At 46.3% G+C, this 71,603-nt stretch overlaps 4 protein-coding genes across 6 annotated transcripts in view; 1 reads left to right on the top strand and 3 right to left on the bottom strand.

The window, feature by feature from the left end:
* Positions 1-15,050, bottom strand: part of LOC310950964 (lamin-A-like) — a 37,850-nt gene extending 22,800 nt beyond the window's left edge. Inside the window, exons 1-2 of one of the 3 annotated variants that reach the window (XM_083919008.1) lie at positions 14,915-15,050; positions 12,185-12,564 (exon numbers count right to left, since the gene is read on the bottom strand). In XM_083919008.1, the coding sequence (XP_083775134.1) occupies positions 12,185-12,519 (335 nt within the window). In that variant the 5' untranslated portion in view covers positions 12,520-12,564; positions 14,915-15,050. The other 2 variants (XM_083919007.1, XM_083919009.1) reach the window with 2 other exon arrangements.
* A 19,955-nt stretch (positions 15,051-35,005) lies between these two features.
* mex3a (mex-3 RNA binding family member A) lies at positions 35,006-42,022 on the top strand. The gene is made up of 2 exons (XM_083918983.1): positions 35,006-35,462; positions 38,781-42,022. Exons 1-2 carry the CDS (start codon positions 35,042-35,044, stop codon positions 39,929-39,931), a joined length of 1,572 nt encoding a protein of 523 aa, XP_083775109.1. The 5' UTR covers positions 35,006-35,041; the 3' UTR covers positions 39,932-42,022.
* A 6,777-nt stretch (positions 42,023-48,799) lies between these two features.
* On the bottom strand, positions 48,800-64,835 carry rab11al (RAB11a, member RAS oncogene family, like). Its single transcript, XM_083919225.1, has 5 exons — positions 64,481-64,835; positions 58,704-58,899; positions 56,741-56,934; positions 52,652-52,732; positions 48,800-50,676 (listed from the first exon to the last, which is right to left on the bottom strand). The coding sequence occupies exons 1-5, from the start codon at positions 64,518-64,520 to the stop codon at positions 50,537-50,539; spliced, it is 651 nt and encodes a 216-aa protein (XP_083775351.1). The 5' UTR covers positions 64,521-64,835; the 3' UTR covers positions 48,800-50,536.
* A 4,822-nt stretch (positions 64,836-69,657) lies between these two features.
* The window catches only part of rab25b (RAB25, member RAS oncogene family b), a 12,707-nt gene continuing 10,761 nt past the window's right edge, over positions 69,658-71,603 (bottom strand). The window contains exons 3-5 of the mRNA XM_083919014.1: positions 71,541-71,603; positions 71,190-71,270; positions 69,658-70,231 (exon numbers count right to left, since the gene is read on the bottom strand). The exon at positions 71,541-71,603 is cut by the window's right edge and continues 131 nt beyond it. Of these exons, the coding sequence (XP_083775140.1) occupies positions 70,113-70,231; positions 71,190-71,270; positions 71,541-71,603 (263 nt within the window). The 3' untranslated portion in view covers positions 69,658-70,112. The remainder of the gene's footprint in view (positions 70,232-71,189; positions 71,271-71,540) is intronic.

Here is a 71,603-nt window from a genome sequence, read left to right as displayed (position 1 = left end):
TGTCTTCGGTCTTAAAGCAGAGCAAATGTCGAGCGTGTCTGATTTCAGGGAGTTGACTTGTGACGAGGCAACCACAGAGGGAGGGGACACGGAGAGGAGAGGAGAGGCGATGCTCTCTCACGTCGAGCTCAGGGTTTTGTTAAAGCTGTCTCCAAAGCAAACTCTGGTCGTACAGTGTGTTCTCCCTTTGTGCCATTCATGCCAGCGTCGATTTGCATTTGTTAATACAGTTCCTCAAACACGGCGTCAGTCAACAACGGATGAAAGAGAGAGCTGCCCCGCCTTTTAGAAAAAGAGTGTGTGTGTGTGTGTGTGTGTGTGTGTGTGTGTGTGTGTGTGTGTGTGTGTGTGTGTGTGTGTGTGTGTGTGTGTGTGTGTGTGTGTGTGTGTGTGTGTGTGTGTGTGTGTGTGTGTGTGTGTGTGTGTGTGTGTGTGCAGACACCAAGCGACACATGAAACAGCCCTTGTTCCTCCCTGCGTGATTAGTGGATGATTCATCTGAGAGTGAGTCAGCCGTCGGTTGCCCAGTCTTTGTGTTAGTTTACAAGATACTTTTTTACCTTATCTGTGATGATAAAGAGCTGTGCAAGAACTCAGACGTCTCGCCCTTTCACTTTACATTTCACAGTTTTACAGTGTCATGAAATAAACCAGAGTACACATTAATGTGGGATGGAAGATAAGGAACGCTGAGGATGATTCAAGATAAGACTTGTTGGTAGATACTGTGTCCAATACGCAGTGCATCATAGTGCCGGGCGGTATGACCACAAATAAGTATTTTTAAGGGCGCACTCCCACTGTGCCTCCGTCCCGTGCCCCGTGCTTTAGGGTCCTTGTCCCCCCTCCAGGCCCGTTTGTACTCACACTACCTGGGCCTCGGAGAATGCTTCTTGCTGCCTATACGTCATCACGCCGTAACACGTCACACGCATTGATGACGTCATGGCGATATTTTCATCGACCAAATCTGCAGTAAACACTCCACCTCCGCATCACACCAACGTGAACCTTTCGCCGCCATTGTTTTAAATGTCCGCGCATGGTCCCTCCTTCTTTTTTCTATGTCCCAACAGGCGCACAGAAATTATGTCAGAACCGCCGTAGGCCTCGTGCTCGTACACGTGCGCACGCTCGTGCTCGTACACGTGCAAACGTGCTTTACTAAAGCCCACCTCTCTCAGACGGGCCATGGACGGCCAGCTGTCCGCAGTTATGCGTGGAGCGGTTGCACTCACACTGGTCAAACGCACTAGGCTTGACCCGAAAAACCGGTTTTGACCCGGTGCGGAAGGACAGTGTGAGTGCGCCCTTAGGTTCGGCAGATTTCACGGCATATTACAGTATTTTTTTTTTGCATGACTCGGCCTTTTAATGGATTTATAGTGTCGTATTCTACGGTCAGGAGTACAAAGAATAAAAAACAAAACATGATGTTTGGTGGTGTAATTTTGTAAATGCACAATTATTAGTGTTATAAATGGTTGAGGGGTCGTACACAGTCGTGTGCCGCGGTTTCTAAAGAGAGCTGGATGTTGCCTCACCGGCATCGTGACACGAAACTGAGGTTTCTCAGGTGAAAACTCAAACAAGACTCGACCGCGGCGCTCTTCCCAGACAACAATATTATATATTTTGCTGACTATTGAAGAATTACAGCACTCGGTTCAGCTGTGCATCGGTGTGGCGGCACAAATAAACCTGGTATACAGGATCATCCAGCACACTCACCCCGGCGCTAGGTGATCAAACCTGAAACACATCTTTGTGTGCGATTACAAATAGATGATAATTAATCATAAACCATCTATAATTATCTTTTGAATGCACCTTTGCTGAGCCTGAAGGCACTTAAAAGACGTTGGATCCTTCAGACATCAGGTTCAGCTGCATTATAACAGTTTCCAGTGCACAGGAACGTCAAGAAGAGACTTCACGAGCACAGACCGACTGCACACCAGCCTGTGTGGTGCAGCACATTCATTGGAGTGTCTGCATTTGCATCCTAGAGTATAATTCTCATTTGCATTTACAAGAATCCTCTCTAGTGTGTCACAGATTGTGTTGTAGCCTCCCCTCCGATGAGGCACGGCGCTCTTTCCAGCTGCCCTGAGTCACAATGGAGGCTCCACGGGTAGAAAGAGTGCTGCTAACGTTAGCTTCAAGCTAAACAAAACCCATGTGGCGTTTATGAGACCATGATGAGCTGTGGTCAGCATTCTTTAGCGTTTGCTCGCGTACGAGTGGAAAGAAAAGGATACGATGCCTGGAGTAAGACCAAGATGTGGTTGTGGGACGGGCCAGGCGATCGAGCGCTCTCACGCGACCTGGCATTGAACACAGACGTACAGAAACGCAGACGAACTCACTGGTGAGTGCTCCACGGGCCGAACAGAGAGAGAAATGTGTTGTAGCAGCACACGCCCGAGGCTAAAGGTGGAGTTGGCATCAGGAAAATTCATGTAGTGTCAGATGAGCTGTAAAAGACTGAAACTTATGCTGCGCTGACTTTCCTGTGATTGTCTTAACTCTGGCACCCTGCGTCCTGTTTTCTGTGGCAAACCCCGCCCCGATGGCAACATGCTAAAAAAACTAAAACAGGCATTAACTATCTGCCAAGGACCTGCTGAACCTGAGGAGTGTGTGAGTGTGTGTGTGTGTGTGAGGGAAGATAAACAGTAAAATAGCTGAGTGGTGCACTACACGGCACAAAACGCAGGTGACAAAGAGTTTTAATGGCACTAATCAGCATCTCCAGTTATTTTAGCAAAGTACAACAAACTGTAGCTGATGAGGAACCGCGTCCAGATGCTCCCAATCACATTTCCTCTGTCCTGACACACACGAGCAGTTAATGTAGAACATCTGAGGCGTCTCACATTGATCCGGAGTTGAAAGAGCTCCTTCACAGAGTCAGCGCCGTGTTTAGATTATATAGTAGACGTGCTCCAAACATCCCATCAGCTCCGTAAATGAGCTTTTTTTTTCAGAGCTGGAAACGGAACAATTGTTACATAACTAACCAGACGGGAAGGGGCCGGTTGAGGTTACAGCGCGCCCAGCCTTGCCCACTCCCCAACGGGGCGGTTCCTTCGGGCAGAAGGAGAGAGAAGGAAAGAGAATCTGGAGTCCCACCATCTTAAAGTGATTTACCCCGTCCATGTGCGAGTGAGTCATCGAGGGCTTGGCCGGCTCTAAAGGCGCTATGGAAACTCTAATTCTATAAACGCCACACACACACACACACACACACTTCAGTCTGCCAAATGCTCTGCTTGGTACCAAGTTCTGGTCCGCTGAAGTCCAAGACCGACTCTCTCATTACTTGCGCGCCAATAAACTCAACAGGGCCGGCTCCATACAGCAGCCATTCAGCATGTTTACAGGCCTGCAACATCTGTTTCCCATCCCAAAGTATTCTGTTTAATGCCAAGAGAACAAATACTCTCACCGGGCCTTATGGCACCAACTGACATTATCTATAGGAGCGCTCTTCAAGGACATGAAATGGAGTCACGACAGGTTCCAGAGTGTAAAAAGTGAGATTTCAAGGTCTTTTATTTAAATTATATAGCAGGTTAAGGTTTTCTAAAAATACTGTGAGAGTGTCAAACTTTAAACCACAGAGAGATGCCCACAGCCCGTCAGAAGCTGTGTCTTTAAGGGCCCAGTCACACTGTCCATCCGTACCGCGCCCCAGCACGTTTCACGGCTAAAGTCTGGTTCCTTTGACCAGTGTGAGTGCAACCGTACCGCGTCTAGGAGCGGCACGCTTGCCGTCCACGGCCCGTTTGGGAGAGGTGGGCTTCTGTAAAGCACGTTTGCACATGTACGAGCACGAGCGTGTGCACGTGTACGAGCACGAGGCCTACGGTGTTTCTGAGGTCATTTCCTGTGCGCCTGTTGGGACGTAGAAAAAAGAAGGAGGGACCATGCGCGGACATTTAAAACAATGGCGGTGAAAGGTTCACGTTGGTGTGATGCGGAGGTGGAGTGTTTACTGCAGATTTGGTCGATGAAAAGATTCAAAAACAGTCGACAAGACGCACAAAAACTCCGAGGTCTACGGAAAGATCTGGAAACAAAGCCACGCATCGCCATGACGTCATCAATGCGTGTGACGTGTTACGGCGTGATGACGTATAGGCAGCAAGAAGCATTCTCCGAGGCCCAGGTAGTGTGAGTACAAACGGGCCTGGAGGGGGGGACAAGGACCCTAAAGCACGGGGCACGGGATGGACGCACATCGTAAGCGTGTCTCTTAACAGGAGCCATTTTGGGCTCTTTACACAAACACACACATGGAAATGAAACGGCACGCTTCACACAGTCGTATATCTCAACATGCACCGCGCGTTACTTCTTCTACGGGGGAAAATAGAGTCGGCGGCTGCTCACCGTAGTTGAGACCTGTTGTGGCTCAATATTGGTCCATATATAAGGAGCACCGGGTTATAAGGAGCACTGTCGGCTTTTGAGACATTTGAAGGTTTGTAGGTGCAACTTACAGTGCGGAGAATACGATAATTACCCCAAAACATGATATACCGTGATATACAGTAAATACCGCATGATGAAATGCAGATTTTGATCATATCACCCAACTGTAAATTGTAGCCGTAATGTACTGAAATAAAAATGTATTGTGTCGTGCATTAGTTCCTGCCTATCCTTAGTTTTCATACATCAATTTTTAGCTTTCAGTGATTCTGGTTCACAGCTGCTGCTGCTGCTGTTTAATGTCACACAACACTGTAGAGAGACTTAAGCAGGAGAAACCGTCCCAAACGACTGCATCTCTCAGATAATCCAGGTTTAAATTATTTAAAGCTCTCTTATGCAAAGCACCCAAGAAGACCTTTTTGTGTTTTTTTTAGTTATTCCACATGAAAGAGTGTCTTCAGTGTTGTGACACTTTAGAACGAGCGATCTCATTCACATCACCGCTGGATGACACCCAAATTCACAGGCTGTGCTCCGCGCTCTCATCTGCTCAGGGCATGACTCCGTGTGACAGACGATTGTCTGCCGTCACACAATACAAGCTGAGATCATCGCAGGGGACGCTGGGGTTTCCCCCCCCCCCACCGCCGCATCCACTCCTCCCTGAGGCAGCCAGAAGAACAGAGGGGACGTGTGATCAAACGGCATGAGGGACAGACGTACAGCAGCACAGTGAAACCAGCCGCTGGAGGTTTGCAGCCTCGGGGAGCAGGACTCATGACACGGAGCCTGAAATAACAAATGTTCTGGAGTTTGTTCCACGTTCAAACCTGAGAGGGTACCACTGATGCATTTTGGGAAAGAAATAAGACTTTGTTTTCACAGCAGACGCTTTGGTCGATGTCATTCTGGTGCGATTAAAAACATTAATCAAGGTTTCTCCAGGCTCCTGGCGTTGTGCGTGCTGCCTCATAGCGTGATGTACCGGGACACTCACTGGGATTAATCCATTGTTAATTGAATTAGTTCCACCTGTGGCAAGTCAACATGTCTCCTGTGAAAAGGGTGTACTGGTGCGATAGTGACTGGAGCTGAAGGATAAAGGATGTTTTATAAAGGCTGCTGGCGTTTTACTGTGTCGATGCAGTCAGTTATGAATGAAGAGCACACACTGAGCTTCCGGGGGGGAACTGACACTTAAACAATGACGGAGCATTCATTCATTCATTCTCAGCCTCTTGTCCCTGTCGGGGTCGTGGGGGGCTGGAGCCGATACCAGCTGACATCGGGCTTGAGGCGGGGTACACCCTGGACAGGACGCCAGTCTATCACAGGACACATAGAGACAAACAGAGACAGACGACCATTCACACCTACGGGCGATTTAGAGTCATCAATGAACCGAACACCTGCACGTCTTTGGACTGTGGGAGGAAACCGGAGAACCCGGAGAAAACCCACGCAGACACGGGGACAACATAACAGAACGGCCCCAGCCGGGATTTGAACCAGGGACCTTCTCGCTGTGAGGCGACAGTGCTAACCACTACAAAATGACCTCAGAACCGCTGTAGGCCTCGTGCTCATACGCGTGCGCACGATTGTGCTCGTGCTCGTACATGTGCAAACGTACTTTACAAAAGCCCACTTCTCCCAAACGGGCCGTGGACGGCAAGCGTGCCGCTCCTAGACGTGGTACGGTTGCACTCACACTGGTCAAAGGAACCAGACTTTAGCCGTGAAACGTCCTGGGGCACGGTACGGACGGACAGTGTGAGTGCATCCTGAGATAACTTAACAGCTTCCCGTGGAGTCAGAGCTGCTTTACCAACGACAGTAATGCGGAAACTGTCGCCAAAAGACACTTGAAAGAAATCGTCACTTAAAAAAAAGAAAAGGCTCAACAGCACGATGGGAAGCAGAGTGCAGGCTCGCTCTTGTCCATTTTAGGCAGAAGCTTTGAAGACAAACATTTTATCTCAACAAACGTGACGGGAGCAGCTTGAACGAGTCCTCCTTATCCACACCACGGCCTGAGAATAGCACAGATGTGTAATGCATCACCTAAGAAACGCATTTGAAGTTTCCCTGGAGTTAAATATAGTAACACTACTCACTGAGACTCCAGCTGTGACTAATATCACACACATTCTTCCTCTTCTCCATCTCGCTCTGCCCGTGTTACTTCCCCTTTTTCCTCTCTGGATGAAGGTTGGCTGAGTATTACAAAGCTTGTGTTTATGGCATTGTGTGCGTTGCTTAGTGTGAAAGGTCTGTTTCCTTTGCACCGTAAATATCAGTGTGTTACTTGTTACTGCGGAGCTCAGAGATCAAGACAATAACATATATGTGAAGGGTTGCACGGGGCAGATGGAGTCTCCAGATAGTAACAACTGAAAAGGTCAGAATACAGCTTTACATCTAACATGTGCTATTATAAGAGAGGGAATACGGTCTCAACTGAAGCAGAGAGAACAACAACAACTGCAAAAGCACACGTTTAATACGCAGCAATTATTCCAAAGAAAGGAAATGGGGATGCTCTACCAGATAAGAGCACTTCCTGCTGTGCTCTCCGCAGGCTATCAGTCCTCGACGACAGCACAAGAACACGCACACTTGCTGTATCTGCTGCGTCTGGACACGTTCTACCACATTGTGTCTGCCACAGCATTTATTTAATACATTTTTTTGTGAAAACATTGCTTCAAAAGGACTTCGCTTCGTCTACCTGCTGCCACACCCTGAACCACACTGTGCAGACAGGTGGGGCTGAGCCCAGGTTATTTTCCTCTTATGTATTCAAAGTAGATCTGATCCAGGGAAGGGAAGGGAGGGATTGGCAGTTTACTTTCCAAGCCTTACAGTTGAGTCTCCCCCTTATCAGAAAGACTTTGACCAAAGGAGGTGATCAAGGAGAGACATTCACTTTGGATACAAGACAACAGTAATAAAGAAACTAGAGCTTCAGGATATTTTCATTATGTCACAATGGTCCAAGCGTGTGAAATGTGTTTCCTCAGGAGGGGGTCTGGAGTCTCCCTTAGAGAGAGGGGGAGAAGTTCAGCATCCGTGAGGAACTCGGAGTAGAGCCGCTGCTCCTTTGCGTTGAAAGGAGCCAGTTGAGGTGGTTCAGGATCATCTGGTAAGGATGAACCCTGGGCGCCTCCCTAGGGAGGTGTTCCAGGCACGTCCAGCTGGGAGGAGGCCTCGGGGAAGACCCAGGACCAGGTGGAGAGATTAGATCTCCACACTGGCCTGGGAACGCCTCAGGATCCCCCAGTTAGAGCTGGTTAATGTGGCCCGGGAAAGGGAAGTTTGGGGTCCCCTGCTGGAGCTGCTGCCCCCGAGACCCGACCCCGGATAAGAGGCTGAAGATGAGATGAGACAATGCTCATCACAAGGCCACGTTGACGTATTCAAATGGCTCGACTCTGTGTCATGGCACAGATGAACGGTGTTGGGTCCTTCCCTATAAGTCAAAAATGGTTTAAAGTATTTCCTCAAGTTTAATATAACATCATGGAGCGCTACAAAAACCAGCAAATATTTACATTTGAGGAATTGGAAAGTGAATTTTTTGGCATTTTAATTCAAGAAAAAATGGTTCAATTGATTATTGAAATGGTGGCATAATAATTTTCTGCGTCAGCTCTATAGTGCACGTCGGCGCGCACGTCTTTTGTCAAAAAATACCAGAGATGTGACTTGTAAACACTCCCTACTCTACTCTGCTCTGCTCTGCTTTGCCTGGGTGCAGCATTAGGATTAAGAGAACGAGTCCAGCCAGTGACACTGATGAGCCAGTTCCCCCACACACACTCATGTTCACAGCCAGCGGCGCAGCTGGAGGGCAGTGGGCATGAGACGCCCGCCAGACGCACTATTTCAGCATTAAAGGGCAAGATGACTGAACAAGGTCTTGACAAACCTGTGAGCACAGTTCGGGAGCTCCCGCTGTAGCTCTGGGGCTCATATTCACCGGTTTTTGTTTTCCTCGCATACCTGGCTCCGAGGTTTACACTTCATTCCTCGCATACCTGCTTTTGCCAAGTGCAGTGCATCTTTTTCTCCCGACAGTTTTGAATTATTCACGAGTCGAATAGTGCTGCATGGAGGATGGTCGGCGTTCTGGCCCGACAGCATGAGGTTTTCCCTCAGAAGGGGAGGTAGAGGAGTTGGGGGGGGGGGGGGTAAACCATGTGTTGCCGGTAGCAGTCATGAATACAAAGATGTGTGTGAAGAGACGCAGTGTCGTGCCTTTAGGCTAAACAGGTGTGTCCAGTCAACTGAACTGCAGCGTCGGCCCCACCTGTTGTGTGTTCTGTCAAACACGAGGGGAAAAACCAAGGACACCAACAAAAAGTCGCCATATTGGGAGACGTAGTTGTCGGGTGTTTGTTGCGAAACCGTCTGCTGCTGCCGCCGCCGCCACCGCCACCACCTCAGCTCGGCTCAGCTCAGCTCAGCTCAGCTCAGCTCAGCTCAGCGGGCCGGTCAAAGCAGCCCATCACAGTGTGTATTAATAAACCTGACTTCCTGTTAGAGTGACTCCGCAGTCAGCTCATTCCACAGGCCATGAAAAACCTCTGAGTCACCGCCCCCGCCACGAGGCTGAGCCAAGACTCAGAGCGCCATGGCAACCAAACACCAAACACCCTGGCTAGAGTGTGACAGATAAAGCCGGCCGGGGCTGGATCGAGTGATTCCTTTCAACCGCACATGCGTCAAAAGAACGGCTTCCTTAAGAAAACAGTGTCGCTGCGGGAGCCGTTGGGGCTTCTCTCGCCAAGGAGCTGGAGAATTACGAGCGAGAACAATGGGGGATATTCTTGAAGGGAACGGAAAATGCATAATACTGTTCTGTCATAACTTTCAGGACACACACACACACACACACACATATATCGTCCACCTACTGTATGTGTAAATGCACAAAGCATAGATTGCGGAGCTTGGAACGATGAAGGCAGACACGCAAAAAAACAAAATGGGCCACATTCAAAAAACAGCACATTTCCTGCAGGATTCGTACAGTTTTGTTCATCGGCGCCGAACCGCACCCACATGCTTCACATTTCCCATTAGGTCGTAACGTCAACGTAGTGAAAATGACACAATGGCGCTGATTGGAGAAACTGAACACACACATACTGTTGTTCCAGCACTGAAAATATGCCTTTGTGTGTTGAATGTCTCTACCTTTATATTCTGGGACACTCTGTGCTACTAAACGCAGACTGTGAAGCAGCACGTGTAGTCTGACGTGAGCAAATGTACTGAGTGGGTACAAATACTTTCTATTCTGTGGGTCCATTTTCTCAGACCCCCTCGGCTTTGCCAAGACACTGACACATTCCTCGACAGCCACGGCCGGCTGAGGCCTTCGGCTGCAGTCTGATGTGCAGACGTTCGGCTGAGGAGCTGCGATCACAGCTGAACTGTGCCAACATGCGTGCTAAATCTACAGCATCTCTCCTCTCACCTCAAAAGACACAGTAGGAAGAATATAATCGCACCCCCTAAGACTACAACTGCTGACGTTAATCAGTAATTACTCTACACACACACGCACACACACACACGTACACACACACACACGCACACACACACGCACACAGACACACAAATACACCCAGTGCCAAGTTAGGTAAGGTTAAAATATCAACCTTTAATGATGCAATTACAGGATGTGGGAGACTGTGGCTTTTATGACAGAGTGGGTCGTCCTCCATTCGAGAGATTGGAGGTTCGATCCCCAGCTCCCCCGGTCCACATGTCGAAGTGTCCTTGAGCAAGACACTGAACCCTGAATTGCTCCCTGTGCTGCGCATGGGTGTGTAAATGTGGTGTGAATGGTTACATTAGATGGTCTGTAGATGTCCACCGCCATCAGTGTGAATGTCTGTGTGAACGGGTGAATGTGACAAACACTGTGAAAGCACCTTGAGTAGTCAGAAGACTAGAAAGGCGCTTTATAAGTACAAGTCCATTTACCATATATATATATATATATTAAAGTTAAAAAAATAGTTTGAGCAGCTCGGCACCTGGTCCTCATCCAGCGTCGGAGAAACACTGATATCTGTTCAGTGTTTTTACCAGTTTTTAAAATCACAGTTTGTTTGTTTTGAAGAAGAGGAGATGAACACTGAAGAACTCCTAACACATTCGTCATCACTGACTACAACAGTGACGAAGGATATAACTGATTATCCCTTACTACTGCACGACATCACTCACTTATTTCTTTGATTGACAGATGCACGGCAGTAAAACATGACATCTGCGTTTAAGACTTCTGCGGCACTACGAAGCTGTAAGTCATGCGTTAATGATCGAACTGCATTAAAAGTGCTACAGGTGGGAACTCTACCTTTCTGTCCCTAGTGCCACATTACGCTGTGTTAAAGATTAAAGCAGAAGTTCTACCTTCACAGAGCCGGCTGTGTATTAAAGGTGTGGCCCGTTTGGTTGGAGGTGCGTCATCTCAGATATCCCCGGGGGCTTAAGGTGTCCCAACTGACGAGACACACAATCACACATGCACGCACGCACGCACGCACGCACGCACGCACACACACACACACACTAAACCATCAGGAATGTAATGTACGGGGCTAATGTTGGGTAAGGCCGCATTCTTCACACTGCGTTTCTGGTAGAAAATGAGGGTGTTGCACCACCTCAGCTGAACTGAACAACAGGTGTGAACAGGAGGAACCAACCACACAAGAGGTGAAAATGCTCAGTTGCTTTGACTGCACTGGCGTCTTAACCACTACTTTCAAATGTTTTGGAAACATAAAAATAACACAGAGCCTTAAACTCTGAGCTCTGGAGCTCATTTAAAAAAAATAAGGAACATAAATGCAGGAACAAACCAGCCCCGGCTGATGTGCCACAGAGAAGCACAGGGTCATAATGCAATGTTGGAATAATAATACCATGAAGTGTGTCACATATAATTTAGCAGACCCTCTACCAGGAGCTGAACCTGGCCTTACTGGGAACAGAGGAGCTGCCTAGACAGACTGGTACGCCACACTCACACTTTACACACGCTGAGTTTCACATCACACGTGAATGAAGTTGGACTTGAGCTCGACTGGAACACGGTGAACATTACAGGAGGAAGTAGGAGTGGAAGCTCGGTCTGTTTGTCCGTCACTGAACGGACAGAAGGGGGACCACACATGGTCCTGAGGCAGCCCCCAACCCTTTACTCTTCACTGATGCAGATTAATGTGAGAGAGACAAGAAACAGGAGTTCTGGTTCAAACAGCTGATACACAAGCTTCTGTTAGAAACGTACCAAACAAAAAACATAATTCTGTTCTGTGCTACTGGCCCATCGTGTAAAAAGCGCATCATTCTCGTGCGTCAGAGCCACAGGAACGTTCCCGTGGTACTGTGGGATCAGTCGCTACAAAGGCAGGGAATCCCCCCACAAAGGAACCAGACAACAGTGAACAAATGTTGTCATCAACACAAGCTGAAAGATTCATGGAGGGCTCCAGGTGCTTCTGCTGACTTTGAAGTACGACTGCGTAAAAGTCTGTTTTTATTCAAATGAATGAACCGGTGCATTGAGACAAATGAGAGATGCTCAGAACACTAACTGTGTGTGCGGTTTGCCTACAATAATAAATACACGATAGATGTGAGATCTACTTCGTGACCACACTGGAGTAACAAAGCCCCTCCCTCTCAAGCCCCTCCCTCCGCATGCTCCTCCTACCTGGCTTTGAGCTCCTTGTGCTCCTCCCTGATCTTGCTCAGCTCCAGCTGCAAGCGTGCTCGCTCCTTGGCAACTTGGTCCAAGGTCTTGCGGGCGTCGGCCAGCTCTGCCTCGTAGGCCGCCTTCATGCCCGACACGTCGCGCGTCACGGAGGACTCCGACTCGGAGATGCGCAGACGCAGTCCGGCGTTCTCGGACTCCAGCGAGCGCACCTTGTCGATGTAGACGGCCAGCCGGTCGTTGAGGTTGCACAGGTCCTCCTTCTCCTGCAGCCTGGTGATGCGGTTCGGCGAGGCAGCGCCGCGGCTGGTGCGTTTCTGGCTTGGCGTTTCCATGGTAATAATGGCTCAGCAAGAGGTGCAGAGGGGGTGAGTCACTGGCTGTGGGGGAGGAGGTCGAGAGAAGAAGAGTTAATGAAAACTATAGTATCTGGGCTGCCTTCCCTGACACATCATGGGGTGGATCACACTTAAACTTTAATGGAGGATACAGTGGAGAAATGTTTCAGCCTTGCGTAACCTCGAGCCTTTTCTGGGCAGCACGCCTTCGGTGCTGCGTCTGCACACAGATCTGCGTGATAATGTCTTCCAGGATGCTTTTTCCATCCAGTAAGCACATCTATAAAACCTCATTTAATACCTACTGTATTTCAACCGTGTGGGATTAGAAGTACTTTGCAGAGGCAGAGCTCCTGCACAGAATTGTGATTTATGGGACTTAAAGATTTTCTGGATACAAAAAACCCCTGTTACTTTATTTAAAAGGTGCCACTGTTTTCCTGCCCTTGTCCTGCTTTTCAGGCTCTTGACTGCGTCCCGTTTTAACGCCGCTTCTTTCCTCCGGCTCCACTAAATTGTTGTAGGTGCAGTTGAGCCACTTTATGCAGTTTACTCCTGAGTAAACATATTTCCCACGAACATCAACCCGTACCTTCGGCTCACTCGCAAACACCAAATTAAACACTTGTATAATTACTGTTAAATATGCAGCCGTAGCCAGGGACACCAAAGTAAATAAAAAACATCCCCCTCCTCTGCTCCCCACATGACATTCTGGGTAAAACGGAGGCAGAACACAAATCTAATTGTTCCCACAGAACGTTCTGCAGTGATAATCACTCACACACACACACACACACACAATCACTTGCACTAGCATCTACCGACATACCACAGTGTTGACTCATAATATCAACAAATGCTGCAGGATGCCCCGATAAGGACATACGTCTGCTTTGGTCTCGTCTTGACAGAAGGATGAATAAAAAGAGCGCAGAGGTAGATGTGGAAACTTTGAAATCTTTAATGGACTCTGAACACAACATGGCAAATGTGAGCAAACCTATAAATATAAAACACAATAGGACGATGACTGTGTCTATGTCAGAGAGCTCTATTCTGCTGCTGCGGCTCAACAGGAGTGACTTCTAACTGAATCTTATTTCAGCAGCTAACCCCCACAGCCCATGGAGAGCCCTTTCCCACTGAACGGCGGGAAAGCCTCCTCCAGCTCTGCTCGGCAGTGGGTGGACCGTCCGCCCCTCCACCGCCCATCACCAAAAAGTGCACACAAGGACATGCACGCCCCATGTGGGTGGGATGGCGCGCACGCACATGCATGTTGCACACACACGCCCACAGGAGCAAACCCACACACCCACACAAGTACTCTCTGGCCTAACTTTGAATAAATGAAGCATCCACTTAGGCTCCCCGAAATGTGGCGAGCGTGAACAGGTGCTGTGTGATGTCCCACTCTTCTACAACAGCCGGCGGTAAAATGAGCCACAACTTTTTAAAGTTACAAAGTTATTCCACAAACACTCTCGGACTAAATGAATCCAACTCTGACGGCACAACAAGCTAAACAAGCACGGTATTATGAGCCCATTATTTGCACAACAGCAACTAAACGCCGTCTGCCAGGGGAAGCAAACGCAACACGTCTCACAGGGAGAGACAGAAATCTGAGCAGACTCTCTGAACCTTACCTCGGCTGTGTGGGAACCTCTCGACTTCAGCCTGCTGAAACGGCTAAAAGTGAGAGTACAGGACCTTTCCAGAAGTGTATCTGCTGCTGAGTGTGTGTGTGTGTGTGTGTCATACCCTAGAGGAGCGTAGAGAAGAGGATCCGTTGAATAATGCAGTCTAGCTCTCTGCTAGTGGGTGTGTGCGCCTTTGGCTGGTGCCCTGAACTGCTCTCCTAGCTGTCGCTCACTGCACATGTACCTACTGCTGAAGAGGGAGAGAGGGGGCGGGAGCACAAGACCGAGGGGAGGGTGGGGCGGCGAGGAGGAGTCAGGCTGGACTGTGTGCACACACACACACACACACACACACTGCTGCAGCTGCTGAGCTTTATCTCTCACTGCACTGGCTCTATCTTTTCCTTTCTCATTTCACACAGACTGAGCCCTCGCACACAGACTGACCTCAGCCACTAGTGCAAGTGCTCTGTCAATACAACGCCGTGCCACTGATGATACTGAGGAGCTCCCGGGTGGGTGAGAGTGTGTGAATGTGCCGATCTCACCCTGCTCCTCCCTGCTGCTGTGAACAATACATTCTTATCCCACTTTTCGGGTTGAAAAAGAGCCAGAGGAGGAATTTTAGATTCACTTTTTACGCAGCAATGACAAAATCCGATGATGATAAGATAGAGGAGATAGCCTTGTCAACATCTCAGAAGGTAATCAGGCGAGTCCAAAGGTACATGGAAATCATTTATCACCTCATAGCCGAGTTGTGTCTTTATCCATGGCAGAAAAATAACCCGTCGGCGAGCTCGTCCACTGAATCCAGAGACGAGAAAGTCCAGAAAGCTTTTGCATCATATCCCCAGTGAGGGATGGACGAATTCCCACGAGTCATCTCTGAAGTCTGAAGGTCTGACACTCACAACCAAGTCGATTCTGGTCTTATATTTATCTCCTCTGGGTGGAGTTAATGGAGTCACAGGTCCAATCAAGTTCTGATGCAAGGGAAAAAGACGTATTTCTGTGCGTGTATATAGCTCCTCACCATGGAAATAGAGGTTAGTCTACTCGTGCGTGTGCATGTGTGTGTGTGTGTGTGTGTGTGTGTGTGTGTGTGTGTATGTGTGCGTGTGTGCGGTTAAACAAGGGGCAAGACAGTGTCTCTGCTTTTGGGCATGGGGCAGGTCCAGTGGCTCAGGGAGTATCCTGGCTGCAGCTTGGCCTTCCAGTGGAAAGACGTCGTCAGCCTCTGAAGCTGCCTCTCTGAGTCACGCATCTCTATGCAAACAGCTCACTTGTTCGCCACCTCCTCTCTGGTCTACCGCCCTCTCTCTCTCTCTCTCTCTCTCTCTCTCTCTCTCTCCCCTTCTCTCTTTCTTTGTCTCGCTGTTTTAAGTTTGGGTTTCCATGGGAGTCAGGCCGAGACAGGAATGCCTGGCTGGCAGCCCAAGCGTCTCTCTTCGAAGAGCTTTTTACGACTCTCCAAACCAGTTCGGGCCTCCTCGTGTGCTGCCGTCTGCGTGTGACAGTAATAATAAAATCACATCCCAAACGCGGTCCGGTGGAAACACGGATGTTCAGGTATGACGCAAGCTAGCTCCCTGAAGCGGAAAGATAAGTGACACGGCTCCCAGATTACAGAACAACTCTGCAGATGATTGATCAATAACAAACTCTGCTTATTATGATTAAAAGACACCAATTATGCCCCTATTACGCCTCAAATCTGGTTAGTTTGCAGTTTTAGCAGCCTCTTCTACAAGGACGTAACACAGAGCAACACATTTCAAGGCTAAAAAGAAACTTTGTTCACAAACATAAAGGCATGGGTGCAGATCCTGGGGGGACCCCTCAGTATTAAGAGCCTGTGCATTTGTCCTTCCTCAATAAACACATGAAAATAGCAGAGGACTTTTATTTTGAAAGAACTGCAAGAACCCGACTCGTAGTTAAAGGCCGAGGTCTCGACTATGACAGAGTATTGGGGCCAATGTTGTGACATTTGGAGAATAAAGTCAGAATAGAATAGGTTGCTTTTCTATCGGGGGGGCGTATTATTATCTTTATATGGTTGATTATCACCTGTGTTTTCCTTTACATCAATAAATAAATACATCTCCACCAGAACCAGTGCACAAAAATCCATCAAACTGTAGAAAAGTAAGTGTCTGCTGCTCCTAGCATCTTGTTGTCTCATAGATATTCAGTTTGCAACATTACAAGTGAGAATAGCAGAAAATATTCACAACTCGAGGAGCGTGTAGCAGCAGATGTTGGACTCTTAATCTATTACAGAAGTAGCTGCTGATTAATTCTCTGTCCCACAGCGAATCATTCTAGCGCCCAGACGGACGCACTTCCATCTGCTCTCATTACTGTCGTGCACACGCCGGGCGAGACATGACACCGCAGCAGTTCTGAAATAGATGGAAAGAGGAGGAAGTTCATAATCAACGTGGATTGTTTGGATGCAAAGCCAAAAAAGTGAACCGTGATTTTACTACGCGATCAAATGCATTGGGCACACTTGGGAGTTTGGACACGTCGTGAAGAGACGGGGGACGGGAGGAGGCGAGACGCACTGGGATGCAGCTCACGACACAAGACACAAGTCCTGAACCACGTGTTAGCGTTCAGCTCTCTTCCTGTCCCCGTTTCACTCCTCGTCTTTTTCCCTTTTCTGCTCTTGGTGCATTTCAGGGCAGCACAAAAAAAAGAAAAAGGGAGAGAAAGAGGCGTGCCCGTTGTGCAATCCGGAGGTTTTCCTTCTTCATTATGAGCCTATGAACTCGCTGCTCTCCCGGGGGAAAGGAGCGATGACAAATAGGGATTTCAGCATGGAGAATATTTGCTGTGGGAGGGGACGCGTCGAGAGTTTGTCAGAAGCAAGTAGGGCTTCTGTAAACAGAGCGTCAGGGCCAGGTTATTAAACCTGAGGAACGGCTCTTTGCGTCCCTTATCACCTGTACGAGTTCCTGTGTCGGCTGCAAAAGCACCGCACAATCATCATCACGCAGTATACGATAAAAAAGAAGGATAGTGAACAATGTTGAGTATCTTTAACGTCTGGTAGAGCTGCTAGGAACCATTTTTCTGCCCGGTAACATGCAAAATGCTCTCAGACAGAGAGAGGAGGCTATAATTAAAGAGGGAAATTTCATTTTAATAAAAACAGCTGTGTTCGTACCGTGATGAGGAGTGTGTGCCTTACCATTTGTGGAACGGGCTGAATGCAAATATGAATCAGTTTTCAATCAAGATTATTTGAAATATAGATATTTTTAAGAGGAATAGGGACGAGGAAAGGTTGGTAGGATGAATGTGAGGTAAGCCTTTAAGTTATATTTGATACAGGGTGGAGTTTGGGTTGCACATGAGAGGACAAGAGTGGGTTTTCTCCGGTTTCCTCCCACAGTCCAAAGACGTGCAGGTGTTCGGTTCATTGATGACTCTAAATCACCCGTAGGTGTGAATGGTTGTCTGTCTCTGTTCGTCTCTATGTGCCCTGTGATAGACTGGCGTCCTGTCCAGGGTGGACCCCGCCTCACGCCCGATGTCAGCTGGGATCGGCTCCAGCCCCCCACGACCCCGACAGGGACAAGAGGCTGAAGATGACTGAATGAATGGATGAGAGGACAACAGTTTGAGTTGTATATTTCATGAATATGATTTAATTGTTGACTAGAAACTACTTCCTACTCGGACATGTGACATTTATTTGCGGCTTATGGGAATTTCCATATTGAATCTGCCGTGTGTGTGTGTGTGTGTGTGTGTGTGTGTGTGTGTGTGTGTGTGTGTGTGTGTGTGCGTGTGCTGTTCCTTCTATTGTCGTTTGTTTCCTTATTTTACATGTTTGAAATAAACCTGACCGTGACAGTGTCATCTCTATCTCTCTCTCTGTGTTTTGATTCATTTTCAGATAATGTGTAAATATAATTTAACACTTCACCGACACACTGAACGCCTCACTTGACAACCACCGCGGTCAGTTACTGGGAAACACGTCAGGCGTCCTTGAGGGGGCTTTGTAGCTCAGCAGCTGGAGTTGTAGAGCAGCCTCTCAGCGCGTTATCTCTGCTGTTCAAGAGGCCATTGTTCACACAATCTACATTAATCATTATTAAAGAGACTGGAACCCTGTCCGACACACAGGAGCCTTACTTTTCAAAGTAAAGCGTGATATCCTGTCCATTTCTACACGTTACATTTGCTTTAACGTCAAACAACAGTTGCTTTGGGAGCCTTTGATTTGCTTACCATGCAAATTCTTCTCCGCGTGATCACGGCAGCCTTAAGTCCTATGTAAATTCATTTTACATCATCTCATCTCATCTCATCTTCAGCCTCTTATCCGGGGTCGGGTCGCGGGGGCAGCAGCTTTAGCAGGGGACCCCAAACTTCCCTTTCCCGGGCCACATTAACCAGCTCTAACTGGGGGATCCTGAGGCGTTCCCAGGCCAGTGTGGAGATCTAATCTCTCCACGTGGTCCTGACTTTTCAAAATGATCTCTGATGTTTTGCATCTGTGCGTCTAAACGAACAGAAAGCCGTGATGGAGGGGAGATCAGAAGCTTGTCTCTTTATTTCAATCAGCAACACCAGGAAGTGCACCGTCCCAGGAGGAGATTGAGGAAACTGAATATGGGACAGAAAAGCCGCGCCCAGGCCGAATAACCCTCAACTACAGTGCAGTTCAAACGTGTGTGTGTGGTGTTCCAGGGGTCAACAGTCACACCTCTGGAGCCACACTTGTCTCCACATACGACCTGGTGTAGTAAAACTACCACCTGGTGTGAGTGAAGTAAAACTACGACCTGGTGTGAGTGAAGTAAAACTACCACCTGGCAGTAAAATGCAACATGCACATGAATGCAGCAGTGATATTAATCCAAAACCATAACAGTAAAACACTGACAGGGAACATGCACTGCACAATGAGTACTTTTGCTTGTAGTGGAGTGTTTGCACAGCGTCGGTACTCTGCAGGATCTGAATGCCTCTTGCACCTCTGGGGGTCCGTCCCTGCAGACTTCCCTCCCCATGAATGACGCTGCAGACACTCAAATTCAAAGTACTAACAGAGAAGTGTATTTTGAGTATGTAAAATTGTAATCTGCTACAAACAAAGAGTATGCACTGCTGTGGTTTAAAGCACCCAGCAGTTTATATAAAGGAGTTAAATCAGCACTTTAAACATCTACAGCAGTCAAATGCAACATGCACATGAATGCAGCAGTGATATTAATCCAAAAACAACATCATAGTGAAACACTGACAGGAAAACATGCACTGAACAATGAGTACTTTTGCATGTAGTGTTTGCACAGCGTTGGTGCTCTGCAGGATCTGAATGCCTCTTGCACCTTTGGGGGTCCGTCCCTGCAGACTTCCCTCCCCATGAATGACGCTGCAGACACTCAAATTCAAAATACTAAGAGAGATGTGTTTTTGGAGTATGCACAATGAGTACTTGTACTTTGGACTTTTGCTTGTAGGTAAGTGTTTGCACAGTATTGGTACTCTGCAGGATCTGAATGCCTCTTGCACCTCTGGGGGTCCGTCCCTGCAGACTTCCCTCCCCATGAATGACGCTGCAGCCCCCTCACACTGCGTCCCTCTGGCTCCCCCTGTCGGCCCTGCTGTCTCTCCTCCACCTCCAGTCATTCACAAGTTCCCTTGCACAGAGGAGATCCTAAGCGCCACCCACTGGCTGACACCCTGAATGGAAACGTGCGCTTCCCTCTCTCTATCTCTCCCCCTCTCTCCCCCTCTCTCTCCGCACCGGTCACTGAGTTCACGGGGTAGTTTAACAGCCCTGTCGGCTCGTGTCCTTTAAGACAATAAATGACGCCCCCGAACACAACACATAGACTCCCAGCTCGGAGATATTTACACTCCGACATGTATTGACTCACCGCGTCTCTTTGGAGAAGCTTCCCCGCACGTCCCCCTCCTGTGCGCGCTCACTTCTGCCCTTTGAAAATGTCGACAGGCGAGTTAATCATGATCTCATCCACCGGGCCCGGTTTCCTTTGAGTAAACCTGAGGCTGAGCTCCTCTCCGACAGCCACCTGCACCTCCTGCACCTCCTGCACACTTGATTAGTCCGCCAATCTCTGCTAATTACCAGGCAGCCCGGGGGCGCCACCTGGCGGCCGGACGCGACGCTTGGGTCCGCGTCTCTGTGCAAACATCATTAGGTGGTTTTTAATGAAGTTTTAATGCTGTGACACATGTTGATTTAGTGAATATGAGAGAGACACGGAGACTGAGCTGTCTGTGCACACATGAAACATTTAGATGATTTTAAAAAAAGCTCCTTTACAGTTTGATATTTGTCAGATTTGTTATTTTTAAACCAGATAAAAGTCATTTATAATATGGATGTTTATTGTTTTGTATCTATTTGTCTATCTGTATTTTTATTACAGGCTATAAGATGAATGTTTTGCTTAAACCAAAGCTCAAAGAACATTTTATGAATTTTTTTTTTTTTCATTTCAACAGAAATAATGTTCCTTAAAGTGTAAAAAAATCGCCCCATGGTCTTTTTTCAGCACCTACATACATCAAATAAGCCATCGAGACAGTTTTAGTGTTTCTTGATACAACTATTAACTTAGAAAGGTAGAGTCAGTAACAGATGAATGGGCCTATTAGCTCGGGGCAGCACGGTGAAGGCATTCAAAGGTCTTTTTTAACCACTAATGCTGCTGAAAATGACACCAAACTTCTGCAGCAGCATGAGAAGAGTCCCTACACACACAACAAAGCACCAATGGGCTCCTTCCTTTGGGATTGACTTTGGTAATCCACTTGAATGGACTTTACTATGAGAGGAGCTGGTACAGGGGCCAGTAGGTAAGTCTTTAAAACACTCTTTAATAAACTCTGGCTTCACCAACTACGCTGTTGCTGCTTTGCCATGTCCGACTGTTAGTGACTCTATCTTTCTTTGTTAATAGTTGTTGCACGAAAAAAACTGTTTTATGGCTTATCTGATGTATGTAAGTGCCTACGCCGGTTCTGAGGTCATTTCCTGTGCGCCTGTTGGGACGTAGAAAAAAGAAGGAGGGACCATGCGCGGACATTTAAAACAATGGCGGTGAAAGGTTCACGTTGGTGTGATGTGGAGGTGGAGTGTTTACTGCAGATTTGGTCGATGAAAAGATTCAAAAACAGTCGACAAGACGCACAAAAACTCCAAGGTCTACGGAAAGATCTGGAAACAAAGCCACGCATCGCCATGACGTCATCAATGCGTGTGACGTGTTACGGCGTGATGACGTATAGGCAGCAAGAAGCATTCTCCGAGGCCCAGGTAGTGTGAGTACAAACGGGCCTGGAGGGGGGGACAAGGACCCTAAAGCACGGGGCACGGGACGGAGGCACAGTGGGAGTGCGCCCTAAGTAAGGAGGCGTCCCTGTGATGTGATTGGGGATGTTAACAGGGTTATTAGGGAAGACACTACAACTACTAACTAAAGGATATCACCATGAATCTTCCCCAGTTGGTGACTTCCATTAAGACACATCATTTCTGTATCATACGGTCTCTGAAATGTTACGTTTAAATATGCAAATGAGGCGTTATCTCATTAAATATGCGCTCATTTGCAAACGCTCCCAGAACAGAAATGTGAACACCAGGTTCAGACTCTGTGTTTCATCTCTTGACGTATTAGAAGATTTTGGAAACATCTTTGCATCACTCCATAAATCATTTAGATGCTGGCAACAGCTATTTAAGAAACTATTTTTTCGGTGTTCTTAGTAATAAAATGTCGTATAAATCAGGCTCTGAATAAAACATGAACAAACCTCTCTGTGAAAACCTCGAGAATACAGATGGGAAGCAAACTGGAACGTTTGGTGTCAGATGTAAAATACAATTACATCATATTTTGACAATTTCAACCAAAAAAAGGAACTTGCTTTCATTAGCCCACCCTAACATCACAGATCTCTGTTTCCTCAGGAGGGGGTCTGGAGTCTCCCTTAGAGAGAGGGGGAGAAGTTCAGCATCCGTGAGGAACTCGGAGTAGAGCCGCTGCTCCTTTGCGTTGAAAGGAGCCAGTTGAGGTGGTTCAGGATCATCTGGTAAGGATGAACCCTGGGCGCCTCCCTAGGGACTTGGTTATTTGTGTAGGAAGACGTTTCACCTCTCATCCAAGAGGCTTCATCAGTTCATGTACGCATCTGACCAGGCTGGGACTGGACCAGGACCAGGCTGGGACAGGACCAGGACCAGGACCAGGACCAGGCTGGGACAGGACCAGGACCAGGACCAGGGCCAGACTGGGACTGGTCCAACTAACTGGTGTGGAGATCCAGGTATTTAACCTCTCACAAGGCCGATGATGTTACTGAAACCTTTTGTGCTCCAAGTGCCAACGACCGTCGTTAGAGTGGCAGTCGTTGGAGGGAAGTAGGTTTGGACTTCATTGTGCTGGTCCTGGTCCTGGTCCTGGTCCTGGTCCTGGTCCAGTCGTTGGTGGAAGTAGGTCTGGACTGGGTTAATGCTCTATTGAGTCTTAACGACCGTTGTTGGAGTCACAGGAGGACGTTTGTGAACAGTTGTTCTTTGAGGTTGGATCGTTGAATGAAGGGATGAAAGGGCAGCATTGTAAACTGGAGATAAGTGGTGCCTCAGACCTCCTCCTCTGGTTAGAGATGGTCCAGTCCCAGCCTGGTCCTGGTCCTGGTGTCTCAGACCTCCTCCTCTGGTTAGCCATGGTCCAGTCCCAGCCTGGTCCTGGTCCTGGTGTCTCAGACCTCCTCCTCTGGTTAGCCATGGTCCAGTCCCAGCCTGGTCCTGGTCCTGGTGGCTCAGACCTCCTCCTCTGGTTAGCCATGGTTTCTCTTCTTTTCCATAGATGCTTCTTTAAATATGTAAATGAGGCCTAATCTAATTTACCTTTGAGTGAATTTAGGAGAAATCTACAGACACAAATAGACAAAGTGTGGTTAAATAAACACCAAAATGTGTATTTGAGGTGTTTTCTTTACACCGTAGTTTAACAGAAGACGAGTTAAGGCGGCAAAAATAGCTCAGAACCTCAAGATTGACCGGTGCATGAAAATATGATGTATTTTGCCTCGGGTGTCTCCCTGAAGAACATTCAGTGAACAAAAAAACTCAAATCCTGCTGAAAACATTATGAGAACATCTCATGCTACACTCTCCGAACACATCTCCAGGTGTTCGGCAGGTCAAAGTAATCTCAAATATACAGAAATATGAGTAAATTCATCACAGACCCTGATGAATCTGTTTCTCTCTTTGTTGCAGAGGATTTTTTTTTACCTGTATTCAAAACAAGAGGGTTCCCGGTTTGAATCCCGGCTGGGGCCCTTCTGTGTGGAGTTGCATGTTCTCCCCGTGTCTGCGTGGGACACGGGGAGTTCAAAAATAGAGAAATCAGAATGAACGTAGTGTTGATCTCAGGGTTTGATGCATTATTTAACCAAGAAAAACACAACTGACAGATTTAAAACACTCGGTTCGGGGCGACACAGTGGTCTGGTGTTTCCTGGTTTGAATCCCAGTTGGGGCCCTTCTGTGTGGAGTTTTCATGTTGTCCCCGTGTCTGCGTGGGTTTTCTCCGGGTTCTCCGGTTTCCTCCCACAGTCCAAAGACGTGCAGGTGTTCGGTTCATTGATGACTCTAAATCACCCGTAGGTGTGAATGGTTGTCTGTCTCTGTTCGTCTCTATGTGTCCTGTGATAGACTGGCGTCCTGTCCAGGGTGTGCCCCGCCTCACGCCCGATGTCAGCTGGGATCGGCTCCAGCCCCCCCTCCGCGACCCCGACAGGGACAGGGACAAGCGGTTGAAGGTGAATGAATGAATGTAACCACAACATCATCAATAAATGGTAAATGTACTTAAAGCGCTTTCACAGTGATTGTCACATTCACACAGACGGGGATTGAACCGCCGATCTCACAAATGGAGGACTCCCCACTCCTCCTATGCACTACAGTCACACCAATACACGTTGCTGTCACCACCTCGAAGTGAACGACACTTGTAATCATTTAACCCAGCACCCCACCTCAGGGCCCCCCCTCAGGGTCCCCGTGACTCCATGGACCCCCCCTCAGGGCCCCCCTTAGGGTCCCCGTGACTCCATGGACCCCCCCTCAGGGCCCCCCTCAGGGTCCCCGTGACTCCATGGTCCCCCCCCCCCCCCCCCCCATTAGCACTGATTGATACACTGACCTGAGCACGCTTTCACATGAATTGATAATTTAATTAAACCACGATCGCACCGTACGACCATTCCTCAAGGCAGCGATACCAGCCTGATTGCCACTATCACGGCGTACAGATGGCCCGGTTGAATAGTGCCGTCGGTTTGATTCCCCCTGATTCCAAACTGACTCTGAACACACACAAAAAAACACAAATTAAAAACAACTCGACTGTGCCTGTGGAGAGACGCTGCTCTTGGTGGGTTTGCTCATCATGATGCAACAGCTGAGCATGAATTTTGCATGACCTGTGTTATTGAGCTGTCGATGGTTTTGTTTACATTCATAATGTCCGTGAATGACGGAGCAGGACTGGGGTCACCTGGAGTCCTTTGTTCCTAAAGACGCACATTTAGAGCAGTGTTTGTGTCTTATCTGTATCTCTGACACGATTACATCATCCTACTAACATGATGTTCACATGTTGATGCTTTGGTACAAAAATGTCCCGTTAGTTTGACTAAAACACACTAAAATGTCCCGTTAGTTTGACTGAAACACACTAAAATGTCCCGTTAGTTTGACTAAAACACACTAAAATGTCCCGTTAGTTTGACTAAAACACACTAAAATGTCCCGTTAGTTTGACTAAAACACACAAAAATGTCCCGTTAGTTTAACTGAAACACACTAAAATGTCCCGTTAGTTTGACTGAAACACACTAAAATGTCCCGTTAGTTTGACTAAAACACACAAAAATGTCCCGTTAGTTTGACTAAAACACACTAAAATGTCCCGTTAGTTTGACTAAAACACACTAAAATGTCCCGTTAGTTTGACTAAAACACACTAAAATGTCCCGTTAGTTTGACTAAAACACACTAAAATGTCCCGTTAGTTTGACTAAAACACACTAAAATGTCCCGTTAGTTTGACTAAAACACACTAAAATGTCCCGTTAGTTTGACTAAAACACACTAAAATGTCCCGTTAGTTTGACTAAAACACACTAAAATGTCCCGTTAGTTTGACTAAAACACACTAAAATGTCCCGTTAGTTTGACTAAAACACACTAAAATGTCCCGTTAGTTTGACTGAAACACACTAAAATGTCCCGTTAGTTTGACTAAAACACACTAAAATGTCCCGTTAGTTTGACTAAAACACACTAAAATGTCCCGTTAGTTTGACTAAAACACACAAAAATGTCCCGTTAGTTTGACTAAAACACACTAAAATGTCCCGTTAGTTTGACTGAAACACACTAAAATGTCCCGTTAGTTTGACTAAAACACACTAAAATGTCCCGTTAGTTTGACTGAAACACACTAAAATGTCCCGTTAGTTTGACTAAAACACACTAAAATGTCCCGTTAGTTTGACTGAAACACACTAAAATGTCCCGTTAGTTTGACTAAAACACACTAAAATGTCCCGTTAGTTTGACTAAAACACACTAAAATGTCCCGTTAGTTTGACTAAAACACACTAAAATGTCCCGTTAGTTTGACTAAAACACACTAAAATGTCCCGTTAGTTTGACTGAAACACACTAAAATGTCCCGTTAGTTTGACTAAAACACACTAAAATGTCCCGTTAGTTTGACTAAAACACACTAAAATGTCCCGTTAGTTTGACTAAAACACACTAAAATGTCCCGTTAGTTTGACTAAAACACACTAAAATGTCCCGTTAGTTTGACTAAAACACACTAAAATGTCCCGTTAGTTTGACTAAAACACACAAAAATGTCCCGTTAGTTTGACTTAAACACACTAAAATGTCCCGTTAGTTTGACTTAAACACACTAAAATGTCCCGTTAGTTTGACTGAAACACACTAAAATGTCCCGTTAGTTTGACTAAAACACACTAAAATGTCCCGTTAGTTTGACTAAAACACACTAAAATGTCCCGTTAGTTTGACTAAAACACACTAAAATGTCCCGTTAGTTTGACTAAAACACACTAAAATGTCCCGTTAGTTTGACTAAAACACACTAAAATGTCCCGTTAGTTTGACTAAAACACACTAAAATGTCCCGTTAGTTTGACTAAAACACACTAAAATGTCCCGTTAGTTTGACTGAAACACACTAAAATGTCCCGTTAGTTTGACTAAAACACACTAAAATGTCCCGTTAGTTTGACTAAAACACACTAAAATGTCCCGTTAGTTTGACTAAAACACACAAAAATGTCCCGTTAGTTTGACTAAAACACACTAAAATGTCCCGTTAGTTTGACTGAAACACACTAAAATGTCCCGTTAGTTTGACTAAAACACACTAAAATGTCCCGTTAGTTTGACTAAAACACACTAAAATGTCCCGTTAGTTTGACTGAAACACACTAAAATGTCCCGTTAGTTTGACTAAAACACACTAAAATGTCCCGTTAGTTTGACTAAAACACACTAAAATGTCCCGTTAGTTTGACTAAAACACACTAAAATGTCCCGTTAGTTTGACTAAAACACACTAAAATGTCCCGTTAGTTTGACTAAAACACACTAAAATGTCCCGTTAGTTTGACTAAAACACACAAAAATGTCCCGTTAGTTTGACTTAAACACACTAAAATGTCCCGTTAGTTTGACTAAAACACACTAAAATGTCCCGTTAGTTTGACTAAAACACACTAAAAGAGCCACAGCTGCGCTCCAACACAGTGTTTCTGTTTCATCATAATAATGAGAATAAAAAAGACCAATTTGTGAGTCAATGAGAAATTGCTGCAACACCTCATTTTAAAATACTTCAATAAAAACAAAAGTGGCACATGAGAAAAATTAAATCTAATATCAACAAAAGTATCCAAAGTAAAAAAAACTCATTATGCAAAATTGATCTTTTCAGAATATTATGTTATCGTATATATTGTGTTTTTATTATTATTATTATTATTATCTTTATTATTAACTATATTATTACTATTATTATTATCTTTATTATTAACTATATTATTACTATTATTATTATCTTTATTATTAACTATATTATTACTATTATTATTATCTTTATTATTATCATTATTAGCATTATTATTATTATTACTAGGAGCATTATTATTTTTATTATTATCTTTATTTTTATAATTATTATTAATATTATTATTATAAGCATTATTATTATTATTATTATTTGCACTATTAGCACTATTGTTTTTATTATTATTATTATTATTATTAATAATTGTATTATTATTAATAATAATAATAATATTAAATTGATCTTTTCAGAACATTATGTTAACATTTATATCGTCTTTTTGATTGTTATTAGCATTATTAGCATTATTAATATTAGCATTTTTACTGTTGTAGCTGGTAAAAATGGAGCTAATTGAACTAATTTAATCTAATTGACTTTAGTCCGGTTTATCAGATTAGGGTTAGGGTTAGTCCAGTGTACTCAGAGGGGTCATCAGGGGCAGGATGAACGCTGGACGCAGTGGGGTTAAAAAAGTGCCGTGTCAGCATCTTCATCTTCTCTGGGCTCGCCCTTTATATTGGCGTGAGACGGCTAAAGACATAATGAACCCTTTGGAACAGACTTGGATCGCTCTTGTGTCACTACACCCGGGCACAACCCAGAGAGAGTCGTGGCTCCAGATGAATATCTCTTTGAACTGTCCGCAGCCGAACCCTCCGACGACTAATGGAGCCAACTGCCAATGAAATATTCGGTCCGGTGACACTGACCTTTACCTTTGGACCACGGCACGATCGATATGTAAAATATCAGGTATACGTGCCTATAAGACATTACCCATTATATCTGTCACTGAAGACTCCCTGGGCCTCGGAGAATGCTTCTTGCTGCCTATACGTCATCACGCCGTAACACGTCACACGCATTGATGACGTCATGGCGATGCGTGGCTTTGTTTCCAGATCTTTCCGTAGACCTCGGAGTTTTTGTGCGTCTTGTCGACTGTTTTTGAATCTTTTCATCGACCAAATCTGCAGTAAACACTCCACCTCCGCATCACACCAACGTGAACCTTTCACCGCCATTGTTTTAAATGTCCGCGCATGGTCCCTCCTTCTTTTTTCTACGTCCCAACAGGCGCACAGGAAATGACCTCAGAACCGCCGTAGGCCTCGTGCTCGTACACGTGCGCACGCTCGTGCTCGTACATGTGCAAACGTGCTTTACTAAAGCCCACCTCTCCCAAACGGGCCGTGGCCGGCAAGCATAGGCGTTGCACTCACACTGGTCAAACGAACTAGACTTTAGCCATTGGGCACGGTACAGATGGACAGTTTGAGTGCGCCCTAAATGTCGTGTAGAATAAACCACAAAATTTCCCTCTTGTCCATTCAAAGCACGTCAACACGGGTTAACCTCAGGTCGTGAAAATTCAGATATGACCTCTGTCACAACCTGGGAGCGATGCTTACCAATGACCGGGCGCTAATTACCCCGCTAGAGCGCCGCTCACACTGAAATGGACCCAACCCTCGACTTGTGTTAACCCTTTCAAACGCAAAGTCAACCCTTATTGAGCGCTCAGTGAGCAAGGGGTATTCTAGCCATTTGGCCGCCATTTTGGCTCAACCACCTCCATGTTTGCTTTTGATGTCAGAGGAAAGAGCGGCGTAAAGGCGATCCCGGCCCTGACTCTGAATGTCGCATATAGCACTTTTAGGCCTCAAGCTCGTACACGTGTGCACACTCGCGCTCGTACATGTGCAAAGGCTTTACTAAAGCCCACCTCTCCCAAGCGTGGCCGGCAAGCGTGCTGCTCCTAGGCGCGGTACAGTTGCACTCACACTGGTCAAAGGAACTAGACTTTAGCCGTGAAACGTCCTGGGGCACGGTACGTAGGGACAGTGTGAGTGCGCCCTTAAAAGGACTCATAATGGTCCTTCCAGAGAGTTTTATATTTGAACGTAGTCGGTAAAAGTGGAGATAATCGAATCGACTTTATATATCGTCGTTGTTTATTGTTTTATTCTCTGTATTGTGTCATATTCTATAAAGTGATCACATGTTCTGTGTGTAAAATCTTAATCTAAGGAGTGATGAGAAGAAGCACAGCTGAAGCAAACGACACTCGAGTAAATGTATTTATCTACTTTCCACCACGGGCGTTAAGGTTTGTCTAAAATTGTATGTAATCACATTCAAACGCTGATTTAAATTAGTGGTTTTAACACTTTGTGTACTAAAAACATGCGTTGTGCGTAACCAGGTGTGAGTTGATTTCATCATAAATCACTGACAACACCCCGGTAATTCAAATGTGACCCAATTAGTCATTCTACGGTGTGATACTGACCCCGTGACTTAATCCTTTAGCAGATTAAAAAACATAATCCCTCATTGTGTCAGCAGAAGCAGCATCCACATCAACTGACACATTGTCTGAAAATGAGAAATGAATGCCGAGATTAAAGCGACGACCGACCGAGCAGCGGACTTCGAGAGTTCAAAGCTTCGTGTGACGCGTGTGAGATCACCACCGTACGGGAAGCAGGCGGCGAGGTGAGCCTTACTCATCACTAGGCGTGTCACTACGGCATCAATGTGATTAGAGCAACGGTGGGAGGAGGAGGAGGGGGAGGGGAGGGGGGGGAGAAAGTGAGAGAGATGACCTAATACCCTGAAATAAGCAATGAAGTCATACTACCTGACTCATTCCCCCAGATGACACCAGCTCTCCCGATCACAACATCCCACTGCCTGTGTGTGTGTGTGTGTGTGTGTGTGTGTGTGTGTTCGTCGGTAGAGGGTGAGGTGAGCGTGTGTGTAGGTCACCAGCTTCATGTGCAGCAGGTGAACTTGTGTTTAACTGTGTTTAAAGATGGAAAAAGTGCAGACGTGTGTTTGTTAAACCGAAGCATTTGTTCTCTGGTTCCAGTTTCACAAATGTGTGGTGGTTAGCACTGTCGCCTCACAGCAAGAGGGTTCCTGGTTTGAATCCCGGCTGGGGCCCTTCTGTGTGGAGTTTGCATGTTGTCCCTGTGTCTGCGTGGGTTTTCTCCGGGTTCTCCGGTTTCCTCCCACAGTCCAAAGACGTGCAGGTGTTCGGTTCATTGATGACTCTAAATCACCCGTAGGTGTGAATGGTTGTCTGTCTCTGTTCGTCTCTATGTGTCCTGTGATAGACTGGCGTCCTGTCCAGGGTGGACCCCTGCCTCACGCCCGATGTCAGCTGGGATCAGCTCCAGCCCCCCGCGCCCCCGACAGGGACAAGAGGTTGAAAAGGAATGAATAAATATCGTTTAGGTTCTTGAACGTGTCACCTTGAGCTCGGGGAAACCACGTGTTCAGCATTTATCACCATTTATAGACTAAATGATTGACAGAGTCATTTAAACTTCCCACATTATGCTCAATTTCAGGTTGGTGCTTGTATTTTCCAGTTTCCACTAGAACATTTACACATTTACAGGCTTTAATGTTGACAAAACCACATTTATTTATCTCATAATGAGTGTCTGATTTAGCGCGCCTGTCTCTTTAAGACCCCCCTCCTTAAAAAAGCCTGGTCTGCTCGGATTGGTCAGTGTTTCCGGTTCTGTCATTGCAGCCGGGGGATGACTGTAACAGCGCTTTCTACCTCTAGCTATGACATCATGACGTACAGAAGTCCTGATGCCTCGTTTAAAGGCCTGAACACGGGAGCATCTCTCTGTGGATCGCTCATTTCCTGTACTTTCACTGTATTTATGTAGCAGCTTAATCCAAAGACACCTGGAAATGTCACTTTTTTCAATGCGGGGCCTTGAATATGAATAGATCCAATTAAAATAACCACTTTAGTGTCATCACGTGGGTCACACCGCTCACTGAGGAAGTCCCAAATCACTGTAAAAAGTGAATGAACGTACACAATAGACGCGTCAGATCTGTGAGTGTAACACACACATTGACGACACTGTGTTGTATATAAAAAGGGGCTTGATTAATGTGGTGGTTTTCGCCGACGTACCCCAAAGACAGAACAGAGTTTGGGATGAAAGGGCGTCATTTCCTGGGTCCCTGTGTGTCGGTCGACCTGCAGAAAAGAAACACTCAGTTACTTTAAATGTGACGAGTTGTTGTTATTTTAAAAGCACCTCTCCGAACCCACTTCTCTCTGTTTTTATTAAACTATTGTTCTATTTTTTATTCCACTGTATCATCATTATGTGCTGTCGGTCCGTCTGTGAGCACTTGTTTTGCTGCTGCTGTCCTCTCGACTGTGGAAAGAGCTCACAACAAATAAAAACAAACAGGAGCAAATAAAAGTTAAAAAAGAGAAAACCAGAGGAGGGAAAAGCCCCGCACAAAGTGGCCTCTGGATTTAGAGTTGGGTCAGGTCAGCTGATCGACCCCACGGCTCTCGTCAGCTTATGAGCACAAGATGTGGTATCATTTGCATGAGGTCTTACATCATCCCCGAGAGCCCGCTCACTCTGGCACGTGGTGCTTAGCCAACACGTCCCTTTGTGCTCGCACAAGCCTCATTCAAGGGACAGCGGGGCACCCGAAAAGTCCTGAAAAGGACATCTGTCCCTGGAAGTCAAAGGGTTGTCCTTTAGGGATTCTCAGACATGTCTTTACAGCCTGTTAAGCCTGTCCCCTTTAGAGAGACACATATGTCCATAGGTGAAAGCGATATTTGCACGGCCTCCTGGACAAAGAGGTCGGTGTGTGTGTGAGTGTCTCTGCGGCACAGTAAACCACAGCAGCTCCCCAAAGATGCCAGTCAGCCTTTCATCCGGGGGAAAAAAAGAGAAACAGCACCCGACGACCAGATGGTCAAGATCATTGAGGGTTTTTTTTTTTTTTTTTATGTGCAAGTAACATGACCTCAGCACTCAGGGCTTCACAAGTATCCTGCAGCTAACACGCACACGCACACACGAGTGTACAAATGACAATTGTAGCCCACAGCAATAGACAGTGAGGCCTGAATGAAAACCAGACCTGCTGCGGTGCATTCAGAGAACAGAGACAGTTTAGTTCAGGGTCACCAAGGTTATGGTGTACAACAGCATCACCAATCAGGCCTCCAATGGGCCACACCAAACTCACACATCCAGGCAGACAGCAGGGGGAGAAACACTAACCCAGATCCATGCTTTTTATTGATCGGGGCTCTGGACTCCCAGAGGACCCCATTTAATGGAAATCCAGACGACCTCTTGGCATATTCGGCGCACCGCGAGAGGCTGGCCCTCGCGGGCCTGCGTGGGGTGCTCGTCTCCATCCCAACCACGCTCCCGCCCAATCCCCTGGCCTCTCCGCCGGGTGGGGTGGGGATTGGGGGCAGACCTCCTGAGCCCACCCTCTGCTCCTTCATTTATCACGCAATCCTGTTCTCCTGCTGCTGTTTTTTTTATTTTATCATCCACGTTATTGTGCGGAGCGGGGATGTTTTTAATCCTGGACTCACACCAGGAGTCTCCCTGCGAGCTCTCGTCTGCAACGCAACCTCGGGGGAACGAACCCCGTCCCTGATTGGCACCCAGAGAGTGCGTCTAGACTGTGATTATACATGTAAATACACCTGCTCCGTCTTTGCGGTGCCACTTTATCACAACAGTTGTATTGTTTCTATTTCCAGAGCTGGTGTTTGAAGAGTGTTGTGATTACACTGTTGCTCCGTTTTATGTGTTATTAAAAGGCAGAAGGCGTTCTCACTAGAAATGCTAAAATATTCATGCAGAATGTCTCCAGGAGTCACATGCCATGCTCAGTGTGTCATATAAGGCAAAATGGAAGGCGGCGTGTGTGCGTGCGTGCGTGTGTGTGTTTTTGTCATTACGGTTGAAACCCAGTTAAAACGCCACACGCGGTGGGGGAGCGATACATCGGATTTGCTGGACGGGGTTAAAATGCACAAGTTATCCGAGTGAATTCAACACCTCCTCTCGTGGGAACACGGAGCAAACACATCAAGAGACTTCACAGGAATTTCATCCAACAGCAATTTAGATATCAGTGAACACAAAGTCCAGCGTTTCCCTGCAACACGTGTAAAGATCTCTGTTTTCTGGTGAGGAGGAGAAATCAAAACAAACAGGGAAGTAGTGGAGCATTTGATGCTGTTGTTGGTTTTTCAAACATCCCCAGAGTTCGCCTTGTCATTCAGGTAGATCCTTACGTCACTCATACATCCCACCATGCATGCATGCATGTATGTATGTACAGATGGGTACTACAGTTAAGACACTTTGAGGACATCAGTTGCACACGTGTGGCAATTTACACACCAGGGCCGACGTTTCCTCAAAGCTTTATTGATGCTGGAGTGTGGTAATAAATTACAACCCAGTCAGAAAACAATTACATCACATGTGAAATGCCCTCACTTTAGTGTATTGATTGGTTTATTGCAGGTAAATGCACATTTCCAGGTTTGAGTGCGAGTGAATGGGAGTTGCAGGTACTTTTCTACCTGTTTGAAACCTAAACAATGTTCTAAAAAGGGGAAATGTCTGACTGAGGGTTAACTGTGTCAAAATGTGGATTTCTATGTATCAATATTCTTATAGTGAGCATCGCTGCAGTTTGAGTCTTTGTGTTGTAGCCTACTACAACCATGCCGTCAGGCGTGGTTTCTGTCGAGGACATCTTGGGGAGTCTATACGAACGGCGCGGTTCTTTGTTCACCGGGGCTGCTGCTGCTGCTGCAAGCCCGCGTGTGTGTGTGTGTGTGTGTGAGTGTGTGTGTGTGTGCGTGTGTGTGTTTTTCTTAACGGGAAATGTGCGAGGGCTTTTCTGATGTTCCCCGCTGCATAGGGTCTGCAACGCCTGTCTGACAACTCCCTTTCTCTTCTCCTCCTCGTATACAGACCCCCCCCCCCCACACACACACACACACGCACACACCACCACCACCACCAATACACCCTCTCCCCCCTCTATACATAACATCCTCATGCGCAACGGCGCCGTAGACAAAAACGCGGTGACCTGCCGCAAAGCACGGCTACATAAAGGTGGGCGGACCCCCCCCCCCCCTCCCTTTCAAAGAAATGTCACAAACTCCCAAAAATGCCCGTCAGATGCTCCACGACCCCCCCCCCTCCCCCCTCCTAAAATGCAGAAGCTGCTCGTTTTTTTGGTTTCTCAGTGATAAAGTTGACATCATCCTTCTCCAGACGGCCATGTGCGCACTGCACTTGCCCCTTTTTCAGACGCGACTGTTTACATCCCGGCTTTTCTTACATAAGTCGCCCAAATGCGGTGCTCAGGCTTTAAACACTGCAGCTCTCGAGCCTGCGGACGAGTGTGCGTGAACGCGAGTGCGGTGCGGGAGGAGGAGGGGAGAAAAAAAAAAACCCCGATGAGGTGTTTTTCTTCCTTTTTCTATAGGTGACGGAGGCGCCTCGGTGTGGGATGCCACGGGCTCGGGAACCTGAGACGGAATGGTACAACGGGAGGGCGGCTCGTTTTGTCTCGGCGAGGAGGGGAGCTGTGTAAACCAGACTGGGTGGAGCAACACATCGCCCGCCCCATCCATCGTGCAGACGGCCTTGTGTCCCGTTTGCCTGGAGCTCGGATCGGAGAGAGACTACTGTACTGAGAGTGTGGCGGATCGAGAGAGAGGGGGCCGGTCTATGGGAGGGACTAGCGCAAAGGGGGGAATCGGAAGGAGGAGGGGGCGAGGAGGAGGCGGCACGGGTGCTGTTTCTCCAGTCTCTTTCCCCTGTCTTTGTCTCACACACTCTTTTGTTAGCCATGCCTAGCCTGCTGGTTCTAGCAGGGATCATGGAGAAAAATGGGGGCTTCGCCGGGGATCTGGCCGGCTCCGGCTTCGGAGGCGAAGGTCTCCTTGTGCCGCCCGACGAGGAGGAAGACGACTCCCGTGCCCTCAGGGTCGCGCTGGGCCAGTTGTCTCTGCTGGGGCTCGGGGAAGGCGAGGACGGCGGCGGAGCCCCAACAACAGGAGTACAGGACCGGAGTAACAATAACAACAACCACCACAACCACACGAACAACGTCGGAGGTGGCGGGGACACGGCGATCCTGCAAGGGAAGAGCAAGTTGTGCGCCCTGTACGAGAGCTCCTCAAGTGAGACGAAAGGACGAGGCTGCAACATAACAGAATGCGTCCCAGTGCCCAGCTCTGAACATGTGGCCGAAATAGTGGGGAGACAAGGTAAACCGCTGGCTTGCAAATTATTTCCCTCCAAACTTGCGCTTTTATCCCGCTAAGTGCGCCGCGTCCGCCCCGCCGTGCGTTCCCGTGCGCTCTTGTTTTTTTTACTGTTTTGTTCCCTAACTGTTACCTGGTGTTATTTGACAAAGAAAAGGGAGTGGTGTGTGTGTGTGTGCTCGCGTGTTTTTTTGTACTCCCCCGAGACATCAGCCTCCCACTTTTTTTTCCTGCTCGCAAGTTCCCGTGCACTCGTCGTTACGCGCACGCGTTTGAAACAAGTCGGGCCGTCGCTTTGTGTTTTTATTTATTTTTTTGGCTTTTTGAGTGATTTTTTTTTTTTTTTACTGAAGAGAGAAAGAGAGAGAGAGGGGAGAGAGAGGGATAGAGAGAGAGAGAGAGCCCCCCCGTTCCCTCCTGGGCGAATTATTCTACATCCACGCCATCAATGTCACGGCGCACAGACACACTGGAGCACGGAGAGCACTTGCTTCCTTTGTCGTCTGAGACGCGCCAGACTGTTCAAAAAAGGCAACGTGCAGCCGGCGGAGAGAGGAATGTCTCTGCACTTTGAATTAATGGCTGAGGAAATAACCAAATGTACACGTTTGGTCTCAGTGGTGGTGGTGGAGGAGGTGGTGGTGGTGGTGCCTCTTTCCAAAAATATGTATTGAGCTCGTTGTTTATGTTGCGCACTGCCCCAGTGACACAATTGGACAATGGAGCAAGCGTGGTCCACTTGTTTTTCTCTCTCTCTCTCTCTCTCTCTCTCTCCCTCCTCAAACGAGGGGAGTTGGAAAGTTCAATTCCAGACACGTTACAGTTGTGCCTTTTTTCTTACAGTTTGGTTTTTTTTTCCTCTTTATTGAACAAAGAGCTGAAGTTGAATGACAGCAGCTGTCAAACAAAGGTGTGAAAGTCGGGGTGGGGGTGAGGGGAGGGGCGCGTTAAGACAGAGCCAGACACACGGGATGGCCTTAAAGGGTGACTCAGCGAGAAGTTGCACCAGGAAATGGGAACCCCCCTTTTTTTAAGAATCATTAAAACAAAAGAAAACATCAGAAAAAAACTAAATATTCTCATGTTTTTGCTGGTTTGCGGTGAATGTGTTGTGTAGATGTTGTCAGGTGGTGTTTCACTCCATCCCTCTTCCATATCCACGTGCATTTGAGCTGCTGAGCTCGAGCCTGAGTTGGTTTTTTGAAGCCGAAAGTAGGTTTTCCTCGTGGCTGCACCCCCTCGTTATCTGTTGTGATGAACCCAGGGGTGAGAGAGAGGAGGGGGGGGGGGGGGGGGGGGGGGGGGGGCAGAAAAAAAACAAGGACAGGGACGGGAGGGCAGTATAGCATCTAAAAGCTGAATGGGAGTCACGCCTTGGAGCTCAGCACAAGGGGCTCCTCATGAGCCCCACTCCACTGCACACTCTCAATGCCACATGGTTGCCTGTCAGGAGAGGGAGAAATAAGGGGGTCGGGCTGAGAGAAGCACAAAGACCGCAGGGTGGGCACGGCACCATCAGCGAACCCTGATTTATCCTGAAAAACAAACAGGTCTCGAATATTGTCACAGGGGGTTTTGAGGAGTTGAGATAGCGTCCCCCCCCCCCCCCCCCCCCCCACTAACACGCCCCTTTCTCCCTCGCTGTTGTGGCTCTGTGCATTTCGTCTGTGCTACCGAGTACCCCCATTGCGTCCCCTATTCTTTACTCTGAAGTGTAAGTTTTGCATTTTAACGGGGTAACCGAAGGCGGCCGGAGGGTGGATGCAGTGCGGCGAGAGGGCCCTCTTGCCTCGGCCGAGAAGAAGTGCTGATTTGGGGGGATTTGAGAGGAGCTGTTTGTCTGATTCGGGGCCTTCGTTAGTCTGCTGTACGCACACGCCCCCTTCTTCGCTGGTGGATCTGGTAAACACGAGCATCGGGCCACGAGGACAGGCTCGGGTATGATTGTATTCTCCTGTCAGAGTCACAGGCGTTGATTACCGAGGATGCTCGTGTACCTTCCTCTGGAGCTCCTCACATCGAGGGCGGCTTATGTTTGGAATCGCAGGCGCCCCTCACAACACGGTTCATCGGCTGCAAAATAAAATTGGCTCCGTTGACCTTAATTTCTGGTTTTCTTCGCCGATTGTGTTGACAGATAATTCTTTAATTGGGGCGTTCATGTCAGATAAATAAAAGGTGCAAAGTAGTCACAGAGGAGGCGTTTGGCAGCTGCTCGTTGGTCCTCTGTGGCACGAACAGGTCTGGGGCATTTGCAGATCCTGGGTATGAGCGATACTAAACCCTCAGAGCGTCACTATCCTTCTGTCCGCACTCCGGTTCCCTGGGAAGTAAGTGTTCCTGAACAAAGTGGGCCCATTTAGTGGCATTAGAGCGACATTCGTCTTCAACTTAAGGCTTCTTTGAGCCTTTTGATACCTGCTGCTGTGATTTTCAGATAGGTAATGCAGTGATGCGCTGTGTGATCAGAGGCACCTGGAGTCTGGTGTGATGAGCCGGGATTTGTTCACTGAATAGGTGCCCGGTGGTTCCTGTTTGTCCGTAGAGATGCATCGGCCTCTTTAAGACGAGGCCGAGACGAGGAAGTCGTCAATAAATGTCTTAATGAGGAAGCTGCCTGGATTTGTGAATGAGAACTGACCCGAGTGATTCTTCAGGGAGAGTCTTTACGTGTTCCTCTTGACCTCAAACGCACCCGACACTCCTCCTAAATAATTACTGATTTACTCTATGTCCTGTTCTGTCCCATTACAATGTCAGGTCATTTGTCATGAGATAACATTAACCTGCACTCTCTCACAGTGAGATTGCCTTAAAAGCCCCTGACAGAGGAAACTATCGCAGTCTGATCAGAAACAGCGCAGATGCAGAACAACAAACGGCACAAAAAGCACACGTGGGTCGACTGTGTTGTGTGGAAGTTCAAGGAGAGGTCAGGAAGTGGTTGCATCTGGTCTTTAAAGCCCCGACGTCGACGCTGGCCAATGCCTCTGTAACACCCATGTATCTCTTAGTAAGCTGTGTGTCTGATTTAGCCCTAATAAATAAGTGCACTGGATACACTAATGCTAAGTGCTGGAAACCTCATAAATCATGGTAATTACTCTGTGTATCCTTTCCCAGTAAAAAGCTGCGACGAGTTAAACTGGTCACAATTGGTGCATAAATCAAAATTGTGAGGATTTCTGTTCGTTAGGTTGATAACAAAGTGTATTCTCACCATTACACTTGATTTGTGAGTCACAAAATGTGTCTCGCAATGTGTCAACGCCTGGTGTATGATGCTTATTCATTTTACAATGTATGTTGTTGACTCTGCAGGTTGCAAGATCAAAGCCCTGAGGGCCAAGACCAACACCTACATCAAAACCCCCGTAAGAGGAGAGGAGCCGGTGTTTTTAATCACTGGCCGGAAGGAGGATGTTGCACTGGCCCGCCGTGAAATCATCTCTGCTGCAGAGCACTTCTCCATGCTCCGGGCATCCCGCAACAAGCTGGGGGTGTCGTTTAGCGGCTCCCCGCCCACACCGTTGCCAGGTCAGACCACCATTCAGGTGAGAGTGCCATACCGTGTCGTGGGGCTGGTAGTGGGGCCTAAAGGCTCCACCATCAAACGCATCCAGCAGCAAACCTGCACATACATCGTCACTCCCAGTCGAGACCGCGACCCTGTCTTTGAAATCACAGGGTCGCCAAGCAACGCCGAGCGGGCCCGCGAGGAGATTGAAGCACACATCGCCTTCCGAACAGGAGGCCTGCACGACCACAATAATGAGAATGACTGTCTGGGGCCGAACGGTGGAAGCAGCCCAGCGGGCAGCAGCGGTGGTCTGGAGAGCCGGCTACAGCAGGTGTGGGGGCTGCAGGGGGGCCAGCGCAAGCCTCTCACCAGTAGCTACCGCCAGAACTTCTCAGATGCCATGGTCGGAGGGGGAGGAGGAGGAGGCGAGGGAGGGGGAATCTACAACAAGAGCAACTTCTCCAGCTCCGGAGAGAAGCCGTGCTCTTATTTTGGATCCGAGGGTACCCAGAGCTGGGGCGACCCCGACTACCCTAAACAGGTGGCCTTCTACGCCCAGCAGCGGTCCAAGAGCTTCGGTGGCCTCCCGCTCCCCCTGACCAGACTCTCCCCCGGCTTAACCGAGTCCTGCGGAGGCGGAAGCAACAACAACTCTTCAGTCACCAGCATCGTGGCCGTGTCAGGCTCACCTCACGCCCAGGCCCGCCGCGCCCACAGCGAGCCCACCTCAGCCGGCGAGGGTTTCCCGGGCCGTCTGCCAGTGCCGGACTCGCCGCCGGCCACCGTGCGGGACTGCATGACCTGCTTTGAAAGCAAAGTGACGGCTGCCTTGGTGCCCTGTGGCCATAACCTCTTCTGCATGGAGTGTGCCATCCGAATCTGTGAGCTCAACCACCCGGAGTGCCCCGTGTGCCACACCCAGGTCACGCAGGCCATCCGAATATTCTCTTAAGGAACCACATCCGTTTTTAATCATTAGTTTCGTCCGTGTTTGTTCAATAATTATTTACTGTTATTATGATTATTATTATAATACACATTTTTGTTTTTCCAGAAAATTTACAAACAATCAAGCAGATATTTTAGAAGGCACTGCTTGCTTTACTAAAAAGTATAAGAAATATTTTTAAGTTTTTCTTTTATATATATATATGCATATATATTTTATAAAAGTTTTGTTTATAAGAGAAGTATAGTACCTTGCATCTTCAGTTTTTGGACTGCTGCTGTTTCTCATTCATGGACGACAGCGTAGGCAGAGGTAGACAGTAATGTGAACATTTTATTATTCAAATTTTTTATTTTGCCATGAAGTGGGTTTATATGGAAGGAAGAGGACGATTGTCCAGGTACCCGATCTGCACCTGACCGACCCGGAACGTCAATGTCGTTATTAGAAGGAGAGAAAACACACAGAATTTCCATTGCACCTTACAATCATCTTGGTCTAAAATAGGGTTTTTCAATCACACCACGAGATTTTCAGGAGCTGACGTGAAGGCGAATTCAGCCTTTTTCAGTTCGACTGTGATCGTGGTTTGATTATAATCGGTCCAAAATAGATATTAATTCTAACAAAATGTGAATAGATTGGAGTCGTGTGCAAACAAAAGACAGCCCCTTATTTCATTCTTATACCTTAAAGTCTTATAAATCAGATCGATGCTTAAAAAAAAAGGAAATAGGGCGCTCCATCGTTTATTTATTGGTCTCGTCATTCACAGATAGATGAAAGTTGTATGAAGTATCAGTAAAACCTTCTTTCCAGCAGCCATTGATTACACTCTGGTCACTGCAGTTTGTTGAAAAGACTCAGTACTGCTCGCTCCTCGTGGCACTTGAAAAAGCATGTGGTTCCTCGGTCGGCTTAAAGCACTGATTTAATTTGAGGCCGAAGCCTTGGAATTCGTCCAGTTGGCTAGTTCTCGATATCTGTCTCCCCGATGGACTTGTTTCAAAGCCACCTTAACCGCGCTTTATTGTCTCGTGTGGTCATTTGGCCACGGTCGCTGAGCGATGTAGGACACGGCGAGAGCTCCAGTCAACACGCGTTTCTCTGAGGTGTGCGCCGTGAATAAAGAGGAGGGTTAGGACGCGGACAGAAGCCGAGCAAAAACTGTTAAATTGTTTCCTGAATCAGCGGCGGATTAAAATAGTTGACTCCTGTAAAAACACACAGTCCCAAATCAGTAATCCTAACTCCAGCTCCCCAGCAGCAACAGCGCTGTGTGTGTGTGTGTGCTGCGAGGGGCCAGCTGTCTCCCCTGTAATTAGCAGAGCTGTACAGGAGCAGGTGTTTCATGGCACACTGTAGCTGTGACCCCGAGTTGGATGTCTCGCCTAGCCCCCTTTTCTTTCTCTCCTTTCTTTGGGAGTGGCTTTTATGTCCCCCCCCCCCTCCCGCTTACAGTTTGATCGTTTGCTTTCGAAGGCCTCTCTGAGTGGGGCGCATTGTCCGGGGCCCGGTAGCGGCTTGGGCTGTAGAGTGCTCGGACACGGCCTGGATCTGCTCATTCATAATTAGGCAAATGGGTTGGTCCAGGTGCGGACCGTGTGGGGACTCTGGAGCCTACACGAGGGGTAGGACAGGGTCCCGCAGCGAGCCCCCTACTGCCCCGCCCCACTGTTACAAGCACAGAAGGGGCTGGATGGTCTGGATGCAGCTGGGCGAATAGGACCCCCTCCTTCCACTCCCTCTTGCCCCTTCCTCCCCCCTTTTTCCTCTCCTTTTCTGCTGCTCTGAGCTATCCCTAGTGGGGAGAGGGGGCCTCTTTTGTCCCAAAAACACACACACACACACACACACACACACACACACACACCAAATTTGAAAGACACTAGCTGAATTTGGCAGCGTCTGTGAAACGAGGGGAGGCTTAGGAGCGAAATAAATTATCTACAGTTATCAGGAGACACCCCCAGTTACCTGTTTTCAACGTTAAATCGCAAAACACGCCGCACAAATTCTGAAACGTGTGCACGCACCTACAAAAGAAATGCAGGATCTTATCACACACGGGGGGGGGGGGGGGGGTGCAGCATTAACTTCCCCTCCGCTCCCCAGCAGCAGCAGCACAGCCCTGATATGTGGATGGGGTCCTGTTTGTGTGACAGCGCCAGTGCGGATGGTGTCAGCCCGCTACTGTACGGGACATCCTGCAGCTGCCCCTTCACTGTGGGCACCGATGGCAGCGCCCCTCGCTTTGAGCTTCCAGAATGAAATCAGACAATTGTAATTGACAGGAAAGCAGAGGAAACGCCCCATTTAACCAGCACTCATGCTGAATCAAATTACACACCCTCTGCGTCTGCCTTAGCCCCAGCCTGGGGATTTCTGAGGGCTAGAGGAGAGCGGATGGGGGTAGGGATTAAAGCTGTTGAATGATAGGAGGGGAGGGAGGTGGGATTCATTTTGGCTGAAGAGAGAAAGAGAGAGAGAGAGAGAAAGAGAAGCATGCTCGGAAAAAATGGAACCATGCAGATCTGGAAATTTTATTGATCATTCGCGTCCTGTGGCGGCGTTCGAGCCGTCACGTGCCGGCCCCGGGGTGATGACAGGAAACCTCTCGTGTCCTATCGGAGAACAACTCGGCTTCTGTCTCCAAAAAAAAAAAAGGTTACAGATCGTGTCCTCCAGGACGCAAACGCCCCTCCTTTGTTAAAAGCAACAACAAACGAACGCGTGGAGCAGACCGCAAAAAAAGAAAGTACCCTGAAATCTATCAGATGCAGAAATAAAGAAGAGTTATGATTTTATGGATGGAGGACTTGCACAGAGGTTTGGCCTAAGCTTTCAAAGTCACATTCAAGGCGGCGAGACGCTGCTCTTTGAACTTTAGTATTTTAGTTATTTTGTTTTCCGCCTTAATGTTTTTTATCAAAAATATCGCCGTTGCTTCGGCGTGCGTACACACAAAGGTAGCGACTTTGGCCTTTTCACAGCACCGCCCCCCTGAAACCAACTTTTTAAAGTACTTATTTTTTAGAGAGAAGAATGTGAATCAAACTGTTCGGGGTGGGGGGGGGGTTAGAGGGATTCAGGAAATTAGGCTCTTAAAACACTTTACTTACAAATATAGAGTAAAGCACCTTATTACAAAAACACGCGCGTTTAATTAAAACCAAACCGACCGCTGATGGTGAAAGACATTTCAGAGACTTTGAGAGACATGCACATAAGGATTCCCTATCATTTTTGTTGTATCACGGTGGTTCTCGTTCTTCTTAATAGTAGTGCCGGTGACTTGGGAGACCCCTCGTGCGTTTAGCCCCCCGCTCGTACTCCCTTGAGTTGCGCGGTGGTTGAATGAGGAGAGGGCTTACTGGAGATTCTCCCTCTCTTTGGACGCCGTGTGAGTTAATGAGTATTGTACTTTATGGGAAAGCACTCTGAGCATCTATGTAAATACAGTATGTGTATCAGGTCTGAGGATCCAGACAAAGGCCCCGCTCACAGTGAGGTTTTGATTATTTTTACAGGGCTGAGGGGGTCGTCGTCAGTGTTTTTAACCTATGGAATTCAAAATGTCTTTTTGCGTTTTTCGGGAGAGTAAATCTTTTTATATATGCGTCCCGTCATCCTCTTGGACTATAATAGTATATACGATAGATCCATACGTTTAAGACATATTATTTAAACTGATTAACGTAGTATTTCATCCAAATATATAGATGAGAAATTAACCAGACACTACTATAAACTGTAATAATGAATATCCTTTTATGTGTAAATCCAATCTCGAATAAGAAACCGGAGTGAATAGCGTGTGTTATAAACCCCCGGGTGAATAAATCTGTTTCTATATATATATTAGGATGAAAAGCAATAATAGGACTATACTGGGACAGTGAACAGAGGGGCCTGCTTAGTCAGTTCTTTAAATAATAATCTATTCACTAATTGACCTTGATTATTGGGATGATACCGTCGCGTCTCTGTCTCACATCTGCTTCAAATTCATCATGGATTCGCACCAGAGCAGAAACAGAGATCTGGTTAATTAGTAACTTTCTTTCAGGATGAGTAATATTGTTCTTGTCGTGTTCATCAGGGTCTTAAGACGTTTGATTGCGTGTTATTTTTTTATGTTGAGTATAAATCCGCTCGCGGGGGGGTTGGGGTCGAGACAAACTTAAGGAGTCCTTCTCCTTGAATGGATGAAACTGCGATTTTTCCGCGACTTAAGAGGGAACTCTCGCCGCGCCGTCAAAGTGTAAACGAACAACGAGACCGGAGCGTGAGCACCGAGGTCTGGAGCGAGTGACTTTGCTCATGACGGACGGATGTCTCGAAGGCTTTGGTCGGAAAAAACCACAGCGGTGAGAAGAGGAGGGCAGGACGCCGCGCTGTGATGTACCGTACCGGTCGCCGACGTCGACTCTTTGCCCTCCTTAGTCTCGAAGTCGCACACGAGGGCGGACTTAAAGCATATCTTAAGATGATCTCTGTTTACATAATAAGTTTCTGATTTCACGGCTCTCGTTTTTTTACTCGTTTTGCACCTTTTTTCTCGTTGTATTGTTTTTGAAAGAGAAGGAAAAACAAAAAGGTCAGACATAGCCAAAGAACAAAAAACACAAAAGGAGACAGGACTTATCGCTCGAGTTAACTTATTTTAGCGTCTGTTTTTTTACGGAATCAGGATTATTAAGCTAGAACGAACTCCGTTTACCCAGAAGTCTTAGAGGCCACTCGATCGATACCTGTGACAATTATGGCATATCATGTTTCAGTGTTGTAAGATTCAGTTCATGCTACAGAGGCGCCGGTGACAGACTCACCTCTCCCCAAAGAGATCAGCTCAAAGCACAGCCTGGCACTTACGCTGTCCTTGGCGTAGCTGTCTATTGTCATGGTTAGGTTAACGGGAGAAACCAGTCCAGGGGGCGCGTTGCTCTTCTCTGAACTTGCCTCGATGCGGTGAAGTTCAGATAATAAGGGACTGCCCATGTGATTGAGATGAAATAGACTTTGTGTTGACAATGACGAGCCAGTGAAAATAGAGGCTGAGTCCCTAATTCGAGACCCTTTAAAGTTAGACGTGAACAAGGCGACAGTGTGATGGTGTACACGACAGCACTGTGATGCGAGTTAACGTCGAGCCATTAGCCGTCTCCTTAAGTTCGACTGCATGTTAGTGAAATATAGCACATTAGGTAAGATTTAAAAGAGTTAAGATCGCATTTAGAACTTCATCAGCCTGAAACCTGAAGTGTATAAAAAGCTTTACGACCTTAAAGTGAACAAAAAAAAATCATATATTTACCGCGTAGTTTAACCGATCGACGCTTAAAGTTTAACTATGACTCTTAAGAATACGCTACGGTGTAAGTTTCATTTGTCCAACTCACCCGGTATGAGATACTCTTGGATTGAGCGGAGCGACAACGGGCGGGGCGGGGGGGGCGGGTTAGGGACATTTGATTGGTTAAGTTCTTGTTAGTATTATTTTTACACTCTTGTATTAAGCTTACTATGATAGTAATGGTAGAAACTGTTGATGTTCTTCTTCTCTTATGATATGAAAAAGGTCTTTATGCATTTACGTAGAGTCCCTTTGGAGGAGCGATAGGAAATCCTTATTTTCAATGGATGCACTTAAGCAATTGTACCAACCTGTCTGAAACACATTGAGCAAGAAATGCATTTGAATGTAAAAACAAAAACAAACAAAAAAAGATTAAAAAAAGACCACTCGACTCAATGCACTCCTTACGCTTTTTGGTTTTCGTCGATTTACAAGTGAGCTTTAAGTTTTTCGTTTGTTTTTTTCGGGAGAGAATTTGCGAAACAACGTAGACTATATTTGAGTTCTTCCACGTACGTTTATAGAAAGTGACTTAAAATGAATAAAAAAAAAAAAGTAAGAAAAGACATATTACAGTTTCTCAGATCTATTTTGCTAACATGGGTTATTATTTCATAGAAAGCAGAGGAATAAAAATAAACAAAAAGTCAGTATCTGGATGTTATTTATGAAAAGTACAAAAAAAAAACAAATGAAGTAACATATTTATGAGTAACCTCGAGAACATTTTTGTTTTTTAATTAAGAAAATGACAAGAAGTTAATATATTTCTAAACACAGGGAGGTCAGTTTCTACTACTAAGTGATAAAAAATGAGAAAAAGAAGTTTAGAAGTTTTATTTATGAAAGCTGCGGACGCTCGCCTTTCCCACGCGGACTTCCTGTTCCTGCGACGGGACGAGAGTCACGCGGGGACGAGAGAGAGTTTCCCCGCGGACTTCCTGTTCCTGCGACGGGACGAGAGTCACGCGGGGACGAGAGAGACTTTCCCCGCGGACTTCCTGTTCCTGCGACGGGACGAGAGTCACGCGGGGACGAGAGAGAGTTTCACCGCGGACTTCCTGTCCCTGCGACGGGACGAGAGTCACGCGGGGACTAGAGAGAGTTTCCCCGCGGCTGAAATTTTAACTTCAGACGTGCGCTACCTTTAACACCAGTGCGCTCACAACGGAATAATTACAGAAAATAATATAATATTTTTTAGAATTTGGAGATATTTTAGTCACAGAGCATCAATTTTTGTGCCTCGATTCTATATTTTTCCTGCATCGGCGCTCTTTGTGCAGCGCTGCTTGCCGTTAACCCCTCTCCCCCCCTTCGACTAACCCCATGTTACTGACTGAAACGCAGAACTCATTTCCTCTGTAATCTAAACTCGCTTTTACTTATCGAACGTATAAAAACATGTTACGACTGCAACGCTTGGAATGGATGAAGCAGCCGTGACCCTCTCTCCAGCGCGGAGAGGGTCACGCTTAACTTGTACACACTTTCACTCATACATTTTTCTACATCTACTACTCGGACGGTTCGCGATCGATAGCGACGGAGCATAATCAGCTTGAAGGAGACTTCCCCTAATGCGTTCATTAGGTGAAAGCGTGCAGATGGAGCGGAGGCACCTACGCGAGGGCAGCGGGCGCACTGTGTAGTAGATCTATGTATCTAGACGCACACATATACACACACACACACAACAGGTTCATTAACGTACTAGCTTGCATGTATGTTGTATGGTCACTTAGACAGGAGAAGCGGCGCAGGTCCCGCGTTATCGCTTAGCGTCGGCGCACTTGGGCGGTTTCTCCTCTGTAGATTTTCATAGTTGAAGTCTCTTTGGAAAACCGGGACGTGGACGCGAGTTTGGAACCAGGCGAGGAGATCGTTTCAGTCCCCGCGTCAGAGCTGGATTTTGTATTTCTTGCTGATTACAGACTGTTCGCATCTCATGAATGAACCGTTTCTGCGTCAGAGTCGATGCAGAAACGGAAAACTTGACAAAAACACACTACAATGGCACATTTTCTGCTGCACGTTAAAGGACGGGGGACTGAAGCGGCGCTCGCTGGTGAAGCTCGCAACCTTTTTCCAAAGAGGCCGACACAGTCTGACAGTTTGTCTTTGGTAGCGTTTCCAATTTTTTCCAGCACAGTAGAGGTGTTTCATACCGGTCTAATAGTGGTTGTAGTGCATTAGTATTTGGGCCGGCATCAGCTGGCGTTAGTTTCTGGTTTCTCTGTGAACAGTGAACGAGGGTCGGCCAACGTGGCCCTCGGTGGCTGACCGTCAACTTTGATGGATGGATAAAAAAAAAAAAAGTCTTTTGAACTCTGTTACAGTATGCCATGCCCGACACGGCGTGTGATATTGCAGGTTTATTTGTTATAGCACATGTTTTTTTTGTGAATTACATTTTTTGGAGACATTTTTATTATTATTATTATTATTATTATTGTATCTGCGCCATGTTAGTTCTGGTTCTTTGTTATTTTTCCAAGATTCAAGATGTATTGTAAATGTTTCTAATAAAACGAAAATGAAACGAGCTCCAATTGAAACTAATTGTATTTTTTTTGGTTTGGAAGGGGAGATTTTTACGGCTAAATTAATATTTACTGCTCGTATTTTAATCCCAGTGATCAGAGGAACGTCTCACAGCAAATTACAGTGGACATTCATTCATTCATCTTCAGCCGTTTGCCCCTGTCAGGGTCGCGAGGGGCTGGAGCCGATCCCAGCTGACATCGGGCGTGAGGCGGGGTCCACCCTGGACAGGACGCCAGTCTATCACAGGACACATAGAGACGAACAGAGACACACAACCATTCACACCTACGGGTGATTTAGAGTCATCAATGAACCGAACACCTGCACGTCTTTGGACTGTGACCCACGCAGACACGGGGACAACATGCAAACTCCACACAGAAGGGCGGATGCGAAACTGTAACCTTCTCGCTGTGAGGCGACAGTGCTGACCACTACACCACCGTGTAATCAATTTAGAAGTCAATCAACAGAAGATGTGTCCTGTGATAGTCTGGCGTCCTGTCCAGGGTGGACCCCGCCTCACGCCCGATGTCAGCTGGGATCGGCTCCAGCCCCCCAACGACCCCGACAGGGACAAGAGGTTGAAGATGAATGAATGATCCACAGAATATATATCAGCTGTTTTTAAGCATGTAAGGGATTTGCTTAGTTTCCTTTTCTTAACATTACAGTCAATTGAACAGGTTTGAGTTTTAGACTGTTGGGGCTGTAAGATACTTTAGACACAAGGCGATTAATGCACATGCAACATGCAAACTCCACACAGAAGGGCCCCAGCCGGGATTCGGACCAGGAACCCTCTTGCTGTTTGGCGACAGTGCTATCCACTACACCACCGTAGATAACAGATACATTTGATTCTCCCCTCTCCCAGATTCATCAATGAAAGAAGCCTAAAAAACTACTTTCAGGCTTGGTTTGAAATCATCTTAAAGAGACATGAGAAGAGGCAGGCTATAACAAATGAGATTTATTTATACATATGCAGTCCAAATATACATATATTAGAATAAATGTTTAAAAAGCCTTAACCTACACCACCCAGTTTAAGACCTGTGAAGTCAATCGAAGTCAGTGTCGATGTGGAAACACGTAACCAGCAGAAACACCATCTGTGTGCATAACCTTTGGATTTAATTAAGCCCCTCCTAACACTACCACCCTTTCTCCTTTTCCTCATCTATTAAACTATTAGATACAAACAAACCCAAATCCTGGCTCCTGAATACAACCCCCGCCCCCTCGACAGGAAATACAGACAAGTGAGAGCGAGGGCAGACCTCAGGGAGATCCCAGAAGGCAGAGTCCTGTTCCAGTTACATACAGTGTGGAGAGAGACAGAGAGGAGTAGGTAGCAGGCAGTGGAGGATTTCACTTACAGTAAAACAAGCCATCTCGGGTACATCAGAGACCACAGGAGCAGGGCAGGGCTGAGTGCCCTCACTACCTCATCCCCTGAAACATTATCCATCCATCTATCCCAGCAAGCAGGCAGCAGAAGCAGCAGCAGCACGGGGTCGTCCATGCATTTAAACCAATTCCCTAATCTCTCCCACTACGCCCAAAGGTGCGGGGCAGGGGTGAAACAGTCATCGCAAAAGAGCCGATCACTGCTACCCTACCTGCTTATGATGCAGTGAGCCCATTCACTAGTGATGCGGGCTCTGCACAGCGTTAACTCTAAATGAGATGGGATAGCTGCACGAGCGTGACTCATCTGAAGAGTACAAAGGGTGCTCGGAGCAGGAAAGCCTTTCCAAACAAAGATCACAAGCAATCAAAAAGAAATTACATGTCACTGGTAGGGGAGGGATGTTATTGCTCTGTGTGGTCTGGTGGAACACAACTCGGACCAACCAAATTCCAGCGTGTGTGTTTAGGAAAAATGACTTGAAGCCTTTTTCCGCCCCCTCTATTAGTAAGCGGTTACCAGCGTCTTCACTGAGATACGGTTGTGGGCCAAAGCATTGAAAGAAAAGCAAGAAAGCACCCGTTGCTGCGAAGCGATCAGTGTGGAAGATCTAAAAGCAAATAGTGTTAAATTGCGAACTCTTTGGCCAAACAAGAGCTTCATCTAGTGTTCAATAAATATCGTGAGGGACGTTATTTGCGAAATATTATACATTTAGGGGGGAAATGGGAATGATGGTGGCGACAGAGAGGTTGCAGTTCAGGCTCTTGGATGTGGATTTTTATTGCCCCATATCCTGGTGGTGGGAAACTGAGAGAGAGCGTTTTACATTTTAGTGGCTTGTAAAACAGAGCTTTCAAAAGGGAGGTCCGTTTTCAAAGAGGGAAATCGGGATGAGCTACATAAAGGACCTCATTGTGTGTTACATTTTTCATTAGGTTGTCAATCAGTTCTGATCATGTGCCTCTTTCAAAAGCTTAACGCACTGGGTACGGTGAGTCTCACCCGTTTTCTTTCCATTGATACCAATCCTCCCACACCCCTCTGTCGAAAATCCTTTACTATCCCTCCTTCACTGGTCCCCCTCTTCATACTATGCTACGTTTGCTTAACCAGACAATAGACAAATCGCCCCCAGTACAAGTGTCCTTGTGTGAAATGGTTATCTCTACCTGTTTCTCCATTCTCCCTGTCCATCTGTCTGTCTCTGTCTGTCTATCTGGCTGTTTCTCCAATTGTCTGGAGGTGAAGGTGAAGGAGGAGGAGGAGGAGGTCAGTGGTAAAGGTCTCAGTTGCTCTGGCAGCAGACGCCCTTGCTGGCTGAGTTCTGGGTGGGCTCGACCGTGATGGGCACCACGTTGGAGGCCGGTGAGAAGTCCGAGTCGCTTCGCCCTGACATCTGCCTCTGTGACACGATGTTGTAGATGGCTGTGACGAAGGGAGAGAAGGGTGAAAGGGAATATTGAGTTATGTGTCAATGCTTAGAAATCCAGCCAGCACTGGGACATATTGTGATAAGGACGAACAGCATGGCAAAACTGAACAACAACTGTTCTATCCAGACTCCTGGCAGCCGTGAAGGATTCTTTCCATCCTAAACTGGCACCGTTGTGTCGCGTGGCAGCGCCGAGTCTCATTTCAGGCGTTCCCCAATGCTACAATATGCAATACAGTTTAAATTAAACTTGCAGTGCCTGCATAAATATTATACATTCTGGGACTTGCTGCTGTGACCCTGCATGCTCACGCTGGTAAGACATGAGCTGTTCAAACACACAGGTGAACTTAAAGATGTCATCTTGAAGATTTACATTGAAGTAAATCTCTGTTAAGGCACCATCCATCGACAGACAAGGTAATACAATGCTGATTAAGCATATGGCCCACTGAGAGAGGTGTCGCATTCGAGTGTCCGTGGAGACAGTCCTGGAAAAAACATTACAGTCTTTATTTCATTGTAAACACATAAAAAAGTACCTAAGCACACAACTCTGAAAACTTGAAGCTTGTGTATCAACAACGAGACTCCAGACTATAGAAACAGAAGGAGAGTCGTTAAATATCTATGAGCTAAACTCCAAAGTTTTCACTCAATTGGAAATCCTAAATCAACCGTGACTACAATCTTAAGGATTGCGACTGTAAGAGTGTTTTTACGGCTTGGATGCCACTGGTTTAGTCAGTCGATCAACCTAAGAGAGGAGAGTAGGACTAGTGCGAGCACTCCTCTCACTTCCTGTTGCACACTGCCGCTTTAACTCTAAACTGCAGCCAGATGTGGAACAAAACAGTCCTGAAATAAAAACTGCTTGTGAAGCAAGAAGGTTTAAAGCAAAACAAGACTCCTTGCTGACTGTGACGTGACAGGTCAGGTGGTGAAGAAGCTATGAGTCATTACTACAGACCCTGCACAGCACCAGCTGCTGCACCTATATAACCCACCAGGACGACCCTCTCTACCTACTGTCTGTCTGCTGTTGATATGTCCATGTGACTCAGCTCCACTGGGTCTCCAGTCGCACCCTTACTGCCCGGCTAATGCTGCTAACTTCCTCTCTCCTCCTCCCTTAACGAGCTAATTAGCTACATTAGCTCAATGAGGCTTGTTGGTTTGAAGTTTTTATGAATTAGAAATTACTGATGAAGCTGCGGTGTGGGCTGAAGGTCTCAAATGGCTCAAGCGGAGGCGTCTGGGTATTGAACATGGAGCAGAAGTCGAACACAAACACTGAGTGGTGCATACTTACAGACTGATAGCCCCAGGAGCAATTGAAGTGGAAGCACCACTCACTGTCCGATTGCCCCTTTAGGCACGCCACGGGTTGACTCACTCACAACAAACACCTTTTTTCTCCATGTTACCAAGCATCCAACATCACATGCACTTGTAAGTGTGGCTAAATGCCTCCAGGGGAAACTGCTCGTAGACTTTACATGAGTAAACATGTCTGTGAACCAGTACCAGAGTTTGTTTCTTGAGCACATATCTGGTACAGTGGGTCAAAGTCGATTTGTGACTACGAACTAAGACCATGAGAGGTTTGCAGAGCGATTCTCAACAGGACTGACTGATTTAGAGGTCTTTCCCTGCGCCAATTACTCATATTTGTGACCTTAAAAAACATTCAGCTGGTGTTCTTGCCACAGACTCCACATCAGTGACGAGCACGGAGGACAGATAGGATGGGTTTTGCTGCCATCTAGTGGCAGAGGATGAGTGTCGTTATGTAAACCCTCGCAGTCTGGATGGGAATGTAACACTTTCAAGCAAATCAATACACAGTATATAAATATATATACATCATTAGATAGCTTAGGGACTTTAGATATCAGTGCACTCAGGATCAAATGCACTTTCATTCTATAAAAACACACAAAATAGACCAAAAAATGTGAAACTCACCTGTGAGAATAGTCTGGAAAGCCAGCTCCACATTAGAAGAGTCTAATGCTGACGTCTCCAGGAAAGACAGGCCGTGCTTCTCTGTGAAACACACGCACATAACGCCACAGTGTTAAAGGCCTGCATCATGTTCAGCTCCCATTACTCCACTGAGCTGCGGAGTATTACTCTGTAATGCGCTGGCATTAACACCGCACTGATTCAGGGATCGATTTCCTCTGCATTACGCGCTCACTCCAGGGTTCCCCCCATAAATGCATTCAACTCAACCGCTTCGTGTTTGATTGCTCGCTGTGTGAGCGGCTTTGTAATTATAGTAAATCTAATGGATTGTGTGACAGCTATGAAGTATATTTACAATGCAATGAAACACAATGGTGTTACTCAAAGACAGAGTAAAGAATGTATTATATAGACTAATACGATGATGATGATGATGATGATGATGATGATTTATCCGTCAATCGTATCCAAACAATATGTAGACGGTTTTACTCTCTAATTGGTCCTTTTCCACAGCAGACATTTGAACTCGTCATAGTAGGTAAAGCTCAGGTTTTCCACTATTAACGCCAACTTTGTTCCTTTCATGTGTCACAGTACGTATAATAATGACAGTGTGACAGTGTGACAGTGAGCCAGGACCCTGAAACCGAAGCATAATGGAATTCAGCCATCGTTAATTTTTAGCATTTACACCTGAACTCTTCCTACAGTGAAATGTCAAAATGACTTCCATGGAAAAAGGACATTAAAGGACAAATTCCTGTCAAAAAGTCCAGCTTCCTCTAATCTGACCCACGACCAGAAAACACATCAAAATGGACGAGATGGAAGTGGGAGACATTTCCCATCTGTGACGCAACCGGCAAATATCTGGTGCTTGTACTTGGCAAATGACAGTAAAGAGAAAACAATTCATTCATTCATCTTCAACCGCTTATCCCGGGGTCGGGGTCGCGGGGGGGGGGGGGGGTGGAGCCGATCCCAGCTGACATCGTGCGTGAGGCGGGTCCACCCTGGACAGGACGCCAGTCTATCACAGGACACATAGAGACGAACAGAGACAGACAACCATTCACACCTACGGGTGATTTAGAGTCATCAATGAACCGAACACCTGCACGTCTTTGGACTGTGGGAGGAAACCGGAGAACCCGGAGAAAACCCACGCAGACACGGGGACAACATGCAAACACACAGAAGGGCGGATGCGAAACTGTAACCTTCTCGCTGTGAGGCGACAGTGCTAACAACTACACCACCGTGTAATTAATTTAGAAGTCAATCAACAGAAGATTTGTCCTGTGATAGACTGGCGTCCTGTCCAGGGTGGACCCCGCCTCACGCCCGATGTCAGCTGGGATTGACTCCAGCCGTCCCCGCGACCACGACAGGGACAAGAGGTTGAAGATGAATGATCAGCTGTTTTTAAGCTTCTTAAATGTCATTTGCGGAGTTTCCTTTTCTTCACATTACAGTTAATTGAACAGGTTTGAGTTTTAGACTGTCGGGGCTGTAAGTGTTCGGATACTTTAGACACAAGGCGATTAATAAAAAATAAAGAAAATCAGCTGATTAATCTACAATGAAAATAATTGTTAATTGCAGCCCTGCACGACAATATCCCTTTGAAAGACGACTGCTGTATTGGTTAATTGTCTACTTGTTTCAGCACTAATCATATAATCACTGTCATTTCCTTGATTTGTTCTTTCTTTTTTTAACTTCTTCCCCGGAGTTGTTTGTGCTTTGTCGTCTCGCAGGTCTCTGCTGATGGTGGTGGTGTCTGCTGCCGTGGTCCTGCATGACGCTTCCTGCTGCTGTTATAATCTATCACCTTAGCTGTGCTTGTTTCTACTATTCTGCTGTACTAATAAGTCATATTCACATTACTATAGATATTATTATAGTTACTGGAAGTGCGTCTCTGTCTTCTGTCTGTCTTTGTCTCTCTGTCCATCTGTCCGTCTTTTCTCTCTCTCTCTCCTTCTCTTCCTCTCTCCGGTGCAGACAGATGTGCGTCCTCCACAGAGCTGGGTCTGTCTGACGTTCCTGTCTGTTATAGTGAAGGTTTTCAACGCCACCGTACTCTACGGGGGAATTGTTGGGTCTCTGTAAATCATGAATAAGTCATAGAGTGTGACCTTTACCTACTCTGTAAAGTGTCCTGAGATCACTTTGGTTATGATTTGGCACTATAAATAAAACTGAATTGAATTGAATCTGTATAATCCAAGTCATGTATATAGGAGATTATGAACAAAAATATAAGTAAGTGTAAAATGATAACTATCATAGGTGAGGGAATGATTGTCAGACATCAGATTGGTCCGCTGTCGCTGTTGAGGAGAAGCCTTCACTCGTGCCATTACAATATACTTTGCATGGACGTGTCCAGCACGTGGTCTTTGTGTAAACGATGCATCATAAAGGAGGTTTGTGGTACAGAAAAACAAGTCAGTTCCAACAGAATACGCTGAACGGGTACAGACGTTATTTATTTAGCAACGAAAATTGAGATCTTTACGCTTATATGGACAAACAGGGCCGACGTTCTAACAGGCAGTCCTGTCGAGAGTCATTTCCAAGTCAAAGCAGGTCACAAGCCAATAAACTCAAGGTCAAGAGTAAACACATGGCCCTAAAACGAAAGAGTGTGTGTGTGTGTGTGTGTGTGTGTGTGTGTGTGTGTGTGTGTGTGTGTGTGTGTGTGTGTGTGTGTGTGTGTGTGTGTGTGCGCTCTGAAATGAAGCCTTGAAACTCTCAGATGGCCGATTAAGTGGAAGTGTAACTGATTCATATGAAGTCCTTTCGAGCCCTCGCTGTGCGTTCAAGTCCAGAACATGTGTACGTAAAATGTCGTACAGTAGCACCGTGCAAACATTTCTAACATGAGTGTTCCCGGGGAGAGTGAGCGCACAAGACTTTTTAAAAAACGGAAAGTTATGACGTGAGTAGAAGCATGAATTTACTTTCTGCAACACACACAACATGTTATAAAGGGTGTACTACGAAGGAACAGTGTATAGACTCCCTCTCAATCGTCACTTAAGGCCCACTAGAAAACGATGGTGGTGTCAACATCTGCAGATACGCTGCACTCTGCATGTTCTTCTTCTTATTTCACTGCGTTGGAAGCGTTTAAGAGCGTCAGCCTTTGGGCGCAGGGTGTGTAGCCCTGTGCCAATAACAGCAGGGTGTGAGGGCGGGACTCTATAAAAACTAGCAACCAGGTGACCTCGCCGTCTCTGCCTCTCTCCTTTGCTCCGTCTGTGTCATGGTAGAACTGCAGGTCTGTTGGTCCGTGTCCACAATGTCGTTTTTGCCCCTGAGAGGTTAACCCGCTTCCTAGTATTGCACGCTTGGTGGGCTGGTTACTAGCAGTTATCAATTTCTCTTCAATAACTAATAACAACAGTGTAATAACAGCGATTGCTGCACCTGATTGGATGAACACATCACTCGCGGGCTGCCTGTTTCAGGATTTCCAAACTCACCACCGAAATATTTTTCTGAAAATATTTTATGCAAGAAATAAGCGTCTGAATCTGTCTTCATTTCAGATCAACGACGGGTAGTTTTAAAAGATTTTCAGGAGTTTTGAGAGGCGGCCTGGAGCTCAACTTTATGCAAATAATGAGCAGAAAGCCTGAGACTCCGTCGCTCAAATGCTTTGCACGGCAGCTCACATGGACGATGACTGGGAGGCGGAGCAACGGTGGACACGTACCTCGCAGAGAGACCACAGTGGACAGGATGAAGTGTGCGCTCCCGCTGGCTTGTGAAGAGGTGTTGCCGCATTTACTTATTAACGTTTTATTTCTCTGATTCACTGCTTCGTCCTCGCTAACGCCGCTCCCTCTCTTATTCACCCTTTAGCTTGCTCGACCGTGGCTGCTCTCCCTCTCTCTCTCTCTCATGCTCGGGGACACGACAAATCCTGCAGGAATTAAACCAATTAAAGTAGCTAGGTATCAGTCCATCTATGCTCATTAACGCAGCTTTAACCTGCTAATAATCTACTGAGGCAAAGGCATCACACACACACACACACACGCACACGCACACCCATCACTATGACAATACCTGCAAAGGCCTTGGCCTCATCTGTTGGCACCGCCCTTAGGTGGCGTAGATCACTTTTGTTGCCCACTAGCATAATCACTATGTTGCTGTCCGCGTGGTCCTGCAGCTCCTTCAGCCAGCGCTCAGCGTTTTCATACGTCAGGTGTTTGGCAATGTCATACACCAAGAGGGCTCCGACTGCTCCGCGGTAGTACCTGGAGAACATGAGAGAGCAAAGTATGGTAATTGGAGCAGACGACATTTTCTTGTCACAGCCTGTTGATTTCAGGATTCTGGGTGTGTCACATGGGCTCGGCCTGCTTTGAAGCTGAGAAACACACAAAATAATATACGATAATATCAGGTATGTCTCACACATTACACCTGATATTTACCTACATATACATGCAAAATACAGGGTTGGAGAACTGTGAAGGAATTAACTTGAGTACTTTTCACTACGACGCTCAAAAGCAAGCTCTTTGAACTGAATAGCTTGTTTAAATGGCATTTGATCTGCTATAATATTTAAATCATGCTCTTGATATTCAATTCTATAAAATTGTACTGCAGGGGAAACAATAGGGATTAATTATGAAGCTATTACAGCACAGTGCCATCTCCTGGAACGTGGCGTCGGTTAAATTTCTGTTGTTCAATATCACAAATGTTGAATGAAAGTCATGCTCTCTCCTTTGTTCAGTTAGATATTTTATTGTATTAGTTGGATTAGGATGTGTTTTTTTATTTAGTTTCAGTTCACACAAATATTTCTCACTGCTTATTTTGTTTACATTTACAATGGTAACAACGGCGCAGACAAAGCTCCTATCACAAGTGTACATCGTCTGACGTTCCTTGTTTTAAGTAAAGACTGGTGGGGCTTGCTTGTCTGCTGTCTCAATGCCTGTGGGGGCTTGATTCAGTACATGCCAATGCCTCAGGGTTGGTTACATCATTAAGGAAGACAATTTAAAAAAAGTGACAAATGTCGGGACGGGAACTTGATCGAGAGACGAGGAGGAAGCTGTGATTAACAAAACACTTCCTGTCCCAAGGCGAAAAAGCTTCATTTTGCGGCGTTAATCACTTTGAAACATCTCTTTCTAACTGCTTTGGTGATGATGATCCTAAACTGAGTTCATGGATGGAGAGGTTTTCTTCAATGCACATGCACGAAGAAGCGAGAGAGGCACTTTGAAGTCCCTGTTCCTCGTATGGATCTACTGTACATGGAGAGCTGTGTGTCTGCATGTATGCCAGACTTAGGGCGCACTCACACTGTCCTTCCGCACCGGGCCAAAACAGGTTTTTCGGGTCAAGCCTAGTGCGTTTGACCAGTGTGAGTGCAACCGCTCCGTGCATAACTGCAGCCAGCTGGCCGTCCACTGCCCGTCTGAGAGAGGTGGGCTTTTGGAGAGCGCGTTTGCACATGTACGAGCACGAGCACGACGCCTACGGCGGTTTTGACGTCATCTCTGTGCGCCTGTTGGGACACAGAGAAAAGAAGGAGGGACCATGCGCGGACATTTCAAACAATGGCGGTGAAAGGTTCACGTTGGTGTGATGCGGAGGTGGAGTGTTTACTGCAGATTTGGTCGATGAAAAGATTCAAAAACAGTCGACAAGACGCACAAAAACTCAGAGGTCTACGGAAAGATCTGGAAACAAAGCCACGCATCGCCATGACGTCATCAATGCGTGTGACGTGTTACGGCGTGATGACGTATAGGCAGCAAGAAGCATTCTCCGAGGCCCAGGTAGCGTGAGTACAAACGGGCCTGGGGCGCTGGGGGGACAAGGACCCTAAAGCACGGGGCGCGGTGCAGAAGGACAGTGTGAGTGCGCCCTTAAAGACCCATTATTTTCTTCAAGTGAGCCTACACTTGTGTAAAGTGGGTATATGTGCATCGGTGAAAAGCGAGTCATTGCACAACAGCGTAACGATGCTTCCATAAAGGCTTCAGTGATATACTGTACTCACGCGGAGGTGATAGCGCGGTATCGCTCCTGTCCAGCTGTGTCCCAGATCTGAGCCTTGATGGTTTTGCCTTCTACCTGGATGCTGCGCGTGGCAAACTCCACGCCGATGGTGCTCTTGCTCTCCAGGTTGAACTCGTTTCGGGTGAAGCGGGACAGCAGGTTACTCTTCCCTACACCTGAATCTCCAATCAGCACCACTACAGGAAGAAAAAAGGGGGATTTGAGATAAAGAAAGAGGAACAATCATCATTAACAGATTCAAACAGGAACAGACGACTCCTACTTGTGTTTGAGCTGCACAGCACACTTCATCGCTGCCGCTGTCAAAGGAAACTCATGGTAGACCGTTGGTGTAAGAGTTTATTTAACCAAAAAAAAGACGTTACAATGAACAAGATGGCTTTTTGATATTAAATCTGATTGTCGTTTTTATTAGATAGCCCGCCTCGTCTATGACGCACGTCTCAGCTCCCAGCCGAGGTAGAGCAGGAACCTCGGGGACTCCCACAGAGTATACGATATTACAACCACCTGCTCTTTCCAGGAAATACCCGCAGGCTGAGCACAGGTGAAACCAGGGACTCGCTGCACATCTGACCCACAAATGTGCTTCAGTCATGACAGGATGAATGTGAATAAGTTCAGTGTATTGTGTATTTTTGTCCTTGAGTGGACGGAGATGAAGATTATACCACGAGTATGCTCAAACACTTTTCTATATGTTCATTTCCCTGCTGATTTAACGACGGTTTAATCTCAATACAATCAAAATGTTTAAATATCAACTACTCAAACTGAGCACTCGTGCTGGTCCCGGCCAAAACGCTGCTGAAATGTGTGCAAAAGTTAACAGGGCCACCGTTTCACACTTCCCAAACAATGAATACAAATCCATAAATCCGCTAAAATGCATAACGAGAGCACTTTTTATCCTTTTTTACTGTTTTAATCTCTGTGTTTGAGCCTTCATGCTTTTATTTATTTATTTTTTTTATAGTCTCGTGTCTTATGCTGTTCTAGTTCATGTTTTTAGCCTCCGTGATTTTATGCTTTTATGTTTTTAGCCCCTGTATTTTAACCCTTTACTGTTTTAGGCAACAGTTTTTAATCTCCAGTGTTTCCTCAGGGGGCTGCCAGACTGGGAGTTGTCTCTGGTCGGGCCGTGGGGGGTGCTGTCCCGTGGACTAGAGGGCTCTGCACCTTAGTGCGGAGGCTCCTGTCTGCCCGGGTTGGGGTGGACTCTGTGGCGGTGGTCTCTGTGGCGGTGGTCTCTGTGGCGTGCTCCCTGTGACCTTGGACTGGGATCTCTCCCAGTGTGGTCGGCCCCCCAAAGGTAGCTTCCCCTAGCCTCCTCTGTACCTCAGGTCTCGCTGCCCGGCCGTGTCTCTGTAGTGACGGCTAGTGTTTGTGTAGGTGTGAGTGTGTGTGTCAGCGTGGCTGTGTGTGTGTGTGTGAATGTGTGTATAAACATATACATATATGTGTGTGTCTCTGTGCATGACTGTGGGAGGGTTGGGTTCTCTTTTTCTGTACGTCTCTGTAACTTGGCACTTTGCGATACTTTCTATATGAAAAGCGCCAAATAAATAAATAAAGGTTGATTTGATTTGATTTGAACGACGACTACATTCGGAAAAACGTACAAACTTCAGTGGAGTTTTGACTGACACTTGCTGGGGTAAGAGAAGTAAATTACTATATTTTACTACTTTAATGCTTAGTGTGTAATCATGCTGTGTCTCCTCTACTGGATCCCCTCTTAAAATGCACTCAAACGGCCATTATGAGGGCGAGTGTTTGTCAGAAAAGTACTTCCACAATTGTCAGGTGAGTCAGTTTGTCAAAGGGAACCAACGGCACCGACTCACTGCCACCACACCACCCTGCTATTATGAAATAGGAACTATGTTGAAATTGCATTAACAAACCGACCACTGTGTCTACACTTGCGTTTAAGCAACGCTGCTCATTTTAAAGGGAAACTCTGTGAACATACACAAGTAGAAACCTGTTCACATTAAGGAATGGCTTAGTTAGACTAATCAAAATGTACCAACATACCAACAGTGAGGCTCCCTTACATACCTCAAAGAGGAACGCTGTCATTCTCTATTTCATCAAAGACAAAAGATCTTGGGCGGAGGACAAAAATCATTATGCAACCATGTTCAGGTCTCTTGCCATCAGACAGGTAATATCATCATGGCTGCCTCACACGCCCATTCTCTAACCTTTTGTTGGGTTTGCATTCTTCAGCTATGAAAGATACGGCACCTCGCTATTATATTAAACAACACTGCACTCAGGGCGCACTCACACTGTCCTTCCACACCGGACCAAAACAGGTTTTTCGGGACAAGTCTAGTGCGTTTGACCAGTGTGAGTGCAACCACTCTGCGCATAACTGCGGCCAGCTGGCCGTCCACGGCCGGTCTGAGAGAGGTGGGCTTTTGTAGAGCGTGTTTGCACATGTACGAGCGCGAGGCCTACGGCGGTTCTGAGGTCATTTCCTGTGCGCCTGTTGGGACGTAGAAAAAAGAAGGAGGGACCATGCGCGGACATTTCAAACAATGGCGGTGAAAGGTTCACGTTGGTGTGATGCGGAGGTGGAGTGTTTACTGCAGATTTGGTCGATGAAAAGATTCAAAAACAGTCGACAAGACGCACAAAAACTCAGAGGTCTACGGAAAGATCTGGAAACAAAGCCATGCATCGCCATGACGTCATCAATGCGTGTGACGTGTTACGGCGTGATGACGTATAGGCAGCAAGAAGCATTCTCGGAGGCCCAGGTAGTGTGAGTACAAACGGGCCTGGAGGGGGGGACAAGGACCCTAAAGCCCGGCGCGCGGTGCGGAAGGACAGTGCGATTGCGCCCTCAGTGATGTAGCCTAGCTTTGTCTGAAGGAACAACATAATAGTGAGAATCTGAGTCTGTTTGTCTTTACACACACTACGCCTGAATCCCTGTAAATGGGATTAACCATCACCATCACGTGCCCAATTTCATCCTTTCAATTCATGTGAAATTACAGCGGTGTATAATGTTAGCAATCAAGAAGAGATACTTCACATTAAAACAGTATTTTCTTTCTGTTAAGGCTGATTTTATGGCATCAAAAGGCATCAAACGAGATTCAAAACACTTAAATATACGTTATGGAAGTGAAGTTCAGTGAAGGGACATTTTTACACTGAAGCAGCTTCTGTAGTGTAAAGATTTACGGTGTGCCGCAGCAGGACGGCAGGATGGATTCCTGCGCTGACGTCTCCATCAGTAGGGAAAGGTTTATGTGACTCACCAACAGCTCACCCAACTTGACTCATGCTATCTCACAGCGAGGGACAAAAGGAGGTTGCAGGAACAAAGGAGAGCCATAACAGTAACGTTCACTCTTTCCTGGTTTAAGCGAAGGTCTGAGACGCAGCCGATTACCTTATCGGTGCCCTTGCACGGCTGCACACGATTCAGATACATTTGCTATTTGGTCGCCACGAGTCGTGTCACTTTATCTGAGAGGGAGTGAGTGTTGAGTAAGTAAATCTCATCTTCTCTGTGCTCGGGGACAGAGTTTCTCTGTGGCTACACACACGCACACACACACACACACTTCATGCAGGTATTTCCAGTTTGACAACACACTCTTGTTTGGTGTTCTATATTTGAACAGACCATGAACACTTCATTTCCCCTTTGCCTTTAACAAGGTACAACTATGAACTACTGTGAAGCACCAGAAGAATCCGCACCTCACCAGAGTTTACAGTTACAGCGCATTTTATACCAGATGATGATTTTATACCAGTGGGTTAGTGTTCTGCATATTATAGAGAGTGTTAAAAGCACTGTGCAACCTTGTTCATACCTATAAATAAGGCTCATAGTGTTTGTTACAACACACAGAGAACTTTTAACCATTAGAGTTAAGGTGGTGTCACAGTTGGACGGGTAATGGACATAAGATGAGATGGTTTCGCCCAAGCGCCAAGACCTGTATGTAGATTCAAACTGCATGTACACGGTGAAGTCCTCAGGTGCAGAACGACCTACACTGGGTCTGGGCGGGGGCTGTTTTGATTTGTGGACCTGCCACGGATTACGGCCCCCTCGTTGACCAACACTGCATCCTTGCATGATTGCATCACTGGCCTGCGATATGATGAGTGTGCTGCAGATGCTGCTTTAATACATAAGAGTAATATAAGATCCCTGCATGTTGTAATAACACGGGGGAAAGAAAGGCTGGAACAACGGGTTGTGATGTATGTCTTCAAATTACAGCCAACACTCCTATCTGTAGTTACACTTTGGATATCCAGAATAGCATTTACCCCAGTCAGAACTGAACTCTTATAAGTCAAAATGAACATTTTTAGATGTCTACAACATCACTTTTGTCATTCATGTGTATGTGCTTTCAATTCTAGATACCCACAGTTACCTTTTAGATATCTAGATGAGAGTTCTGGATATCTTAATGTAATTCTTACTAGTTAAATTGTACCTTTACATGTCCATAATGACCTTTTTACTGGTCAGAATGACATTTTCAGACCACTTTTATCATTCATGTGTATGTGCTTTCAATTCTAGATACCAACAGTTACATTTTAGATATCTAGATGTACATTCTGGATATCTTAATGTAATTTTTCCCAGTTAAATTGCACTTGTACATGTCCATAATTACCTTTTTACTGGTCAGAATGAACATTTCAGACCACTTTTGTCATTCATGTGTACGTGCTTTCAATTCTAGATACCAACAGTTACATTGTAGATATCTAGATGAGAGTTCTGGATATTTAAATGTAATTCTTACTAGTAAAATTGCACCTGTACATATCCATAATGACATTTGTACTCGTCAGAATGAACATTTTCAGATATCTACAACATCACTTTTGTCATTCATGTGTATGGGATATCCACAGATCCATTTTAGATATCTAGATGGACATTCTGGATATCTTAATGTCATTTTTCCTAGTAAAATTGCACTTGTACGTGTCCATAATGACATTTGTACTAGTCAGAATGAACATTTCAGACCACTTTTGTCATTCATGTGTACGGGAGTTACATTTTAGATATGTAGATGTACATTCTGGATATCTTAATGTAATTTTTCCTAGTTAAATTGCACCTGTACATGTCCATAATGACATTTTTACTGGTCAGAATGAGATTTTCAGATCACTTTTGTCATTCATGTGTACGTGCTTTCAATTCTAGATACCCACAGATACATTTTAGATATCTTAATGTAATTTTTCCTAGTTAAATTGCACCTGTACATGTCCATAATGACATTTATACTAGTCATAATGTATCTTGGAGAGTCAAAATTACACTGTGGCTCTGTGGAAAGGTTTTCCATGTGGTTTAATTGAAATTAAAATGATGACTGGTAAGAATTGTATTGTAGAAAGTTTCCCCTTAGTAACAAACACATTAGAAATGTGTCTTAAATGTAGAAAGAGCAACAAAGGTGCTAGCCAGAGTGATGTTGTGGCTATCTGAAAGGGCGATAGTAGGCTAGGTATGAAGAGTGTTAATGTGGGTATCTGACATGAGTCACATATATATTTTAAATGCATATCCAGCCTGGACATTAAAGGTTAAACTCGTTTCCATAGGTGGCTTCCTGGTCTCCAGTGTCGTCTCTGCACCTTGTTGTTAGCAGGTCAACCCCCCTCCCTCCCCTCCGACACCTCGGCATCAAATGACGGTTGCACAGGTGAAGGACTGTCGGAGAGCACTTAAACACTACTCACCTTTAAACAGATAGTCATACTCGTCTTCTCTGTTCGTCATAGCTTCGGTTTTAGTCGGTTTTCGCTACGTTTTTTAACTCGAAGTCGAACAAACTTCTGGTGTATTTCAGCTTCTTCTTCTTCCTTCGGGAGCGACGGACCACCGTTGACGACTTAAACGTCAGTTAGCCTCGCGCGGAAGACGGTTAATTCACACTCAAACGACTCGACTGTGAGGCTAAATTGCTGTCAGAGTACAAGAACACGACACCGCTGCTGTTTCCACGCATTAAAAACAAAGCGACATCAACTGGTAGCTGGAAAAGTTTCGCCTCGTCTTCCTCACCCTGTCACTTGCCATTGCCGAGGCTGCGACGCACGTAACGTCAGTTTTTTTTAAGTCCCGCCCCTCGCTCGCTCCTACTGGTCAATAGGTGATCGACACCTGTCACTGAGACGACGTGATTGGTCCGCTCCGCTGTCGCTCACGATTTGCTGCCGTTTGGATGACGTATGCGGCCCCAAGCCTCAACAGGTAATATCAAGCCTCAGGTTAATGAGCAGCAGGAGCGGCAGCGGCGGCGGCAGCGGCGGCGGCAGCGGCGGCGGCAGCGGCGGCAGCAGCGGCAGCAGCGGCAGCAGGAGCAGGAGCAGTAACAACAACGGCAGCGGCAGCGGCAGCAGCGGCAGGAGCAGGAGCAGTAACAACAACAGCAGCGGCAGTGGCAGGAGCGGCAGGAGCAGGAGCAGTAACAACAACAGCAGCGGCAGCGGCAGCGGCAGCAGCGGCAGCGGCAGCAGCGGCAGCGGCAGCAGCGGCAGGAGCAGCAGCGGCAACAGCGGCAGGAGCAGCAGCAGCAGCAGCAGGAGCAGGAGCAGTAACAACAACAGCAGCGGCAGCGGCAGCGGCAGCGGCAGCGGCAGCGGCAGCGTCAGCGGCAGCGGCAGCGGCAGCGTCAGCGGCAGCGGCAGCGGCACCGGCAGCGGCAGCGGCACCGGCAGCAGCAGCAACAGCAGGAGCAGCAGCAGACATACTAAACATGACACACTCTGAGTCTTAATAAATACAAAAATAAAATAATTGATTAATTAATGTATAAATAAATAAATACGAGACTAAATAAATACATGAATAAATAAATAAATACAGAATTAAATACATGAATAAATTAATAAATACTGTAATTAATGCATAAATACAATATGTACATAAATTAATACAATACAATATGTACATAAATTAATACATTAATTAATACATTAATTATTGTATAAATAAATACAGGATTAAATGAATAAATACAGAATTAAATAAATAAATGCTGAAATAAATAAATAAATAAATGAATGCTGAAATAAATGCATAAATAAATGTATAAATAAATAAATAAATACGAGATTAAATAAATACATACATAAATAAATACATGAATGAATAAATAAATACTGTAATTAATGCATAAATAAATGTATAAATAAATAAATACAATAATTAATGAATGTATACATACATTCATTAATTATTGTACAGATAAATAAATACAGGATTAAATGAATAAATACAGAATTAAATAAATAATACTGAAATAAACGCATAAATAAATATATAAATAAATAAATACGAGATTAAATAAACACATACAGAAATAAATAAATAAATAAATAAATACTGCAATTAATGCATAAATAAATGTATGGATGGGGCGGCCGGTGGCGCAGTGGTTCGAGCTGCTCCCTGTAAAGATGCTGAATGTCCTCGAGGCAGCGCCCGTGTGTTAGACTCCAATCTGCGGCTCTTTGCTGCATGTCCCCCCCTTCTCTCTCTCACCCCATTTCCCGTCCGTCCTCTCTAATAAAAGGGTTTAAAAGCTGCCAAACAATAATCTTTAAAGAAAAAAATGGATGTTTTGACAGATTTGGGGCTCAGAGGTTCGACACACTGCTCCATTCTTTACAAGTGTGGAATAAAGACGTCCATTTTTAAGCTTGAACAGAATCTGTTCCATTGTTTAAATCTCCATTGTCAAATCTATCCAGTTATTTACAGTGGGTCCGGTTTTCATCGTCTATCTTCCAGTCAGGTCCCTCTGCCCGGCTTGTTGGACAGAAGTCCTGATGGCTCATTGAAAGGCAGTTTTTGGTGCATTTCTCCGTAGATTGGGCATTTTGACACTTTTCCCTTATTCGGAATACAGACACTGTCCCCATATTTAAGAGTAAACTTAAAGCTTTCCTTTTTGATAAAGCTTACAGCTCGGGCTTACGAGCCCTAAGCAATGTTGTTATTTTTAAGATGATTGTGTTCTGCTTTATTCTGCTGCTATAGGCCGAGTCAGCCGGGGGATGATCCTGTTCCTGATCCTCTGAGCTTCTCTCCTCTCTGTCTGTATCATTCATGTCTCATCAGTGCATGTTACTAATTCAACTTCTTCCCCGGAGTTGTTTGTGCTTTGCAGTCTCGCAGGTCTCTGCTGATGGTGGTGGTGCCTGCTGCCCTGGTCCTGTGTGTAGGTCTCTGCTGATGGTGGTGGTGCCTGCTGCCCTGGTCCTGTGTGCAGGTCTCTGCTGATGGTGGTGGTGCCTGCTGCCCTGGTCCTGTGTGCAGGTCTCTGCTGATGACGGTGGTGCCTGCTGCCCTGGTCCTGTGTGCAGGTCTCTGCTGATGGTGGTGGTGCCTGCTGCCCTGGTCCTGTGTGCAGGTCTCTGCTGATGACGGTGGTGCCTGCTGCCCTGGTCCTGTGTGCAGGTCTCTGCTGATGGTGGTGGTGCCTGCTGCCGTGGTCCTGTGTGCAGGTCTCTGCTGATGGTGGTGGTGCCTGCTGCCGTGGTCCTGTGTGCAGGTCTCTGCTGATGGTGATGGTGCCTGCTGCCCTGTTCCTGCATGACGCTTCCTGCTGCTGTTATAATCTCCGTAGCTGTGCTTGTTTCTACTATTCTGCTGTATTAATAAGTCATATTCACATTACTATAGATATTATTATAGTTACTGGAAGTGTGTCTGTCTCTGTCTTTGTGTCTGTCTTTGTCTCTCTCCGTCCATCTGTCCGTCTTTGTCTCTCTCTCTCTCTCCTTCTCTTCCTCTCTCCGGTGCAGACAGATGTGCGTCCTCCACAGAGCTGGGTCTGTCTGACGCTCCTGTCTGTTATAGTGAAGGTTTTCGTCTCCACCGTACTCTACGGGGGAATTGTTGGGTCTCTGTAAATCATAAATAAGTCATAGAGTGTGGTCTTTACCTACTCTGTAAAGTGTCCTGAGATAACTTTGGTTATGATTTGGCACTGTAAATAAAACTGAATTGAATTGAATTTAGGTATTTCCTACAATTTAACACTTGGCCAACTACGAAAGTCCCTGTAACAGTTTGCTCTTGTGCTCAGAGAGGATGTTTTTTATGTTTTATTATCATATCAGACGTGGATAACACAGAGCGGATGATATCTCCTGTTTCATAAAAGGTCTCTACTGGTTCAACTCTCATTTCTCTGTCTTATCAGGCAATTTGAGACGCTCCTAATAAACCTGACAGCTGGTTTAGTTTTACTCTTATTCAATTTGCAGCAGGAAGGAAAAACATTTTTGCCATATCCCCTTTGAAGAGGCCTGTGCACTCGTTCACTGCATGGCTTTAATTGGGCCGGTTAATGATCGCAGCACAGTCAGGAGAAAAACAAACATGCAGGAAAAGGTCACATACTCGTGACCTCTGCTGTCGAACGGAGATGCGCCGGTGCGTCTAAAAACATTCATTTTGTCTCTACATCGTTTGCGTCTTCGCGTCGAAGCTTCCAGGATTTTTTTTCGGCCTCGTTCTGGAGTTCCTGTGAGGTCACGGACGTCTGACGCAGCCGAGCATCTGATGTGAAACAGTCTGAGGAAGGCCTGGATCAGAAACAGACCGTGGCCAGTTTTGGTTCAATACCCACACAGTTGAGCTTAGTTTAGCAGTGTGTGAGTGTGTGTGTGTGTGTGTGTGTGTGTGTGTGTGTGTGTGTGTGTGTGTGTTATTGTGATTGGAAAATAGCGTTACACTCGGGTTTAATCAGGTGGAAAGTCTTTCTTCTCTGGTAATAACTCCTGTAGGCCTGTAGACTCGTCTCAGGAGCAAAAGCACGGACTAATAACATGAACGACGGCTCTGTTCGACTCCAGCACTAAGCCTGTTATGTGACACATTTCAGGCATGTATGCATGAGAAATGTTGAGTGAAAGTGGCTTAATTCCTTCAAATCCCGCTGCAGACACGTGTGAAAGTGTTTGGAAACTACACTGCTATGATATATAATATCTAGTTTAGCACGGTTGAGCCGCGGTAGCTTGAGACTTGGATAAACTACGTTCTAGCTTCTACCTGAACTTCTACCAAGCAGGCTCGAGGTTTAAACAAAAGTCTGCCAACAGCTCATTGTGACGTGGCTGGAGCGTATCAGCCAAAGGCCCACGTGTTTGAGCAGGCTTCAGACAGGAGGCGGCGGGGGGACGGAGCCCCTTGGGTGGATGACCGGCCTGTGCTATGGCAGGTGCAACTCCTGGAGCCCCACAGGTGGAGTCGGAGCCACCTGTCCATGAAGCTATTGTCAGTAAAAATACGTCGTTACTGTACTTAAGTATAATTTTCAGGTAATTTGTCCTTTTCTGGCAACTTTTACTTTTACTCAGTAAATTTTTGTGGTTGCTTGGGAGCGGCAGTAGCTCAGTCCATAGGTGACCCCCAACTGCTCGGGGTTCCGGTCACTGGCAGCTCCCTCGCTCTAACATCTCTCCATTAATTGCATGTATTTAGGTCCTGTGTGTGTGTGTGTGTGTGTGTGTGTGTGTGTGTGTGTGTGTGTGTGTCTGTGTGTGTGTGTACTACTTTGTGCATCTTGTGTTATTTTGGCTATCGTGCTTTTTCTTGGAAGGTAACACAAATAGATTCTGTGCTTTATTTCTCGTCATGTACATTATTATATTTAGTGCATATATATATATATATATATATAAATAATTATATATATATATATATATAATTATTTATTTTACCAGTAACTCATGACGGTGTGACAGTGAGCCAACATGCTCAGCACCAGGACCCTTAAAGCTGAAGCTAAATGCAATACAGCCATCATTCATTTTCATAATTTTATTATTTATACCTTTGCTTTTCAAACTGTGTCCCTATAAAACACAAATAACACACATCGGGCCAGCTGTCTGCGTAAATCATTTATTTCTCAGCAGAAGTGTAATCAGTCTGATCCTGAATCATCAGCAGAAGCACACGCACGGCTGTGACAGCGACACTCACGGCGCACCAAACGACATGTTGGTGCGTCTACGGTGCTCCGACTCTGTGCACGGATTATAAATATACCATCTCATGGGTAAGACGGTTAAGTGTTTTACTTTTTGACCTATGTTCAATAGTCAGCAGGGACTCTGTTGGTGTCCGGCTACGTTCATTCACATAATCACCCTTTGAAAACATCGTGCCATCGTGCAGCTTTGTACAACCTGTAAATCAGTCGTTTTTACAAAATGGTGTCACTTAAGCCAGGACCACGTGTGTTTGCACCCACGGTCGTCGCGTCTCGATAAGCTCCAGCGCGTGATCGTGGGTGAAGGTCGCCCCTCATCCACCCTGAGGCCTCCTGGGCTCCCCTGGAGGACCCGGGGGTCAGATGTTCCTGCAGCAGGGCCTCCCCTCCTCTGTGTTTTCTGTGCTGGGGCTATTCAGGGACACGGCGCTGATAGAGCCCCGGACCACCTCCTTACTGCTCACCTTCCTGTGAATCTCTGTGGCACAAAATGTAGAAATGTACATTTACATCATGCTGGTATGAATGAATGAATGAATGCTCTATTTCAAACATGTGAAAACTATATTACACTTGAAGCACGAGTCGTTAAAACCCTTTGTGGGTCTGAAAAGAAGCAGGAGGAAGCTCACACACAAGCTCCTCGTGCCTTTCCAGGGTAGGAACTCGACCAAAGGCCCGAAAAACTCCAGGACCAAAGACTTGAGTTGAGGACGGCGTCACTCAGGTGTTTTGTTTGCCACGTAGGTCTCGTTAAAGGCCTTTACAACCCGGGGGCGTGACGGATACACGACACCAAAAACGTGTCTAGGGCTTTTATTTTGAAAGGTAAGAATGGAAGAAGAAGAATAGCACTCCGTAACATGTTACGTTATCACACCCGGCACGTTCTCAGCTCGTTGTTCATGCGTCATATAACGTAAACACTTACTCAGCCTGTTGTTCTCTGTTCTAGTTTAAGTTTAAATTGCCTTTCAAGATGAGATGTCGTTTCCTGGTGTTAGACTTTTACTCTAGTGCCACTTATATCTGTTTTTTACTTCTTTATTCTGCATTTTCAGCCGGTGAGACTTTTAATCCGAAAAATACGGTACTAATTTTACTTCTCAGCAGGTTCCACGTGTCTTTAAGTGAACTTTCTGTCATACAATCATCTTTACTTCTGCTTATTTTTGTACCTTATTGTTGTTTTATTGTATTTATTTTGTCTTTTTCTGCTTGGCTGCTGTCGACCTGCACCCATACATTATTAATATCCTCACAATAATAAGATAATAATGTGATATTGTTGTATTGCTTATCTTCTTATTGTCGTTTTACCATACCAGCGTCATTTTATCTTATATTATATTTGTCATATTTGACCCGTTCTTATTTAATTGTACTGTCGACCCTGTGTTAACCTATAACAGAACTGGAACAGGAACTTGAATTACCTGCTAGGACATTGCTGAATGCCGCCTCGACGTTCGTTGACTCCAACGCCGACGTCTCCAGAAACAAAAGACCATTCTTTTCTAGATCACACACACACAAATAAGCTATGTTAGATATTTTGTACATGTCGTTTATTAACTTCACGTTTCACTGCATTCCCCAAATCACAGAGTTTCACTGTGGATCGTCTCCTATAGGCCTCATACGGGCCCTTTAACAACATCACGTAACAACAAATAGGAATTTAATGACATTTCTTTCACTATAAAGGATCAAAACGGACTCCAGACACATCCCCAAGGTCGCACAGTTTGGTGAGCAGACTAAAAGCAGCACCTTTGATTTTGTACCTGCGTAAGCTTTAGCCTCCTCGGTGGGCACGGATCTCTCTGACTCCAGGTCAGTTTTGTTGC

The sequence above is a fragment of the Echiichthys vipera genome (genome assembly GCF_963691815.1).
Source record: "Echiichthys vipera genome assembly, chromosome: 8".
In the NCBI taxonomy this organism is placed as follows: domain Eukaryota; kingdom Metazoa; phylum Chordata; class Actinopteri; order Perciformes; family Trachinidae; genus Echiichthys; species Echiichthys vipera.
This window is presented reverse-complemented; position numbering and strand designations above follow the sequence as displayed.

Bases quoted from the DNA above. Each gene is read 5' to 3' on its own strand.
- mex3a (XM_083918983.1), top strand. From the start codon at position 35,042: ATGCCTAGCCTGCTGGTTCTAGCAGGGATCATGGAGAAAAATGGGGGC. The intron at 35,463-38,780 runs GTAAACCGCTGG...TTGACTCTGCAG, and splicing joins CGAAATAGTGGGGAGACAAG to GTTGCAAGATCAAAGCCCTG.
- rab11al (XM_083919225.1), bottom strand. From the start codon at position 64,520: ATGACGAACAGAGAAGACGAGTATGACTATCTGTTTAAAG. The intron at 58,900-64,480 runs GTGAGTAGTGTT...TTCTTCCTGTAG, and splicing joins GTATGACTATCTGTTTAAAG to TGGTGCTGATTGGAGATTCA. The intron at 52,733-56,740 runs GTATTGTCATAG...TGTGTTTCACAG, and splicing joins TGAGGCCAAGGCCTTTGCAG to AGAAGCACGGCCTGTCTTTC.